Source organism: Lactuca saligna, chromosome 3 (assembly GCF_052625555.1).
Source record: "Lactuca saligna cultivar CGN05327 chromosome 3, ASM5262555v1, whole genome shotgun sequence".
NCBI lineage: Eukaryota > Viridiplantae > Streptophyta > Magnoliopsida > Asterales > Asteraceae > Lactuca > Lactuca saligna.
This window is the reverse complement of record NC_136419.1, coordinates 199,722,329-199,794,417: the sequence shown is the minus strand read 5'-3', so window position 1 is coordinate 199,794,417 and position 72,089 is coordinate 199,722,329. Positions and strand designations below refer to the sequence as shown.

The following is a 72,089-nucleotide window of genomic DNA, read 5'->3' as shown; positions in this document are numbered from 1 at the left end:
ACCACAACATTTAATATCAAGTTCTGAAACCATTGTTTCATATCCACCTTTACCATGTCGGAACTTCCACTCTCTTTATTCTTTGCCCAAGCCTTATATATATCTTCCATGGATGCTTTAACCTCTGAAGCACGAAGAGGTCCAAGCATCTCCACGCGTCGCTGAGAGAGAACCTCGAGCGTCAAGATCTTGCGCACTTGTCGCCAGTAGTCCCCATAAGGAGCGAGAGCCAAGATGGCATAGTTATAGCCCATGTGTTCTACTGCCATTGACTTGGGTCGACTTGCAAACACCTTATCATTTGTGGTAAAGCACTCTTTCGCCATCTCAGCGTTACTCACCACCAAAACATTGTGAACACCAAGCTTGATGGTGAAAATGGGGCCATATTTATCTGCCATGCCACCTAAGACCCTGTGAGGTAGTTCAGCTCCACCTAGAAGGCGCAGGTGTCCGATCACCGGCCATCGGCCCTTTGCTTCAGGTGGTTCTCTGTTCTTCACTCTCTTTCCTTTAAAGCTTTGCAGCAGGAATTTTAGTAGCAAAGAAAAAACAATCGCTGCTATACAGGCTGAAAATGGGAGAAACAGCTCCATGCTTTCTACGTCCAGAATGAATTATGAAAATGATCATACCGAGGGTTCATAATATATACAGATTGAACTCCCCTGGCTGCTAACGTTTTATATATATATATATATATATATATATATATATATATATATATATATATATATATATATATATATATTCAAATGGGATGGTTCTAATAATGTAAAAGTCAACAAAGTGGGCTGCTAAGTTTGTGGATACAATTGTGTTATTAAACTTAATGATCATTTAGCATAAACATATATTTAAGAGGGAATATAATTTAAGAATTGTAATATACATTTCATGGTCTTGTTTCATGGTCTTGTGTCAAAAAATGATAGAATCTTTCTGTTGATGTTTTTGACCAAATTAGATTAAGAGTAAATTCCATGAATGAACCTTAGTGTTTGGGGTAATTTGTGTGTTTCGGACAACATTTCGATACTCTCAAAACGATTTTCCTTCGATAAAACCTAGTACCAATACCACTAGGGTTTAGTCTAACGATAACCACGACAATTAACTAGTCTGACTATTATTATTATTATTATATAAGCGTTAATAACACTCAATATAACTCATAATAATAGCCCAAATAATTATTTTAAGGACGTAATAACATTCCTATAATTATTTGAAAGCTATATCAAAAATTGTGTAAGCGTAGCACACTTACAGCGAATTTTATCGAAAACCGGAACTTAATTGGAGCAGCGTTTCGAAAGCGAAAGACTCTTTTGCTCGGGACTCCGTGAGCCTCGGGGCTTCCCTCGGGAGCTAGGGGTTTTATCTAGGGCTTAGGGGGGTTTATAGCACTTAGAGAGAGAAAGTAGTGAGAGAAAGAAGGTGGAAAGGTGCAAGAAATGAAGCTTCCCTCGGTCCCCTTTTATAGGTTGCGAGGCCTCGGTACGCTGGGCGTACCTTGGACCTACCTTTGGTGTAGTGGCTCGGTCGTACTACACGTGTCCGTTCGCTGCTGGGTCATCGTGGCACTCCTCCGAACCGCTCAATCCGAAGTCCGCGGGCGTAGCCTTCTTCCGAAGCGGGGCGTACTCGGATGCGGGGCGTTCCTCTTGTACGCGAGGCGTAGCGAGGCCAGGTGTCCGAATCCGAAGACCAGACCGTGATCCGCAAGCTACGGCCCTGATCGAGCCACGTCATCCCCCTTTGCACCAGCTTCGCAAATTCGAGTTACAACTTCAAAATTTCGTAAATTTCGCGTACAACCTCAATTTTAGATGTTCTTTATATCCACGCGAAGGTGGGAACGTACCCTTCAACTTTCGTTTGGACTCTGTCGGCTAATTTTGACTCAATTTTAAATTTTATATTATTAACAGGCTGGGACAGGATTGGTCCGTTAAATTCTCATAACTTCTTCATCCGACGTCCTTTTTCGCCCATCTTTTTCTCGTTACGCTACTTTTAACGAGATCTTTGATTCTCGTTTAGGTCGTGTCGGCTAAAAATCGCTCAATCTAATATTCGAATTTGGGGCTGTACACTGCTAATCCGAAACTTCGAAAAATCATAATTTCTTCATACAAAGTCAGATTTGGGTGTTCTTTTTATCGATGTTCTTATTTAATATATTCTACGACTTTCGTTTAGATCGCTAAGGCTAAATCTCGCTCTATCATAAATTCACTATTTACGCTTCCGTGTATCGTGCCGGTTCCGTCGCGAAACTTCAACGGGTCATAACTTCTTCGTTATAACTCGGATTTCGGCGTTCTTTATATCCTCCAAATCCTTGTTTCGACCACTACAACTTTATATAAAGATATCGGGCTTATTTCATACTTTAATTTTGATGCTTATTGTTATCTTTCATTCATTATACATTTATAAGTAAATAATAAGCACAAAAATACACATAATTCACATAATACTCAAATATTTCGCCTTTATTACTTCAAAAAGAGTTAGAAGAGTTGACCTAGACTATTACATTGACAAATATACTTAGCCCTAAAACCCGGGCGTTATAATTATCTCCCCCTTAGGATGATTCCATCACGGAGTCATGCATCAGCAAACAGATGTGGATAGCGACTCATCATGTCATCCTCTGTTTCCCAAGTGAGATTCGGCCCATTCGAATGTTTCCATCGGACTAGCACTAAGTCGACCATCTTGTGTCGTAACTTTTTCGTCTTACGGTCAACAGTTGCCTCGGGCTCTTCGATCACCCTTTTATTCTCATCCATCCTTAACTCTAAGATTGGAATTATGTCGGCAACATCTCCCGTAAATTTCCTCAAATAACACACATGGAAGGTGTTATGAATACCATTGAGTTCTTCGGGTAATTCGAGCTTGTAAGCTTGGTTCCCTATATTCTGAAGAACTTTGAACGGTCCAATAAACCTTGGACTCAACTTTCCTCGTTTTCCAAATCTTATAAGTCCCTTCCACGGTGAGACTTTAAGCAAAACGGAATCCCCATCTTCAAAAGTCATTGGTCGTCTTTTCTTGTCAGCATAGCTATTCTGACGATCCTGAGGTGCTAACATCCTTTCCTTAATCACTTTCAACTTCTCAGCTGTCTCATGGACTATCTCGGGGCCCATAAACTGCTTCTCTCTAGCTTCAAGCCAACAAGACGGCGTACGACACTTCTGTCCATACAAGGCTTGATAAGGTGCCATCTTGATGCTCGAGTGGAAACTATTGTTGTAGGAAAATTCCACCAGAGGTAAGTGCTCATCCCAATTCCCTTGGAACTCAAGGGTACATGCTCTCAGCATATCCTCCAGTGTTTGAATCGTTCTTTCGCTCTGACCATTGGTTTGCAGATGGTAAGTAGTACTTAAACACAACTTCGTACCCAATTCCTCTTGTAGACTCCTCCAAAACCTCGACGTGAAACGACTATCACGATTTGATACAATCGTAAGAGGAACATTGTGAAGTCTTACAATTTCCTTCACGTAAGCATTTGCGAGCTTATCCATGCACCACTTCTCATTGGCGGCTATGAAGTGTGCACTCTTGGTGAAACGATCCATGACTACCCAAATCATGTCGTGACCGTTCTTCGTCTTGGGCAGTTTAGTCACAAAATCCATGGTGATATCCTCCCATTTACCCATGGGTACGGGTAAAGGTTCTAAACTCCCATATGATTTTTGATGTTGTGCCTTAACTCTCGCACAAGTCACACACTCGGCCACATACTTCGCAAGATCGAGCTTCATCGTCGGCCACCAGTAGTAGGGTTTTTGGTCCCTATACATTTTAGTGCTACCGGGATGAATCGAGTACATGGTCTTGTGTGCTTCTTCCATCAGAAGGTCTCTTATTCCTCCCGTCTTAGGTACCTAAATCCGATCTTGGAATACCTTCAGTCCTCGACTGTTTGTACCGAATACTAACGTTTTGCCCAAACGTTCTTCCTTTCGGACATTCTTCTCTAAAGCTTCTTCTTGGGCTTTCCTGATACTTTCCACAATCGTCGAGACGACTTCAACTCTCAACGCGCTTGGCCTTTTCCTTTCAAGATTGACTTTCCGACTGAGAGCATTAGCAACAACATTTGCTTTACCTGGGTGGTAAAGTATCTCACAGTCATAGTCCTTGAGTAGTTCTAGCCAGCGTCGTTGCCTCATGTTCAACTCCTTCTGATTAAAGAGATACTGGTGACTCTTATGATCAGTGAAGGTCTTGCACCTCGTGTCGTAGAGGTAATGCCTCCATATCTTTAAGGCAAATACTATCGCTGCCAACTCCAGATCATGAGTGGTGTAGTTCTTTTCGTGCTCTTTCAATTGTCGAGATGCGTATGCTATCACCCTTTCTCTTTGGATCAGAACACAACCCAACCCGACTCCAGAAGCGTCACTATAAACCGCGAAATCTTTGACTCCATCGGGTAGAGAAAATATCGGTGCTTCACATAACTTCTTCTTTAGTTTCTCGAATGCCTCATCGTGCTTCTCACTCCACGTATATGTAGCTCCTTTGTGGGTCAATGCTGTTAATGGAGCAGCTATCGAAGAAAATCCTTGGATAAATCGTCGATAATATCCGGCTAATCCTAGAAAGCTTCGAATCTCTGTGGGACTTTTCGGACGTTCCCACTTCATTACAGCTTCGATTTTTGTTGGGTCAACCATTATCACTTCTTGGTTAACCACATGACCCAAGAATTGGACTTCTCGGATCCAAAAATCACACTAGGAGAACTTAGCGTAAAGCTTCTCCTTCTTTAACACTTCCAACACTTCCCGTAGATGCTTGCCATGCTCCTCTTGGCTTTTCGAGTAGATCAGAATGTCATCGATGAAAACTATCATAGATTTATCGAGGAATGGTTTACAAACCCTTTTCATCAAATCCATGAATCCTGCATGAGCATTGTTTACTCCAAACGACATAACCAAGAACTCGTAGTGTCCATATCGATTTCTGAATGCAGTCTTCTCAATATCCTGTTCTCTCACCTTCAGCTGATGATATCCTGACCTAAGATTGATCTTTGAGAAGTAGCTCGAACCTTGCAGCTGATCGAATAGGTCGTCAATTCTTGGCAATGGATACTTGTTCTTCACCATTCCCTTGTTCAGCTCTCGGTAGTCTATACACATTCTCATGCTTCCGTCCTTCTTCTTTACGAATAACACCGGAGCTCCCCAGGGTGATGAACTAGGTCGAATGAAACCGTTGTCCAACAGCTCCCGAAATTGCGTCATAAGCTCCTTCATCTCCGTCAGTGCTAATCAGTAAGGTGCCTTTGCTATCGGTGTTGTACCTGGTAACAAGTCTATACGAAACTCCACTTGCCTATCAGGTGGTAATCCGAGAAGATCTTCGGGAAAGACTTCTGGATAATCACATACAACCATTATATTCTGCACCTCTTTCTTTTCCTACTTAGCATCGATTACGAATGCCAAGTATGATGCACATCCCTTGGACAAACATTTCCTGGCTTTCATCAGGGAGATGATTCCAGAATTCACTATAAATGATTCCTTTCCGGGTGGGTTTACACTTACTATCTTCTTTCGGCATTGAATCTCAACATCGTTGGCGCTAAGCCAATCCATACCCAAAATGATGTCGAAACCGTTTAACTCTATGGGTAATAGCTCCTCGTAGAATTCGTTTCCGTTTAGGTCGATGACGATGTTCTTAATACGATTACTAACATGTACGAATTTGCCACTTGCAACTTCTACAATCAGGCCATTAGCAAGTTTTTCTACAGGCAATGCTAATTTTCCACCAAATTTATGCGACACAAAAGAGTAGTTGGCTCCAGAATCAAATAGTATATTTGCAGGCAAACCATTTACAAGAAAGGTACCTGAAGCGACGTCTGCTGCCTCCTTTGCAGCCTCGAGCGTCATCTGGAGGGCTCTCACCTTCGGCTTCGGTAGTATGTGGGGCCTTGAAAAAGCACCTAGACTCTGAATTACATATAAAAACTAGCCAAGAATCAAAGGTCGATAGACTCCATAAGGAGACCATGACTTCTCTATTGACGCCAACTCTCTATCTCCAATAGCGTTAGTGGCTAGGAAATGAAAGCGAGTGAAAGATTCAATCAAATGTTAAGGGCATGAGTGGTAGATGAGCAGTTAGACCATAGGTGGTAGCCATGGAAAGATATGAGTGTTGTAAGACTGCGAGGAGGTCGTAACATTCACTATGGAGGCAGATAGATTGGAGTGTTGTAAGTCTGTTGGGGTGGCCCGTACGTAGCATTCACCGGTTTTTATCTAATTGAAAACTATTTGAGGCATGATTAGTGTTGTATTAATCATATTAACCTATTTTGTTATCATATGTGACATCCCCAAAATCATGGCCAGAAAAGACCGGTTTTTCTATTACTTTATTTCAAAATCAGAGTAATCTTTTAATAAAAGAGTTGCGGAATTTGTCCCAAAAAAATATTATGATAAAGATTTATCAAAAGCATTTCCGTAGAAATGTATTTCATTAAAAAGACTCGGGATGTCATGTTCGATACAATACATAAGTATAAACAATACAACATAGGCCTTACTACATTATTCCGTATTTACAGGCCTAAAATCCATTAATCTGTCATCCCAAGACATCACATCTATGCTCATGCGCCACTACCTGTAATACAAGAAACTGAGTGGGTCAGGCTTGGGAGTCTGGTGAGCACATAGGGTTTTCAACCCACAATAAATAAGTTTATTAACTTTATCAAACCAAATAAACCCGATTACCCATTCCCGTTATCCTTACTTTAAGTTTATTAACTTTATTACACCCATTAGTCACATGTTTGGGCTTTTGGGTCCATTAAGCATTATTGGGCCCATCAGGGTTTATTAAGTCCATTAAGCCTCATTGGGCCCATTAGGGTTTCTTGGTCCCTTGTCCAATCATCCAAATGAGTCCAAACACCATCAAAGCACACCGCCACCCGACACGGCGGCCGATAGCGGCAGCCACCACCCTACGGTGGTGGTTTGAGATTTCTTTCCATTATTCCAATTTTTACAATTACAATGAGCTCACGAAATAACACACACACACACACACTATACTAAAATAAACACACATACACAGGCGACACATGGCGGCAGCCACCATCTCACGGTGGCGGTGGTGGCATTCCCGATTTTCCAACCAAATAAAACACGCATGCACACACTATTGATAGCAGCTTGTGAAATAGATCCAGCCACCCACTTGGTGGCGTCCGACGGTGGTGATAACATGAAATGGCGGACAGCAGCAAACACCGGTGGTTTGCGATGACAGCCACCACCGTGATCTCTATATTCTTGCCCACAAAAACGTACGCTGCTCCATTATTAGCTTCTAAAAAGACCCCTAAAGCAAACACTCATGCATTCAACCACCTATAAGGCGGCAACACATCGCCGGAATGTCACAGAAACGGTGACCAATGGCGGCAGCGGCCCAAAACGGCGACTAAAGGGCTGCCAGCGGCAGCAACCGGCGTATACGGTGCCGAATCACCGAGAATAGCGAAGGAGAAGAGAGGGAGAGGTGGAAAATGGGCTTACCATCGATTTTACGGTCACTCACGACCTTCACAGCAGCAAAACCCCACTTGATCGTCAGTCTTAGCGGCCATCTCGATGAACACGTCGTTTACGGTAGCGGGGCTGCGACGACGGCGATCCTTAGCGAGGCAGCAGCGGTTGAACTCGTTCCAATGGTTGCGGCGGACGGGGAAGTGACGATCTAGGGTTATTCTTCAGCAATACAACAGGAGGGAAGAAATATGTTGGGTTAAAGTCCCGCTCCCATCAAACATATTCCTTTACACAATTGATGAGTTTAGTCCCTCCCCATTAGAAAGTTTTCAATCAAGATCCGAAATTTACTGTTTAGACCCTCAGCCTTAAAATCCTTACAACTTAGGTACAAAAGTTACCAAACAACCCCCAATATCTTAATTATGACATAATCAACCCCTCCACCTCATTTCCTTTTAAATTAATCCCAAGTAATTACCACGGAACCCTTATCTTCATAAATATTTACAAACTGAGTCCGACTCTCACACTTTTAACCCCCGACTTCTAAAAATGTGGCAACTAACTCCTCGAACCCAACACTCTGCATATATAATTATTTATTTCAGGCTACCATTCGTTCATTAATTTATTTATTTAACTAATAAATAAACGGGGTTTTACAACTCTCCCCCACTTAAATTAGATTTCATCCTTGAAATCATTCCTTACCAATCCTTACATACCAAGCCACTAAAGTAACGTAGTCTTCTTCCCGAGCACACCCTAGCCTTTCCAGGGTAGCTGTGACCAATCTTCGTAAAGCCCTAATATCCTCATATGAACGAGCTCCTCGTAACGGGATCACATCCACTTCGTCTTAATCTACTATCTTGAGATGATCTGATTACCTGACAGACCACTCATACTGAGTCATAATCGATGAATCTAGCATGTTTATCCCTCAACTGAGCAACTGGTAGCTTTTAGGTCCTCATAAGTGTAAGTGATTTATTGAGCAACTGGTAGCTTTTAGGTCCTCACAATAAAAAGGTGCACAAACCCAATTATCCCTATAAATCACTTACACTTAGCTAAGGCTCAGCTAATCTCGCTGTGAGTCACTTGTTACTCCCCAAATCATCTAGCTATCCGTGTGTACTTGCAACCTAAAACACGAATACGAACACTGCCCAAACACAGAAATTGCTCGAACACTAAACTGCCTGAGGCAGTATGTGGCTACATAGCTGCTTACCAAAAGCTACTAAGACCTCATGGGTCTTAATTCGCTTGCCAATCCTCTGAAATATTCGGTTTCCACCCGGATGCGGAGACAAAGGACTCCCTACTTAGTTGCCTCACACGACCTGTGAACGAAACCTTCTCTGGAACTAGTTGCCTCTAATTATCATGCCACTATGACTCTACTACTTTCTGATCTAACCGATCGGTTCCTTGCATCGAATCCTGTCATCATCAAAACCAAGACTAAAAGTGATTGCTACTTGACCAATGGTAGCCTTATCTCACATGACTTCTTATACAATCCATTTCTTTCCCGATCCAATAACTGTAGTGGCGCTCCTACAGTCCAATCACTGGCTCCACCAGATCCAATCCATCTAGGTAATTCCAAAATCCAATCTGTGGATTTCCTTATCCTTACCGCTACACCCGAACTGGTGGGTACGACTATTCCTTCTACGTCCTAACAACGTGCTCACACTATCTACTAACCTAGTGAATGATGCGGCTACACCCGCAGTCTCACAACACTTTATCACTATCTAGCTGCTAGTGAATACTACAGCTACACCCGTAGACTTGCAACACTCTAACACTATCTGCCAACCTAGTGAATGCTATGGATACACCCGCAGACTTACAATACCCTAACACTATCTGCTGCTAGTGAATGCTACGGCTACACCCGCAGACTTACAACACTTTCCGAACCGGGTCGAACACGCACTCGACGTAACACGCCAATACACTTGAGTCCTAAACAGAACTCTAACCTGATTCCCGAAACCTACTATCATGTGACCCCATTGTATCAGTACCGTACCCATGCCCATGATCAGAGCGTCACCATAAACCACAAAATCAATAACACCCTCTAGCAGGGTGAGAATTGGTGCCGCGTACAACCGCTATCTGAGAGCCTCGAAGGCTGCCTGTTGCCCAGGCCCCCAACGAAAGGCCACCGACTTCTTGGTCAGTCAGTTCAAAGGGATTCCTCAGCAATAAATGTCCTTAAGGCAACCATGTGGGGGATGGAGTAAATCTAATGAGCACACAGTTCGAATAAACACTTACAGGTTGCGAGCATGCTAGTGTTCCACTGGACTGTCTAGAATAGTCCATGGTCGTCATCTACACTCCGCTAGATGACTAGATCATCAATAACATCTATAACGAGGCCTCTCATTATTTCATTTCATCACACAACAACTAATACATCTACCCATATTTTACCCCAACATTTTCGTAGATATAAAATACATATAAAGTTTAAATCATTGAGAACATGTATAAAAATGTTCATCCAGCCTAGATAGCAAGTATTCAGGTAATATGCACACATAGCACATAATTTATATAAAATACTTCATATCTATGTGTAAGCTGAAAGTAACTATGCACTCACTTGAAAGGTGGTGACTCAGTACTCGGGTAACGCTTCGATACTCTTAAAACGATTTTCCATCGATAAAACCTAGTACCAATACCACTAGGGTTTAGTCTAACGATAACCGCGACAATTAACTAGTCTGACTATTATTATTATTATATAAGCGTTAATAACACTCAATGTAACTCATAATAATAGCCCAAATAATTATTTTAAGGACCTAATAACATTCCTGTAATTATTTGAAAGCTATATCAAAAATTGTGTAAGCGTAGCACACTTACAACGAATTTTATCGAAAACCGGAACTTAATTGGAGCAGCGTTTCGAAACTGAAAGGCTCTTTTTCTCAGGACTCCGGGAGCGTCGGGGCTTCCCTCGGGAGCTAGGGGCTTTATCTAGGGCTTAGGGGGGTTTATAGCACTTAGAGAGAGAAAGTAGTGAGATAAAGAAGTTGGAAAGGTGCAAGAAATGAAGCTGCCCTCGGTCCCCTTTTATAGGCTGCGAGGCCTCGGTACGCTGGGCGTAGTGGCTTGGTCATACTACACAAGTCGCTTCGCTACTGGGTCATCGTGGCACTCCTCCGAACCGCTCAATCCGATGTCCACTGGGCGTAGCCTTCTTCCGACGTGGGGCGTACTCGAAAGCGGGGCGTTCCTCTCGTACACGAGGCGTAGCGAGGCCAGGTGTCTGAATCCGAAGACCAGACCGTCATCCACAAGTTACGGCCTGATCGAGCCACGTCATCCCCTTTGCACCAGCTTCGCAAATTCGAGTTACAACTTCAAAAATTCGTAACTTTCGCGTACGACCTCCATTTTCAATGTTCTTTTTATCTACACGAAGGTGGGAATGTACTATACAATTTTCATTTAGACTCCGTCGGCTAATTTGGAATCGATTTTAAATTTTATATTATTAACAGGCCGGGACATGATTGGTCCGTTAAATTCTCATAACTTCTTCATCCGACGTCCGTTTTCGCCCATGTTTTTCTCATTACGCTACTTTTAATGAGATCTTAAATTCTCGTTTAGGTCGTGTCGGCTAAAAATCGCTCGATCTAATATTCGAATTTCGGGCTGTACACTTCGAAAAATCATAACTTCTTCATACAAAGTCAAATTTGGGCGTTCTTTTTATCGATGTTCTTAGTTTAACATATTCTACAACTTTCGTTTAGATCGCTAAGGCTAAATCTTGCTCTATCGTAAATTCACTATTTACGCTTCCTGGTATCGTGCCGGTTCCGTCGCGAAACTTCAACAGGTCATAACTTCTTCGTTATAACTCGGATTTTGTCGTTCTTTATATCCTCGGAATCCTTGTTTCGACCACTACAACTTTATATAAAGATATCGGGCTTATCTCACATTTTAATTTTGACGCTTATTTTTATCTTTTATTAATTATATATTTATAATTAAATAATAGGCACATAAATAAACATAATTCACATAATACTCAAATATTTCGCCTTTATTACTTCAAAAAGAGTTACAAGAGTTGACCTAGATTATTACATTGATAAATATGATTAGCACTGAAACCCGGACGTTACATATTAGTGGTATTTACGAACTTTGATATGATATTAGTCTTATTTAATTTTTTATAATTCAACAAATTAGCAATTAATGGTACCCGATTAATCCTGTGATCAACGTAACAAACGTAAAAAAATAATACTATATTAAATGAAGCATATTTGTCTACATTGTAAAAAAAATTTTAAAAATTATAAATCAGAAATATAAAAATAAATAAATAAAAACAATAACAAATATAAATATGATTTTAGATAATTAAATATTTGATTTTTAAAATTTTAAAGTAATTTTATAAACAATATATAGTAACTTTATTAAAATAAAGAATTTTTTTTTTTATAATTACAAAGTTTATAGGATTGAAAGGATGGTGGAGGTTTAAATAATTCTCTTTGTGGTTTTTTTAAGAAACCTTAAAATGAATCCTTAAATGTTTGAACATAACAGTTGGCTGCATGACCCAATGTTGGAACAAATGACCAATCAATCATAGGGTGACCATGACTTCTCTATTTATGCTAACACTTCATCTCCACTAACATTAATGGTTGGAAAATGAAAGCAAGTTAAAGATTCAATCAAACATTAAGGATATGAGCGGTTAGACCATAGACGTTGGCCATGGAAAGATATGAGTATTGTAAGACTGGAAGGTGGTCGTAGCATTCACTAGGGAGGCAGATAGATTGGAGTGTTATAAGACTGTGGGGGTGGCCCGTAGCATTCTCCGGTTCTTGAGTAGCTGCGAGGGTGTGACAAATCTATGATTTGGCTTAAGGATTTCATCAGGTGGGGATTAGACCAGGGTAGGTTAGGATGTGAGTCCGTGAACGACACATCATTTTTGGGATTAAGGAAGTGGTGGGCCGTATGAGGTCGGTTGTGATATAATACTACAGATGGCCATGTACCATTCACTTTTAGCATTGGATTTGGTGATGTCAGTTTGATGGATTATGATAATTGGTTGAATCAGAAAGGTTTTTGGAACCATAGTGGCGAGATAGCTAAGGCAATTGTTATCAGATGAGGCCTTTGTTCGGAAGTCACATGGTGCGAGTTTGTGAGACTAATTTTCTTCGTAACCAGGTGGAAATCCAGTGAATCGGTTATTTGGCATGTAAGATGGGACCTAGGAGGTCTCGGCTGCTTTTGGAAAGCAGCTAAGGGAAATCAAGATGGGTCGAGACAGTATTAGTGATTTAGGACTCAAGGGTGGAGTCACATGTTATTCGATAAGTATGTTAAGTCACTTGCAGCTTAGATTAAATAATCTCAAAGTAATTTATTCGACCATACTGTACAGCTCTCATATGAGTCTAACCATTGCGGGGATGAGTTGTAACACTCGATTTTGAATCGCTTCATTATTCGGGGACATGAACTGAATCATCAATTAACGTAAGGCTTTAGGCCTTAGGGGAAGAGATACTAGCTCTTCTTGGATGAGAGTATTATAGATTAAGTGATCCAAGTGTTCGATTGTGTTTCGGAGCCCAAGGGTATATCACTGATTTTGCAATTCGAATCTTTATGAATTTTAGGTTTTGTCCGGGAAGTCTTAAGGCGAGGATGAGTTGATAAAAGTGTATAGCTTCTCGTTACCTTTCCGTGGATATAATTAACGTCGAAAAATGACTTAGAATGAAGGAGGTATGTACTACACCCCCGAACTAGGACGGCGGAAACGTCTGGGGGCGGATGACGTCATTGTATTGTATAATCACAATTGAATATAAATGGACATATCCACCAAACGACATACATTAAGATTATAATCTTCATAAGTTTACAATTTGTAATTGTTCAAATGATACCCAAAATTGACATAATTGTAAATTTCATAATGCAGCAAAATATCCAAAATCCATGGTTCGAGTATCTGCTTACTGGTTTCCTTATAATACAAGTCATTTTGAAAAGCTTCAACATAGAATATTGGTGAGTTGATAAGCATTTTATTATGAAAATAGTTTGTATATGTTTTTCTTGACAAAAATTTTGTATGTTTCCAGAATATCCAATATTTTCCATAAAAGTGAATTGTATGTTTGTTTCCAAAACCAAGAATATATGTATGCACTTTTCCTTTAAATCATGTGAATGTATGTTCCCCAAAACTCCCATATTTGTTGATTGTATGAAATAGTAGTCATAAACCATAAGACTGGATTAGTGTTAACAAAGTACTGAAATGGTGTTTAGTTTTATAATATATAAAACCAATGAAGTCTAAGTTTTTTTTTTTTTTAAAATCAAGATAGTGCTGTTAATCACTATGTAAGTCATTATAACAAGGCTTGATATGACTGTTATGTCTGTCATGACGTTCTTCAAGTGTCGGATGCGGTAACATATTTGTCACCCTAGACTGGGCCCGTCTAGCTGTACCGAACAACTTAGGTGTGGGTGTCAATCCCCGTATAGATCTATACACAATTATCTCGCTCTCCCTCCAGGAAACTCTGGCTATAACTATAAGACTTAGAGTGTACACTAGGTAGGTATGGGGAATACAGTGTCTCACTAGAGCATTAACGAATTTATGCAAATTTCGAATCTATTTATTGTATAATGAAATACCTGTACTAGTGTAAATTCGTGACACACAACTTATTACTCATGCAATATAAGTTTTATGTCAGATAGTTTATGACACACACATTTTTCTGTCATAAAATTGTTTTGTATATGATTTCTGTTAGACCATTTACAACATATTATATAAATAGACTTTAGTGAATGTGTCTAGTTGTAACATATGTTGCATAAGTATCATCTTATCTTGGGTTATAAACCATCCAAAAATGATGATAAACAAGTTTATGAGTATTTTACTAATAACATTATTTTTAGTAAAATATCAAACTTTGTGATTATTTTTAACATCCTTTTTACCGATTTTTGCAAGTTTATAACACAAAATATGCTGTTTAAGTTTAACTCAAATCTGTCACGACTTTTGTAACACCATAAATGATAAACACAATATTTTATCCAAATATAAGTGTAGATTTTTAAAAGGGGAGTATGTATGTATCCAAAAGTACATGGATATATATATATATATATATATATATATACACTATGATTTTGAAAATTTTGAGTGACCAAACCCATGTCCACAAATTTTTGTATAACAAATGTGTTAATGAACATGTGCATCATGATTTTTTATGAAGCTACATATGATAAATACATTTTTACACAAGTATTTCAACACATAAGTATTAAGCATGCGATTATCCAAAGGATAAATTTAGTCTATTAAACATGAGACTTGTAAATCTCGAGTTTGTGGTGTATCAACATGTGATATTCAACATTATAAGCTCAAATTGTAATTCCCCTCTCGTCGAGTAAAGACGGGATTTGCACCCGATTTAAGTGGGCTACTCAGCGAATCATCTGAAACCCTAATTTCAAGGGTTTTCACCCTTTGATGATAAATAGTTGCGCAAATCGCCATTGAATGATATGAAACAACTATATGTGGTGTACAAACAAAGACACAGTTTTCAAAGTATTCTTGGAAGCACTGATTTCACAAAGTGGATATGGATAAATTGTCCCATGGTGTGGAATAAAGTGATCATCATGGAATGCCTTCGTTGGTATTAGAGGTTGTTACTTCCCAAGAATTATGGATTTGGCATACTTTTTTTAGGGTTGCAGGTTCCAACAATGATGTAAACGTTCTTGATCAGTAACCAATATTCAAGGATCTTTTGCCAGGAAAGCCACCAGATGCTCCTTTCACAGTGAATGTACATGAATATAAGTTTGGGTATTACTTTACAAATGGAATATATACATCGTATTCCATGTTTGTGAAGGCATTTTGACACCCGGTAGACCCAAGAGACAAAATTTTCAAGATAAGACTAGAAGGAACGATAATATGATGTATAAAGTTTCTTAGTTCATGGATCTTTGCTCAAGGTTACTTAAAATATCGAGATTGTTAAGATCTAACACATTTTTACAAAATAAACTAAGAAATCACACAAGACATGCATATAACACATGGACTTCGAGATCTTAACTTCCTTATATGAAGTTAGATTTAGACGTTTTTTATGCAAGTTCTCGGTTTAAAGTATACTACGACTTTAGTTTTGATTTATAAGGCTAAAAAGTAATTTATCAAAAACTCACTTTTTACGTTATGCGGAGTCGTGCCGATTTTGCCGCAAAACTTCGACAGGTCATAACTTCTTCGTTATACCTCGGATTTTAGCGTTCTTCCATTGAAAAGTCATTTTTTGACGTTTATTGTCTCTAAATTGACTAAACTGAATATGTGGACGTTATAGTGTGCAACATCGCCCACTTGGGCATTTTTAGCCTTTATGTTGTGTGTTTTCGTGGAAACGAGAGGCAACAAATTGAAATTGGCTTGCAATCGGTCACAATTTAGACCGTTGAGGAACGATCACAAAGTAATTTTTTTTTTTCAATTTAACTCACATATAAAGACATAAAAACAATACCAATTTTTACCACTTTCTTTTCTTTCTTTCTATTTCATATAAACTTTCAATTATTCAAAATAAAAAATGGATCCATTTGATCCTTTTCAAACGTTTAAAGATGATAACCACAATGTCAATATCTTTGCGACTATGATGTACTTGTATTCTACAACTAGATCACGCTCCACTAATTACATGATGTGCGGCGTTAAACTGAGATCGTGAAGAAGGGTATAGATGTCTAGTTAACGATTATTTTTCGGATAACTGTGTCTGCCAACCTAGCGATTTCAAAAGAAGGTTTGTTTGCGAAAAAATGTGTTAGAACGGATAGTCAACACATTGGAAAGCTGGTATTGTTTCTTTCAAGTTTTGTAAATTATAATGTAGCTTTTTGATAAAATAAATACACATTTTTACCTATTAAATATATGCTTAAGTATGAACTTTTCCAAATGAGGTACGATGCTAGAGGTAAGTGAGGTTTCACATGGTTACATAAATGTGTTTCGACGATTAAGATTATGGATATGGGGGAGTCACCCGATTCACTTAACGATTATATGAGAGTTTCCGAGAGAATTGCCTGAGAAAGTTTCTATAGATTGTAAAGAGGTGTTGAAACCTTTGATGATAGTTAGTTGCGCAAATCACCATTGAATGATATGAAACAACTATATGTGGCGCACAAACAAAGACAGAGTTTTCAAAGTATTCTTGGAAGCATTGATTTCACAAAGTGGATATGGATAAATTGTCCCATGGTGTGGAAAGGCCAATAATAAAGTGATCATCATGGAACGCCTTTGTTGGTATTAGAGGTTATTTCTTCCCAAGAATTATGGATTTGGCATACTTTTTTTTAGGGTTGCAGGTTCCAACAACGATGTAAATGTTCTTGATCAGTAACCAATATTCAAGGATATTTTGCCAGGAAAGCCACCAGATGCTCCTTTCACAGTGAATGTACATGAATATAAGTTTGGGTATTACTTTACAAATGGAATATATACATCATATTCCACGTTTGTGAAGGAATTTTGACACCCGGTAGACCTAAGAGACAAAATTTTCAAGATAAGACAAGAAGGAGCAATAATATTATGTATAAAGTGTCTTAGTTCATGGATCTTTGCTCAAGGTTACTTAAAATATCGAGATTGTTAAGATCTAACACATTTTTACAAAATAAACTAAGAAATCACACAATACATGCATATAACACATAGATCTACACATTTTACTTGCATTCTCGCCCAAAAATCATATGAAAACCGAAAACAAGGGGGTATGAATTCACCTTGCTTGTTTGTTCTTGGTTTGGTGAAGAAAAGATGGAGGTTTCGGCCCTAGCAAGTCTTCCTTGAGTAGATCTTGAACATAAGGGGATTTCTGATAGTATGATCACAAAAAAATGTTTAGAAGGAGTGATCTAGCATAATAATGAAGTTACTTAGCTTGGATGTGACGATGACTTACCTAGGATTGATGATCTTTGGTGAAGATCTTCTTGAAACTCTTGGAATTCTCGAAAACTTGGATGGAAGGAAAGAGGGTGTTGTTGAGTGTTTGAGAGAGTTTTGAAACAAATATTGAAGATGTGTGTGTGTGTGTGTTTCTTGCTCTCAGCCGTGAGTAGAAGAAGAGAGGGGAGAGATATGGAGTTGATTAATGGTGGTGTGATAGGTGCATGGGTACATGCACCCTTGCATGGATACCCAACAAATAAAGATTATGTGTAAAGGGTTAAGAAATCCTCCCCTTCCTTTCTCTTTTCTCTTTTTTTCCCTTTTTTTTACTTGGGCCGAGAATGGCCTAATGGAATGAAGGAAAAATGGTGTTGGGCTTAATTTCTTGGTTTTGTTCGAATTTCCTAGGCCCAATAATAATTTTCGGCGCATTGGGCATTCATTCATGTTCACGGCCCAATATGGTATAAAGGAATGAGTTTATGGCCCATTAGGGCTAATTATTCCATTTGTGGCCCAATAAGGCCCATCAGGTTAGAATGAATCATTCTAGGCCCAAATGATCCAAAATATTATAGATTTATGAATTGGGTCCAATTAGAATCCAAATAGGGTTTCTAAGCCCAATATAGTTGAATTAAATGCTTATTGGTCCATTAGGCCCGATAAGAAAATTCTAGTCCATAATGGACTTAAACCAGGGTTCTTAGGGTTCCAGACTCTTTGTTGAACATGAGAGGTGAATTTAAATGAGCAATGAGTGATATTTACTTAGAGTATATGTTTTACAATAGTTGGATGATTACACTAGAATAGAATTTCCTAGCTAAAATGCTAGTTGTGACAATGACCGTGTCTATTCCTTCTACAATCATTTAGTGAATAAAAATTATATATAATACATATTGAATAGACAGTTGAATGTGTGGATCTGCCCTAAGCCCACAACCAAACAAGGAACATGAAGTAAGGCGGAAGTCATACATTCCACTGCCCATCAGATCTTCATTATATATAACCCTGACGTATTCACTAAGTAGTCACAGAATTAACATTAATGATTCTTAGTAAAATGGTGACCACAATAGTTCTTTCTACAACCACTTAATTCATACTGGGTATATATAAACTAATATCGAACAGACAGTTGAATGTGTAAATCTGCCCTAAGCCCACAACCAAACAAGGAACAGGAAATGAGACAGAAGTTACACATTCTACTATCTATCGTATATTATTTATATATAACTCTGACGTATAAACTAAGGAATTATAGAATTTACCATTACAGGTCCTTTATGTTATACTAGTTTGTAATTAAGTACTGAACCATCTATAAATATGTTTGCTTGTAAAAATAGCGATGTTTATCCCGAAAAATCCTATATTTTCCATAAAAATTATTTGTAGTCTTAATTGATCTATGACCGAAAAGCACAAGTATAATTATCATACTTAGTTTAATGATACCTAGTTTTATCTATAAGTAAAAACTAGTTAAAGATGTGTTTACCCTGAAAACTCGAGGCGACGATATTACCCTCCTATAATCACTTAGTACATACGAGTTGTATATAACCAATATTGAACAGATAGTTGAATGGGTGAATCCACCCTAAGTCCACAACCAAACCAGGATCAGGAAGTAAGGCGGAGGTCACACATTCCACTGTCTACCGGACATCAATCTTATATAACCCTATTGCATATACTGAGTAATCATATAGTTATTATCTCTTGAGACTGTTTAAGAAAAGTATATTACTACGTAAATGTATCGTTGTTTTCTTCTTGTGAGTTCTTATAACCATACTGATGGATGTTCTACCTTATGACGTATTGCAGACGTTGTAAACATTAATGATGTTTGTCACCCGCAAACCTACCGGTCAAACTGTAGCTAACAGTCAGGGTGCAGGATTGACAATCCCATATAGATCTATACACAAACTCAAGCTCTCCATCCAGGAAACTCTGGTTTATAAGGATGGACATTTATTGGTACTTAGGTAAGTACACGAAGACATGCCTCACAATTAGCTTCAACAAATTTACAAGTAATAATGCGAAAATTCTTTTAATAAATAACATGTAATTTTTTATAAAAAGATCCATTAACTATATTTATTACAGTTTATAAGTTTATTTCCATGTTTCAACCTAGACTTTGTAAAAGAATTCATATGATCCATAAACTATACATATTATAACTTATTTCAATGTTTTAACAAGTTTCACGTTTAAATACATATTAACGGTAAGAAAACATAATAAGTAAATTATACTTTTAAACACACAATTTCTTGTGTTTCACTTGTATTCCCCCTCCCCCCACCCCTAAAACATTGAAAAATCTTAGAAAAATATTGGGGTATGAACTTACCTTATGTGTGGTAACGGTTTTGAATACAAAATAGAAACGGTGACATTCAGACTAGATTACGGGAAAGATGTCGTGTTCCTAATGGTTTTAAAACACAAAATAGTGTGTGAATATATTTGAAACTAGAATGAAATATAATATAAAGATACTTAGATCAAAAGACCTTACTATGTACTCAAAGGAAATCAAGTTTGAAGATTGAATATCCAGGGACTTAATTTCTAACTACTTTGAAGATGGATATGAAGGATGATACTTGAGAGAGTTTGTAGAATGAGAAGTTTACTGAGAATGATATTGTGAAGGCAAATTTGAGAGAGAATGAGAAGGTTTTCGTTTAGTGCTTGTGGGAAATGAGAGAAATAGATCTAAGTTGTGACTTATATGTGAAGGAACTTATGAGGCACTGAATGTAAGCTTAGGAAAGTGTGTCAAAGGGATTATCATGGGATGAAATCGGTTTCTTGGTCAAAAGGGAATGGAGAATTCGGTTATGGTGGTCCAATAGAAAGTGAATTCGGTTACACCTAGACCGAACACACCTCTTGTATTGAATTTAGGACCGAAAACAATATTAGAAAAGATTCTAGAAACCAAATTCTTGAATCAATTCCTTTCCATGACCAAATTCTCTTTTGTTTCTTTGGATTATGGATCGAATTCTTAATGTTCTAGAAGTGTAAGAACCAAAATCAAGTTGATATTTTGATTCCTAAAACCGATTTCTCATTTGTTTTTATTCCTTGACCGAATTCACCATTTAATGGTGAATATTTATTGTTTTAACCCTTTTCCTTTTTTAATAATTGAATTATACAAGCTTAAACTAATTTAGTTTTCAATCCAAGCTTAGTTACAAGCTTCTAAACAAGCCCTTAAGGCTATAGAGGATACAATGCAACGAGGAGTGCAATGTAGATTCACTTGTACTAGGTTTGGGTTTAGGCTTTGCTAGGTCTAAAAATTTCATGTTGTGACATCATTGAACACAAAGTTGAAACAAAAAGTTAGGGGTACTTGAAGCCAAAATGAATTTTGGGAAAAATGCATGTCCACGGCATGGAAAAGAGTTCTGAACAACATGGATCGATGTTTAGCCAACAAAGTAATGTCATTGATGTGAATGAAGGAGATACCATGGGTAACATATAAAAAAAAGATACTGGTCATTAAAGATGAAACTAAAACTCGAGAAGAAGTATCTAAGGGTAATTTTGTTAATCATGAAGTTAAGTCTGAAGAACATGTGGAATGTTATGATGTTGATTGCAATTTCCATTTTTAGAGGAGTATTCAGTTTTTTATGATGTCAAGCTGTTGGGGGGTCTATAATGTGAGAGTTGATGAATTTGAACCATTTTTAGATGAGTATTCAGTCTTTTATGAGTGTGATATTTAGTACAATGTCCAAAATGGTTGTGAAACTAAAGTAGGATTGGGTATTCTAGATGGAATGGTGAGTGATGATACTGGAGATGTTTTCTATAATGAGAGTGGACATGCTTTCTTTATTGAGAGTATATATGGTTCTGAAAATAGTGGAGACGATTATGATAATAGTGAGTGTAATGTATAGGAGTGTAACATACAACTTGATATGAAAGTACACATAAGTGAATTCCACAGTGTTGTGGATGTATATGAACATGGAATTTTAAATAATCATATCACTACTACAGCAAATGACTTGAGGTCACTTGAATATATGTTGGTTATCTTGCAAATTTGCAATCATATTGGTGTTAATATGTTGGTTATGTTTCACGTTACAACCATATTGGTGTTGGTGCACTTATGGCTCTTTTTGACCCATATCTACATTAGATGGATGTAAAATTTGTATTTCTAAATGGAGACATTCATGAAATGATTTACACAGTTTAGCTATAAAACTTAAACTTTGTATTGAGAGATCAAACACGGTAAAAACCATCATCTCTTGTCACTTGTTATCGTAATACTTTAACATCTCAACCAATAGTATTTCTTTAGGAAACATATAAGCTCTATATCAATAAATTTATGCAAGTTAGCTCTTTGATTTATATCATTTATTCACTTATTTCCTAAACCTTCTTGGTTAAATGCGTTGTAAGATTCTTGCACCAAACTCACCGCCACACCCACAAAAACACCCCCACACACCAGCCTCTCGACACCCACGCTCACACACACCCACGCTCACACTTACACACCTACGATAAAAGTTTTATGCCAAAACACCAACACCGACGTCATCCCACCCTACACCTACACCTACACACTCGCCCACATGAATAAGCCCATGTAGGTTTGAATGGGTAAAAATTAATAAATGGAAGTTTTATCATTTTATTTTTTAAATAATAACAAATTACAAAAGATCAATAAAATATCATTTTAGCTATATTACCTAATTAGCTTCCATTGACGTTGAAAATTTGCAAACAAAACAAAAAACATATTTCATTCTATGTAAACCAAACCAAATAGAAAACATATTTCATTCTATGCGAACCAAACATATGAATAAGTGCAATTGATTTCATAGTTTTTTTCTTTCTAAAAACATTTTGTAAAGCAAACACGAGTGAAATGATATATTGGATAACCTAATGATACATGTTCAAATTCTAACACTACTCAACCCCATCATGAAGGTCATGAGGCATAGCCTTTTGTTTGCAGCAAAGAATTAATTCCTGCACGAACGGTAGCCCGAAACTTTCGTTAAGGAAGTTCCTTTAAAAAAAATAATAGAAACTGATAAAAAAAAATTCTATTATTGTAAATGCATATAATTATATTTTAGAGTAAATTTCATGAATGGTCCCTATGGTATGGGGTAATTTGCGCGCTTCGTTCCTAACTTATTTTTTTTAACTTGGAAAGTTCGTACTATTTGTTTTTATTATGATCTTGGTCCCTACTGTTGTCAAAATTCCAAGTTTTTTATTTTTTATTTTTAATTTCCTATTACATCATTTTATTCAAAAACCACAAAATAAAGAAATTAAGGATTATTAAATCCAAAAGAAATGAAGAAATTAATGAGGCTGCAAGTTATTGCTCAAGAATCAAGCAACTGACATTTTTAGGTTTATTTATAAGTATATTTTGACAAATTCAAGAAATATTTATGATTGTATCATTGTTTTTATAATAGGAGAAAATACTTAAAATTAATCTTATGAGTAGGCAAATAGAACCAATGTATATACTCAAATGCCTTAACTTTCCAATGTCTTTGTGGGTTGTAAATTATTACAAATTAAAGACGTATTTACAGTTTATTTGTTTCATTGCATTTAATTTGACATTTGTTAGTTCACGTGTTATGGATTTCATTATTTTATTTATTTATTTGTATTTTAATTGCTGTTAGTTAGGATTTGTAATTGTAAGGCGGCATATGTCATATTGTCTTAATATATATATATATATATATATATATATATATATATATATATATATATATATATATTAATTTCATTGTATGCCTAGAAATTTTTTTAGGTAATACTATTTGGATTTTTATGAGGAATTTGAATGGGCGCAAAATTTAATGAATATCGTCACTTTAACAAATATCCAAAAAAAAATTTTAATAATTGGAAATTTTCTAAATAAATAATTTGTAAATTAATTAACAACAATAATAATTATAAGTTATATAACCTATAAATTATATTACATTACCTTATATAAAAGTTTTAATAAATAATTGATAGATTAATTATACATAATCTTAATAATAACACTGAATTGAGAATCATATTTAATTTTAGGGAAAACCACATAAGAAACCCAATATATTTTTATTTAATTATTAAAATACAAAAATACAAAAATGGTCGCTGTGGTATGCATTCTTTTTGGGTTTAGTCCAAACTTCGACTTTTTTGGTTTCATGGTCCTTTTAATATAGTTTGCCTATAGAATTAGTCCACATTCTAGTTGAAAAGACTAATCTACCATTTTAATTTGTTTTTATATTTTCTTAAACATTACCCTTTATATTTAAAATTTGAAAAGTAAAACCAAATAAAGAAGGGCCCCCATCTCTCCCCCATTTGCAAATCAAACACATCTCGTTTTAGTTGAAAACAATTGAGACTTCAATTACAATGGAAGCAACATCAACCATCGAAATTTGAACAAACCACAAACAATTCAAATTTTGTTTGTACCTAAATTTGATTCATTGAACCCCATATGCTTTATCTTTTCCATCCTCTCCATCCATCGATTATCTAGCTACCGCTGCTATCACCACCACCGATTGGGATTAACTTACCTAGATGTCATCCATTGAAACCAATATGTCTAAATCTATGATTAAAATTATAAAATTAATTAACTATTCCATCTCTGAATGCAATAGATTTTTCCATAAATGTAATAAACATAAAAAAACATCAATTTTGTCAAATGTTTTATGTATCTTCAGGTTATGTTCATTGATAGGAAGTGGCGGTGGTTGGAGGTTTGTGTTATTGTTTTCCTTAAACCCAAAAACCAAAACCTCAATTTTATTCCTCTTGAAACTTCAACGATATACCTTGCACTGGTCCTTTTTAGATACACTTCATAAAGGTGTTAGATGTTGTTGATTCTAGGCCGAAAACAAAATGTCACATGGATTGGTAAAATAGGAAGGATTTTAGAGAGAGAAACAAAGAGACGAGGAAAGATTTTGGGATGAATGGTTCTTGATTTCGTCTTTGGTTCTTGTTAATGGTGTGTATAATTTCATATGCGAGTTTATCTACAAGTTTGAAATCCACAATCTTGTTCCTCAGGTGAATTCGAAGGGATGATTGCAACTTCCTCCAAAACCTTATTGTTTGTATGGAAATCTGGAGTCATCTTCCACTAATACCTCTCAATCACTACCCTAGATTATTTCTTCGCTGTCTTGTAATTTTTTTTAAAAGATGTCAATATCATTTATGCTTTTTTTCATTGAAATAATGTAAAAAAAGTGATTATCTTTCAAAGAGTTCTTGGTGAATCGTGATCATGGATACTGAAATATGTGAATTATTGTGTGTTAATTAGGAATGAGTAATATTTTTGCAGTGAAGAATGCAGATGTCAAGAAATAGCTTTGGACAGATTAATGGTAGTTGGACTAGAGGTGACCGAAAGTGATGGGTGGTTATATGTTTATGTATGAAAGAACAAAGGATGAGAGGATGACTTTGTGTGGAAAAAAAGTAAGGATGAGAGAGAGAGAGAGAGAGAGAGAGAGAGAAAAAGAGAGAGAGAGAGAGAGAGAGAGAGAGAGAGAGAGAGAGAGAGAGAAAGAGAGAGAGAGAGAGAGAGAGAGAGAGAGAGAGAGAGATGGGCCTCTTATTTTTTTATTGTTAAAATTAGTAAATAAGTATTAGACTTGAAAAATGAAAGAAAAATAGAAAATAAATACCCAAGGGTATTAAAGTCATTTTAGTTTACTGAAGGACCAAATCTTCAATGAAACTAGCTCAAAAAGACTACGAATCTAAAAAAATCGAGGTTTGGACTAAACATCAGAAAAAATGCATACCACATGGATCGTTTTTTCAGTTTTGACTTCTTAAAAAAATAACTAGATTATTTTTTAGTGCACTGAAACCTTTATATTTTCTGAAAGTCTTATTATGTTTTTTTGACTTTAGAAAATCTATTTTTATATAAGCATTAGAAAAACCACTATATTATTTTTTTAGTGCATCAAAACCCTTATCTTTTTGAAAAATTTTAATCTAATGAAAATTAACCATCAAATTGTTGAGAATCGATTACCTATCGTTTTTTCTTTCCATGGTTTACCAAACTCAAAGCCTTAAATTAGTCATTTTGAAAAAACTATAAATGTTTTAGTATACAAAAAAATAAATACTATTAGGCAAATTTGTCAAACTAATTAAACACAATTGGGTCATATGTTTGGCCGGTAAAACTGCGCCCTTTTCCGTTTCGGGCGAAATGATTTGCGCCACCAAAATTGGGATACTTCCACATTTTTGGATTGAACCATTTTTAGAGGAGTATTCATTTTTTACGAGTGTGATATTGAGTACAATGCCCAAAATTGTTATGAAACTCTGTAACGACCCGTTCCCGGTATGTTGATTTATTGGTAATTATAGTGAGTTTTCCTAGAGGGACTCGGCGAGTTCTAGCCTGACTCGCCGAGTCGGGTCGCGTCTGAGGGCACGCGTGAGCCGGCGACTCGACAAGTCCATAATATGGACTCGGCGAGTCCATCCGTCTGGGTGAAACCCTAAATCCCCGGGTTGCCCACTATTTATACCACCTTATAGCCCCCATTCTCGCCTCCCTCACCCTGAGAACACAGTGTTAGAGCCCCAAACCTCCATTGAAGAGCTTATTTGTGTTTGGTGCCCTCTTTGTGAAGGTGTGAAGAAGGAGAAGAAGGAAGAAGCAAGGAGAAGGGTTGGAGTGCAAAGATCCAAGGCCAAATCAGAGTTTATTGAGGTATTTTCGGAGTTCCATCTTATTTTATGCTTTAAACTTCCATTAGGGCTCTCCTAAGAGCTAGTTGGTGCTTGTTTCAAGCCTTACACTTGCATGAACGTCTTATTAAGTCGATATATCTATGGATATGAATGTTGGGGTGTTGTAGAGCCCAGATCTACTGTCTTTTTGGGGTTATATTGCATGTTAGCCATAGATCTACCCATTTTATGCATCTTTTAGCCTTGTTTCCCTTATTCATGAGGTTGTGCACGTAAAGTTGGAAACTTTACGTGGTAAAACAGCTTATTGGACTCAGATCTATCAATTGTATGCATTGGATTCAAACAAAATCAAGTAAAAATCTGTTGCATGGCGGCGACTCGGCGAGTCGGATGTACGACTCGACGAGTCGGGTCGCAAGTCCCGAGTCCTTCAGTTTTATCAGTGTCAAGTGGACGAGGTGAGTCAGGAAGTGGACTCAGCGAGCTGAGAGTGGACTCAGTGAGGGAGGGACTCGACGAGTTGTTCATACAACTCGGCGAGTCCAAGGCAATCTTCTTGGGATCAAGAACAACTCGTCGAGTCTGTTCATACGACTCGGCGAGTCGGATGAAGATTGTCTGAGTTCTTGGATCAAGAGGGTACTCGTCGAGTCGATGCCAGACTCGACGAGTAAGCAGTGAGTAGAAGTGAAAAGTGAGAGTAGGACTCGGCGAGTTGGGTGGCCAACTCGGCGAGTCAGCCCAAAAGAGAGTTGACTTTGACCAAGGGTAAAAGAGTCATTTTACCCCAAGCGTAGTGTTTAGTATTTGATTGAGTGTGTTTATGGACTTGTAGCCGAGGAGATTCAGGAGCAGCCGCCGTTAGCTTTCCGAGCCACACACTCAGCAGCCAGCTTACGAGGTGAGTTTCCTTCCAGTAGGAACGGGTCTAAGGCCACAATGCCGGCCCGTTCAGTTAGCAGTAGTTTCCGGATTTAGGTCCGATGCAGCAGTTAGTATGTTCGATGCCTTCGTGGTTCGAACAGGATTTGTGTGCTATGTTTTATGTGTTAAGTATTATGTGTTCCGGGCCACGGCCCGATGTAGCATGTCGTATATGTGTTATGCTAGTTGATGTGTTATGCCATGCCATGTTCAGTCAGTCAGTTCCGGGCTTCGGTCCGATGCAGTTAGTTCTGGACTTCGGTCCGATGCAGGGGACAAGGTCCCAGTCAGTTCCGGACTTCGGTCTGATGCAGTCAGTTCTGGACTTCGGTCCGATGCAGTAGTTCCGGACTTCGGTCCGATGCAGAGGACAAGGTCCCAGTCAGTTCCGGACTTCGGTCCGATGCAGTTTCCGGGCTTCGGCCCGATGCAGTGGGCAAGGCCCAATATGTGTTTATATGTTATTGTATGGTATGTGGTAGTTTGGGGGAGCTCACTAAGCTTCGTGCTTACAGTTTTAGTTTTGGTTTCAGGTACTTCCGCAAGCAAAGGGAAGAGCTAGGGGTGACAGCATCGCACACACCGCAACATGACTTTTATCCTGGGATGTCTCTTGATATTTTGAGTTGATGCAGTATGATACAGTTTTCCGCACAATATTTTATTATGTTTTGGGGATACATCGCATGTGTTTATGTTATGATACTTATATTATGGTTTTGATTATATGGAAAAACGAAAATTTTTGGGTCGTGTTTTTGGGTCGTTTCAAGTTGGTATCAGAGCTTGGGCACGGGTCGATGTGTTCGATAGGGACGTCGAACCCTATAATGGGGGTGAAGGTGGGTTGCACCTGATCCTACATCGGCTTGGAAGGAGAACAAAACATCTCCTTATAAGGGGTATGGATACCTTCCTTGTCACAACGCGTTTTAAAGCCGTGAGGGCAGCAGATCCCATAAGAACTCTGCAGTTAAGCGTGCTCGGGCGGGAGTAGTACCGGGATGGGTGATCCCCTGGGAAGTCCTCGTGTCGAGTGGACCAAAGCGGACAATATTGTGATACGTGCCAGAGGGGGGTGTTACAAATGGTATCAGAGCCCTGTTTTGAGGGATTCGGATACACTTCCGGGTGTATCTGAACTCAAACTAAGGGAAATAAAAGATTTTAATAAAAATGTTTTGAAAGCACTTAGAAAGAAAGAATTGTTTTTAAACAAGATAGATGTGTGTGCATGCGGTCAGCCGAGCTCAAGTAAGTACTCCCAAATTACCCATACAAGTTATTTGTTCAGTTTCAGTTTCAGTAGAACAGCATGCTAGTATAGGGCTAAGGATCTAGGAGAATGCCTTATGTGCCTGTTTATGTGTTACAGCTTTATGAGTATTGCATGCTAGAATTGAGTAGATAGCCTGTTTAGGTTATGCCTGATAGTACGAGCTTAGCATTCTATGCTAGTGCAGTTTCTTGTTATAAGAATAGTTTTGCCTGAGTCTGTTTCCCGTGTCCGAATGCTGCTTGCTTCGTGCTTAGTGGGATTCTGAGTAGTGGGAGTTAGCCATTAGGTGAACACGTCACACCACATGTGATCAGGTTTGAATAATCCCAGAGTGTTGGAACTGGCTCTACTGCGCAGCTCTTGTTTGAGTCCAACCGTTGTAGGGACGGATCCTTTACTTGAAGGATTATCTGACCCTCATCACATGTGATGGTGTTTAGGTGGTGGCTAACTGGCATTATGAGGAGACCTACAGCAGCTGAGGACCAGTCGCGTTGAGCTTGAAGTTTCCCTAAGGCAAGCCTAGGATGAGAGTAGCAGAGAATAGCAGCGGTAGAAGTGACTTGGTGGAGTCAAGGCAGTTCTTGAGGAAAGTACGGATAGATGTGGAAGGTAGTAGGGGCCCATACTACTGAAAGCAGAGGATCCGTACTCGAATTAAGGAAGGCCAAGACAAGACCAGGAAGCTAGTAGTAGTATCATGATCCCTTGAGATATTTCAGTGTTCTGATGTTGTTATGATATGTTTCAGAATGGTAGTTTTGCGTCCGAGGCCAGCAGCCGACAGTTCAGATGCCGGAGGGGGATCAGGATCGAGATCAGGCCCGGAGGCCAGGCAGATGGATGAGCAGACTAGGGAGTTCCTTTCTTCTGAGGTTACCCGCATCATACTAGAGCAGACTCCTGTGATCTTCGGTTCGATCAAGGAGGGTATTTTAGAGCTGATGGATGAGAGATTAAGTACTTTCCGTGCTGAGATGGCGGCCGTGATGGGGTCGCGCACACTTACGTTCAGGGAGTTCAGGGCATGCGGGGCTCCTGACTATCATGGGGCACGAGACCCCATAGCAAGTACCAGGTGGTTGGCGGATGTGGCCAACGCATTCCGCACTAGCAGATGTCCCGAGGGGGACCAGGTCAGATTGGCATCCTGTCTTCTGAAGGATAGGGCACGAGACTGGTGGGAGGAGGTCGAACATGCCATCGGGGATGATGCGGCATTGGATGCCATGACCTGGGCTGATTTCTCTACCAGGTTCAGAGCGGAGTTTGCACCGGTCATCGAGGTGCAACAGTTAGCTAGGGAGTTCCAGGATCTTATCCAGACTACAGAGACAGTGGCGGAGATCACCGCCAAGTTCAGGGAGAGGGCCCTTCTTGTTCCTCAGTATGCAGCCGATGAGGAGATGAAGAAGGCCCGTTATCACGAGATGTTGCGGAGTGACATTCGTATGTTTGTGAGCCGGTCCAGTTGCAAAACACTGGACGACATGATTGCTAGAGCCAGGGAGAGGGAGATTGATCTCGAGATGGAGAAGAAGAGGAAACCGGAGGCGGTTTTGGGTTTAGGCAGTGTGGGCAAAAAGCCCAAGGTTTTAGATCACAGGTCCATGGGTCAGCAGAGCCATGGTCGGTGTGGCAAGTGTGGGAGATTGCACGAGGGGGCGTGCAAGGCAGGGAGTTCCGGCTGCTACAAGTGCGGTCGGACTGGGCATATAAGTAGGGATTGTACGGCCCCTGCTACTACGGTTACAGCATCATATCTGATTTGCTTTCAGTGCAATCAGAGGGGACACAAAAGGTCCCAGTGTCCCAGTTTAGCTGCAGCAGGGAAGGTGGTTGCACCTGCCCCTGCCACCCTGAGGATTACGGATGGCCGGCAGGGCCGAGCTGATGCGCCGGTGGCGAAGAGCAGGGCATTTCAGATGACAGCAGAGGAGGCGCGAGCGACTCCTGATGTGGTGACGGGTATGAATCTTTCCTTCATCTTTTTTTATTATATTGCTTGAATATTACTTGATGATATGTTTTATTTAGGGTCGTTCTCGGTGAACGGCATCCCTGCTTTGGTATTGTTCGATTCGGGGGCTACCCGATCATTTGTATCGCTTGCGCTTAGCAAGAGATTTAGCAGAACTCCAGGGGAGCTGGATTGTCCACTAGAGGTTGAGATAGCAGATGATAGGACCGTGAGGGTCGGCAGAGTACATAGAGGGTGTTCCCTTCAGATATTTGATGAGCAGTTTTCAATGGACCTGGTTCCTATTCCCCTGCGTGGGAATAAAGTTATTGTGGGCATGGATTGGCTGAGCCCCAATGGGGTGGTGATTGATTGTGAGCTACAGCTAATGAGGGTTCGCACTCCTAGTGGGGGAGAGATAGTGATTCAGGGCGAGAGGCCCCAGCGAGGACCGATCTTTTGTTCCGCCGCGAGGGCGAGGCGCTATGTTCAGCAGGGTTGCGCCGGTTTTGTAGCCTACGTCTTGGATGCCCGGGAGAAGGGCAAGACGGTGATTGATGATGTTCCTGTTGTTCGTGACTACCCGGATGTGTTTCCCGAGGATTTGCCGGGGATACCTCCAGAGAGGCAGGTTGAGTTCAGGATCGACCTAGTTCCTGGTGCGGCTCCGATAGCCAAAGCACCGTATCGACTTGCTCCCCCCTGAGATGCAGGAGTTGTCTACACAGCTTCAGGAGCTGTTAGACAAGGGTTTCATTCGGCCGAGCAGTTCGCCTTGGGGAGCACCGATCTTATTTGTGAGGAAGAAGGACGGGTCGCATCGTATGTGCATTGATTATCGGGAGTTGAACAAAGTAATGGTGAAGAACCGTTACCCACTTCCGAGGATAGATGACTTGTTTGATCAGCTTCAGGGAGCGTCTTGGTTCTCCAAGATCGATCTACGCTCCGGTTATCATCAGATGAGGGTTAGACATGAGGATGTGCAGAAGACTGCTTTCAGGACCCGGTATGGTCATTATGAGTTTGTGGTGATGCCATTTGGGCTCACCAATGCCCCAGCCGCGTTCATGGATCTCATGAACCGTGTGTGCAGACCGATGCTGGATCGGTCAGTGATAGTGTTTATAGATGACATCTTGGTGTATTCCAAGACACAGGGGCAGCACGAGGAGCACCTGCAGGAAGTGTTGGAGACTTTGAGGAGGGAGAGACTTTTCGCTAAGTTCTCCAAGTGCGAGTTTTGGTTGCGCGAGGTGCAGTTTCTTGGGCATCTCGTTAACCAGAAGGGTATTTTGGTTGATCCGGCCAAGATTGAGGTCGTGATGTAGTGGGAGGTCCCGAGGTCTCCATCTGAGATTCGGAGCTTCCTAGGATTGGCAGGGTATTATCAGAGATTTATCCAGGACTTCTCCAAGATAGCGGTGCCGCTCATGCGACTAACCAAGAAGTCGGTGGTTTTTCGTTGGGGGCCTGAGCAGCAGGCGGCGTTCAAGACTCTCAGGCAGAGATTGTGCGAGGCTCCGATCCTTACCTTGCCAGAGGGTGTAGAGGGTTTCGTGGTCTATTGTGATGCTTCGATCACAGGTATGGGAGCAGTATTGATGCAGCGAGGCCATGTAGTAGCATATGCCTCGAGACAGTTGAAGCCTCACGAGGCTAATTATCCTACCCACGATTAGGAACTAGGGGCAGTTGTGTTCGCCCTCAAGATTTGGAGACATTACCTTTATGGGGTCCGCTGTACTATTTACACGGATCACAAGAGTTTGCGATATCTTATGGATCAGCCGAGTTTGAACATGAGACATAGGAGATGGTTAGACGTGCTGAAGGACTATGACTGTGAGATCCTTTATCATCCAGGGAAGGCCAATGTGGTGGCCGACGCCCTGAGCTGCAAGGTGTCGACGGCCCCTACCAGAGATCTGTGTATGAGGATGACAGTGATCACTCCCTTGTTGGAACGGATCAAGGAGGCTCAGATGGAGGGTCTCAAGGAGGAGAGGCAGAAGTGTGAGAGGATAGTGGGCCGAGTAGCTTCTTTTGATTACGACAGTCGTGGTTTGTTGACACTTCATGGTAGGATATGGGTACCGTACTGGGGTGGGATACGGCAAGTATTGATGGACGAGGCTCATAAGTCTCGGTTTTCTATCCACCCAGGGGCGACGAAGATGTATCGAGATCTTCGATCGGATTATTGGTGGCCCTGCATGAAGCGAGATGTCGCTTGGTATGTGGAGAGATGTTTGACCTGCCGGAAGGTCAAGGCGGAGCACCAGAGACCTCACGGCAAGATGCAGCCGTTAGACATTCCCGTGTGGAAATGGGAGGATATCACCATGGATTTTGTCACCAAACTCCCTAGGACCGCACGCGGGGTGGACTCGATATGGGTAGTAGTGGATCGGTTGACGAAGAGTGCCCATTTTATTCCGATTCAGGAGAGTATATCGGCGGAAAAGTTAGCCGATATCTATGTGCGAGAGATTGTGGCACGTCATGGAGTGCCGGTATCGGTGGTGTCGGACCGAGATGTTCGTTTCACGTCCAGATTCTGGAAGCAATTCCACGATGAGATGGGTACTCGTCTCCATTTCAGCACCGCTTTCCATCCTCAGACTGACGGGCAGAGCGAGAGGACAATTCAGAGTCTCGAGGACATGCTTAGGGCATGTGTTCTAGACTTTGGGGGCAGTTGGGATACGTATCTTCCGTTAGCGGAATTCTCGTATAACAACAGTTATCATGCGAGCATTGATCGACCTCCTTTTGAGATGTTATATGGCAGGAAGTGCAGGACCCCGATTTGTTGGGGCGAGGTCGGTCAGCGAGTCATCAGGAGCACCGAAGTGGTGCTCAAGACGACTGAGTTGATCCAGCAGGTCCGTAGTAGCTTGCAGACTGCGCAGAGTCGGCAGAAGAGCTACGCCGACAGGAGGCGTTCGGACTTGGAGTTCCAGGTGGGAGATATGGTTCTTCTGAAAGTCTCACCTTGGAAAGGTGTCATCAGGTTCCGGAAGAGGGGCAAATTGGGCCCCAGATTCATTGGTCCTTTCAGGGTTTTGGCTCGGGTGGGTCGGGTTGCTTATAGGTTAGATCTTCCTGAGGAGCTTAGTCTGATACACAACACCTTCCACGTGTCGCAGTTGAGGAAGTGTTTGGTGGATGAGATAGCAGTCGTTCCCTTAGAGGACATTCAGGTTGATAGCGGCCTAAATTATATCGAGAAGCCGGTCGCGATTCTGGAGCGGAAAACCAAGACCTTGAGGAACAAGGTAATTCAGCTAATAAAGGTGCAGTGGCAGCACCGGAAGGGGTCTGAATGGACGTGGGAGACTGAGGAGGAGATGAGAGCGCACTACCCAGAGTTATTTGCAGATCCAGCCGTAGCAGACTTCGAGGACGAAGTCTGAGACAAGTGGGGGAGAATTGTAACAACCCGTTCCTGGTATGTTGATTTATTGGTAATTATAGTGAGTTTTCCTAGAGGGACTCGGCGAGTTCTAGCCTGACTCGCCGAGTCGGGTCGCGTTTGAGGGCACGCGTGAGCCGGCGACTCGACGAGTCCATAATATGGACTCGGCGAGTCCATCCGTCTGGGTGAAACCCTAAATCCCCGGGTTGCCCACTATTTATACCACCTTATAGCCCCCATTCTCGCCTCCCTCACCCTGAGAACACAGTGTTAGAGCCCCAAACCTCCATTGAAGAGCTTATTTGTGTTTGGTGCCCTCTTTGTGAAGGTGTGAAGAAGGAGAAGAAGGAAGAAGCAAGGAGAAGGGTTGGAGTGCAAAGATCCAAGGCCAAATCAGAGTTTATTGAGGTATTTTCGGAGTTCCATCTTATTTTATGCTTTAAACTTCCATTAGGGCTCTCCTAAGAGCTAGTTGGTGCTTGTTTCAAGCCTTACACTTGCATGAACGTCTTATTAAGTCGATATATCTATGGATCTGAATGTTGGGGTGTTGTAGAGCCCAGATCTACTGTCTTTTTGGGGTTATATTGCATGTTAGCCATAGATCTACCCATTTTATGCATCTTTTAGCCTTGTTTCCCTTATTCATGAGGTTGTGCACGTAAAGTTGGAAACTTTACGTGGTAAAACAACTTATTGGACTCAGATCTATCAATTGTATGCATTGGATTCAAACAAAATCAAGTAAAAATCTGTTGCATGGCGGCGACTCGGCGAGTCGAAAGAACGACTCGACGAGTCGGGTCGCAAGTCCCGAGTCCTTCAGTTTTATCAGTGTCAAGTGGACGAGGTGAGTCAGGAAGTGGACTCAGTGAGGGAGGAACTCGACGAGTTGTTCATACAACTCGGCGAGTCCAAGGCAATCTTCTTGGGATCAAGAACAACTCGTCGAGTCTGTTCATACGACTCGGCGAGTCGGATGAAGATTGTCTGAGTTCTTGGATCAAGAGGGTACTTGTCGAGTCGATGCCAGACTCGACGAGTAAGCAGTGAGTAGAAGTGAAAAGTGAGAGTAGGACTCGGCGAGTTGGGTGGCCAACTCAGCGAGTCAGCCCAAAAGAGAGTTGACTTTGACCAAGGGTAAAAGAGTCATTTTACCCCAAGCGCAGTGTTTAGTATTTGATTGAGTGTGTTTATGGACTTGTAGCCGAGGAGATTCAGGAGCAGCCGCCGTTAGCTTTCCGAGCCACACACTCAGCAGCCAGCTTACGAGGTGAGTTTCCTTCCAGTAGGAACGGGTCTAAGGCCACAATGCCGGCCCGTTCAGTTAGCAGTAGTTTCCGGATTTAGGTCCGATGCAGCAGTTAGTATGTTCGATGCCTTCGTGGTTCGAAAAGGATTTGTGTGCTATGTTTTATGTGTTAAGTATTATGTGTTCCGGGCCACGGCCCGATGTAGCATGTCGTATATGTGTTATGCTAGTTGATGTGTTATGCCATGCCATGTTCAGTCAGTCAGTTCCGGGCTTCGGTCCGATGCAGTTAGTTCTGGACTTCGGTCCGATGTAGGGGACAAGGTCCCAGTCAGTTCCGGACTTCGGTCTGATGCAGTCAGTTCCGGACTTCGGTCCGATGCAGTAGTTCCGGACTTCGGTCCGATGCAGAGGACAAGGTCCCAGTCAGTTCCGGACTTCGGTCCGATGCAGATTCCGGGCTTCGGCCCGATGCAGTGGGCAAGGCCTAATATGTGTTTATATGTTATTGTATGGTATGTGGTAGTTTGGGGGAGCTCACTAAGCTTCGTGCTTACAGTTTCAGTTTTGGTTTCAGGTACTTCCGCAAGCAAAGGGAAGAGCTCGGGGTGACAGCATTGCACACACCGCAGCATGACTTTTATCCTGGGATGTCTCTTGATATTTTGAGTTGATGCAGTATGATACAGTTTTCCGCACAATATTTTATTATGTTTTGGGGATACATCGCATGTGTTTATGTTATGATACTTATATTATGGTTTTGATTATATGGAAAAACGAAAATTTTTGGGTCGTGTTTTTGGGTCGTTTCAAACTCAAGTAGGAGTGGGTATCCTAGATGGAATGGAGAGTGATGATACCGGAGATGTTTTCTATAGTGACAATGGACATGCTTTCTTTATTGAGAGTATATATGGTTCTAAAAACAATGGAGATGATTATGATGATGGTGACTACAATGTATAGGGGTGTAACGTACAACTTGATGTGGATGTAGACAGGAGTGAATTCCACATTGTTGTGGATGTATATGAACATGGAATTTTAAAAAATAATATCACAACTACAGGAAATGACATAGTTGATGAAGAGTTAGAAGTTGTTGATAGTGATGATTATCACTTTGCAGAATTTCACGAAGATAATAGGAAGACACTCCTTAAGGACTTAAGTAGGTCAACTACATGCGCACATGGGGAGCTTTATCTAAAACCATTCAGGGTGGGTCAAACCTTCAAAAAAAAAAGGTGGAAGTTCAAAATTTAATGTATTCACATATTATACAAACAAGGAGGTCCCTGTACATAAAAAAATGATAAAATCAAGATGAGGGTGAAAATGTGAAGGTGTTGTAGGTTAATTTTTTGTAAAGTGTAAGCAGACGTGCGGAGCCAACCTTAATCTACGTATTTTGGAGTGCACTATAGGTCACTAGAATATATGTTGGTTATCTTGAAAATTTTCAATCATATTGTTGTTAATATGTTGGTTATGTTTCACGTTTACAACCATATTGGTGTTGGTGCACTTATGGTTCGTTTTGACCCATATCTACATTAGATGGATGTAGAAATTGTTTATATAAATGGAGACATTCATGAAATGATTTACATAGTTTTACTATAAAACTTAAACTTTGTATTGAGAGATCAAACATGATAAAAACCATCATTTCTTGTCACTCGTTATCGTAATACTTTACCATCTCAACCAATAGTATTTCTTCAGGAAACATATAAGCTCTATTAGCTATAGTCAAATGCATTGTAAGAATCTTGCTATTTTTTGGCTTTATGAGTATGACATTCACTATCTATACAACATTCATCCTTCTAGATGCAACATCAATAAATTTATACAAGTTAGCTCTTTGATTAATTTTATATATTCACTTATTTCTTGAACCTTCTTGGTTAAATGCGCTGTAAGAATCTCGCACCGACCTCACCGCCACACCCACACAAACACCCCCACACACCAGCCTCACCACACCCATGCTCACACTTACAAACCTAAGATAAAAGGCTTATTCCAAAACACCAACACCGACATCATCCCACCCTACACCTACACCTACACACACTCGCCCACATGAATAAGCCCATGTAGGTTTGAACAGGTGAAAATTAATAAATGGAAGTTTTATCATTTTTTTAAATAATAACAAATTACAAAAAGAAAAACAATAAAATATCATTTTGGTTATATTACATAATTAATTTTCAATGACGTTGACAAATTTGCAAAACAAAACAAAAAACATATTTCATTCTATGCGAACCAAACCAAACACAAAACATATTTCATTCTATGTGAACCAACCATATAAAAAATTGCAATTCATTTCACATTTTTTTTCTTTCTAAAAACATGTTGTAAAACAAACATGAGAGAAATGATATATTGGATAACCTATTAATACATGCTCAAATTCCGACACTGCTCAGCCCCATAATCATGAAGATTATAAGGCACAGCCTTATGTTTGCAGCAAAGAATTAATCGGTGCACGAAGTTAGCCCGAAACTTTCGTTAAGGATGTTCCTTTCCAAAAAATAAATAATAGAAACTGATAAAAAAACTCAATTATTATAAATGCATATAATTATATTTTATTTCAAAATTTTAGTTTTCCTGATGGCGCGATTACTTAATTTTCCCTCCGGAATCCTGTCATATTCTACCCTTATTGATATAGATCAATACAAGGACGAGAAACCGAGACACATGAAGATCAAATCGAGAGGGGTTGGTGTAGAGAGAGATAAACACCTGGGAAGATAGACGCAGAGCCAGTCCAGATGGTGGGCAACCTGGGTGACTGCCCAAGGCCCACGATTCAAGAGGGCCCAAAATTTATGGGCTATGTAGTTTATATATATAAAAAAATTATTACCTAAATGATTTTGAGGACTTAAAGTTGGTTGAAACTCAATTTAGCTCAAAATATAAACAATTTAGTTTGTTTTTTATTTATAATCGAAAACTTCTATATTGAAGAGTTATGATATTTTTTTAAATCTTTATTATATTTGTATTTGAGGGGCCATTTTTTTCTTTTCGTCTCGGGCCCCATATATGTTTGGACCGGCCCTGGATAGACGACATGATTGAAAACATAAGATAGAGAGGAGAGAAAAGAAAACTATGCACAGAGGAAAATCAAATCGAGGCTCAGTTTTCATACATCAGATGTGGGCCTTGTATCATCAATAACCCAATACAAAAAAGGCATTATCATGTTAATCGATTAGGATTTAGGAGAGAGTGGTAAAGTTTAAATTGTGAAAAACAAAAAAATGGAGGCAAATTCGCAAATGTGAGGTGGTAATCATGGAAAACGAGGAGTTTTGGCGTCCTAGGGTATGGAAAAACAGGAGATGTGATAATGAAGAAAAGAAAGTGGTTATCTAAGTTAGGTATTACGTCAATATTCGTTATGGTATGTTGTTCGGATTACAGATGATATTCATCCAAAATTTCTTTCTTGTTGATAATGCTATGTAGTTTCTGTTTCCATGGCCGATTAGAATTATGGGATATGGCCCTGGTTGATAATTTAATTCCCATTCGTTATATGTTTTAGTAGGGTTAGAGTCAAATTTAGTGCTATCTTGAAAAAGATCAAACAACTATTATCATATTGCGAGAGATAGAATTTCACCCATTAGTAGGAAGAACATCTATGAATATTAAAAAACAGGAGTTTTTGTAACCTATTGAAATGTCAATATACATTTGTTGATAGGTAAGGTTTATTATATTTGTTTGATTTTGTAGGAGTCATAATAAGTTCAGTGCCATTTAATTTTTCTTATAGTAGTATATTGCCATTTTTAACTGATAATTAGTTCATTGCTATTAAAATCAAACATGGACACGGGCGGATTCAGAGGCCTAGCAATAGGGATGATGATCTCAATAGTTTTTGGAAACTTTTTTTTGTAGTGTTAACTTGAATGGAATATCTTAAGTATTTAAATGACGCCCTCAATGATATGTTGGTTTAAGTTGTAAAGAGATAAGTAAATGTATGACATTTAGCTTTTTCACATTCAGAACATATATGTATTGTATGTTCACGAAATGGGATGGTCTTTTCTATAAGTTTATTGTGTGATATGTGCAAGTATATTTAGGTGTAAGCATCACTCCTGACTGAGCAGTTATTATGTTGTACATGATAAAAACAATTAGTATAAAAAAACTATAAGTATCAAACTTGACTAACCGGAATATAAATGAGCATTTCTCACTGAGATAGAGGGTGATCATTAAGTGGGGATGAATTAAATGTAAAAAACCTGGTTGTTGACAAATGGGTCTTATATCCAGGTGCGAAGCCAAGATTTAAGGATAAATGGGTTAATAGTCTCACATCGCCAAAATATAATAAAGTAATAGTCTAAATTAAAAAAAAACATAGAATTAAGAAACATTATTTAAAACAAATGGCGTATTCTTATAATTTACTTACAAATTGATATATATCACTATTAATTAATAGCCAATTAAATTAAAATGAAAGACGTTAAGGCGGCGATTGGCCTCATAGTTCTCATATTTTGTTGACTATTTGTTTTATATTTGTATAATAATAATTGTTTTTTTTTTAAATAACTGAGTGGGCTCTAGCATTATCAATTGATGGATGTGGGATTATGGGTTAAGAGTTTACCATTGGCTTATCTTATCAATAACATATAGTTGCAATTTGGAAAGAGATTTAGGGTGTGGGGGGGGGGGGGGGGGGGGGGGGAGGTTAAGCACCTCGCAGCCCCCCTATTGTCTCCGCCACTGCGTATATCCCTCTTAAATGCACACCCTAAAGCCACAGAACACACTTTCATTTGCAAAACCGGGTCATATAATTGTACTATTAAAAGATCCGGTTGTATCATTAGTTGTTTATATCAGTCATATAACCCGGTTCCTTACTTTAAACCGGGTCATAAAAGTTTCACCCTTATAAGTCTCGGTTGTTTATATCAATCATATAACCCGGTTCCTTACTTTAAACCGGGTTATAAAACTTTCACCCTTATAAGTCCCCATTTTTTACAATATATCCCGGTTTTCCAAAAACCGGATTCTATTCATTGTAAGTTTTCGACAAAACTGCAAATTTGGTCCCTGTGGTATTCAAAAACCTTTAGATAAGGTCCAAAATGTTTCCAACTTGCATGGAAAGTTTAAAATAAAGGTTTTTCTGGATTTTTGATCCCTGATACACTTGAAAAGTCGATTTTGCCCATTTCATTTGTTTTTTATATTTTCTTTATTTATTTTGGTATTTAAATAATTAAGAATAAAAATAAAATATAAAATCTCACCCAACCCCTCCCCTCTCTCTCTCTCTCTCTCTCTCTCTCTCTCTCTCCCTCTCTCGTCTGCAACCAATAACACTCACATTTATTGCTTTGTTCTTCAACATTCAAGAACACCGTTGTATCTTCCTCGCTCACATCCTCTCTCAACTCCGGCTCCGGCGAGGATTTTCTTTGTAATTGGTTGCACAAAACCTTCCTCTCTTCCGATCCACACGTTCGCCTTATCATCCTCGCGTTCATTTACTTCACACCAGGAAACAAAGATTAAGTAGAAAAACCATAACTATTTCACCATCGCTGCAAACCCTAACTCTGCAAATCTGAAGATAACCTCCATGGCAGGCGGCGCTGCAAAGCCTATATCTAAAAAAAAAACCCGGAAAACGAAATGAAAATTAAAGGCAAGATATTGATTTCTCAACAAAACTTTGTCTCCATCTTCCTCCATCTCAATTTAGGAACATCAATTACCAAATATACAACACTATCATGTTCTTGAAATCTCCAACCTATTTTTTTATTAGATTTTTGATCTGGAAGCCTTGAACTTCTGGAATCAAGTTTTGAACCAATTTCTATTCATCGGGGCTCTATGGGGTAAGATGAAATTTAGAGTTGAGTTACAGAGTAAAATCGGAGGTCAAAAAAAAGGGATTTCTAGAAGAAATCAAGAAATATATGTGTGTATATATGTTCTTGTGAGTTTCAGCATTAGACTCCAAGAAATTTTTTGCTGTTGTGTTTGTTATGTTTTCCCCTTCTTCTTCCATCTCGATTGTTGTTGCTGAGTTTGTTTGAAATTGTTCTTGAGACGACACAGAACGACAAACACATACATATCTTTCATTTGTTTTTTGATTTTAGATTGTTGTTGTTGGCTTTGATTGAAATGGTTATTTAAGGAAAATTGTTTTGAATATAGAAGAAATATCATGATGATACGAGAGAGAGAGAGAGAGAGAGAGAGAGAGAGAGAGAGAGAGAGAGAGAGAGAGAGAGAGAGCGAGAGAGTGAGAGAGTGAGAGAGAGAGTGAGATTTTATTGTTATTTTAAATTATTTAAATACCAAAATAAATAAAGAAAAAAGAAAAAAGAAATGAAAAGGGCAAAATTGACTTTTCAAGTGTGTCATGGACCAAAAACTTAGAAAAACTTTGATTTTGAACATTCCATGCAAGTTAGAAACTTTTTGGACCCTATTCAAAGTTTTTTTGAATACCACAGGGACGAAATTTGCAATTTTATCCATATTTTTTTCTCAAACCCTATAAAAACTTCAAATTATAGTGAATTGATTATTTGAGTTTTCTGTTTTTGGTTTCAACTTGAATCTCCATATCTCTTTTTATTTACCACGTTGTTATTCTTGTTGGCGATTGTTTACGTTTGATATCTTAATTCTATTTTTAAACTGATATCTTAGTTACTCGAATTCTTTCCGTGTTTACACACGTTTTACTTTGAACAAAGTTCATGTAAACAACAATACTAAGTAAATATGGAAATAATATTTTCATGTTAAGAATTATTTATTATCGACGATTGAATTATAAACCATGGAGGGCTCTTTGTATATAGAGAGAGATTACAAACAACAGTAAGTAGAAACCATCCAAAAATAAGGATGATCGAAAACAAACATAGTATGACTAAACAAGTTGTTTATAAGGCTAGTCAGTAGTCGATTCGTGATTATCTTCCAATCAATCTTCAACGGGTCTGGGGTTCGGGCTTATCGTCAGGCGGCATTGGAGCTTGCAGTTGCTTTGAAGCTCACATATCATGGAGCAACAGGGTACATATCAAGGGATAAACGAGGCGCCAGAAGGACTTCAAGTGGGATGGCTTTGCTGATAGTCACTCCAGCGCTTTCACTCATATCAATGGGTTCTTTCGATGGGTTTTTAAGCACAAATTGTTGTATTAAAGTAGCTAAAGTTATATGCAAAGACCGAAGAGCAAAGGGAATAGCAGGGCATACTCTTCTACCACTACCGAAAGGAAGCAATTCATAATTGTTTCCCCTGACATCAACATGTTTATGAGTTGTCAAGAATCTTTCTGGCTGAAATTCTTCAGGATCTGACCATTTATTAGGATCATGTTGAATTTTCCAAAGATTAGTCAATAAACGTGTGCCTTTAGGGATTTTGTAGCCACCAATAATGCAATCCTCCATGGACTCATGAGGAAGGTTTAGAGGTCCAGGCGGGTATAAACGCAGTGTTTCTTTAACGATTGCGTCAAGGTAAACAAGGTTCTTGAGGTCCGACTCCTCTACCGCTCTCTTCCTTCCAACATGCTCATCCAATTCATCTTGGGCAAGTTTTAATACTCTTGGGTTGTTGAGCAACAAACATAAAGCCCATGTTAACGTTGCAGACGATGTGTCCAAGCCCGCAGCTAAAACAGTCTGCAAGTTTGAAGTTAAAAACAAATTTCTTGTATTAGCTAGATTTCAAGCAACATGCATGCATGCTGATAATTGATTTTGTTCTTTTGCACAGCTTATCTTTGCCGCTGAAAACTGTTGCAAATACGTAGTATAATGAATGTGGAAGAAAGTATAAACGATTAATTAACAAACTCTAGCAATAGTAGCTCATAATGATGATGAGATATAGAAAGATTAATTAGGTTTACCAAACATGTAGCCTTGATTATGGTATCATGGTCAAAACCACGGAATTCCTCTGGGGAGGCACCTTCAAGAACCGAAATCAGAACATCCATGAAGACTTGGCTTCTTTCATGTTGCTGCTTTTCCTCAGCCCTCACTCTCTTGTGATCCTCTAGCCATCCTGTTACAATTCCGTACATCTCTTCTCCTGTGATCTTCATTTTTTTCTCGTATCCTCCCAGGTCCAAAGGCTTGAGATATGGAATAAAATCAGACACCACAAATGTGCCCAATAACACAAAGAATTTCCTTATCACTTTTTGAAATCGAACCCCTTCTTTGTCATCAGGTGAAAACCTTTTTCCTGAAACAACCCTGACCACAACATTTAATATCAAGTTCTGAAACCATTGTTTCATATCCACCTTTACCATGTCGGAACTTCCACTCTCTTTATTCTTTGCCCAAGCCTTATATATATCTTCCATGGATGCTTTAACTTCTGAAGCACGAAGAGGTCCAAGCATCTCCACGCGTCGCTGAGAGAGAACCTCGAGCGTCAAGATCTTGCGCACTTGTCGCCAGTAGTCCCCATAAGGAGCGAGAGCCAAGATGGCATAGTTATAGCCCATGTGTTCTACTGCCATTGACTTGGGTCGACTTGCAAACACCTTATCATTTGTGGTAAAGCACTCTTTCGCCATCTCAGCGTTACTCACCACCAAAACATTGTGAACACCAAGCTTGATGGTGAAAATGGGGCCATATTTATCTGCCATGCCACCTAAGACCCTGTGAGGTAGTTCAGCTCCACCTAGAAGGCGCAGGTGTCCGATCACCGGCCATCGGCCCTTTGCTTCAGGTGGTTCTCTGTTCTTCACTCTCTTTCCTTTAAAGCTTTGCAGCAGGAATTTTAGTAGCAAAGAAAAAACAATCGCTGCTATACAGGCTGAAAATGGGAGAAACAGCTCCATGCTTTCTACGTCCAGAATGAATTATGAAAATGATCATACCGAGGGTTCATAATATATACAGATTGAACTCCCCTGGCTGCTAACGTTTTATATATATATATATATATATATATATATATATATATATATATATATATATATATATATATATATATATATATATATATATTCAAATGGGATGGTTCTAATAATGTAAAAGTCAACAAAGTGGGCTGCTAAGTTTGTGGATACAATTGTGTTATTAAACTTAATGATCATTTAGCATAAACATATATTTAAGAGGGAATATAATTTAAGAATTGTAATATACATTTCATGGTCTTGTTTCATGGTCTTGTGTCAAAAAATGATAGAATCTTTCTGTTGATGCTTTTGACCAAATTAGATTAAGAGTAAATTCCATGAATGAACCTTAGTGTTTGGGTAATTTGTGTGTTTTGTTCCTAATTTTTTTTTTTTAAATTGGAAGGTCCCTACTATTGATTTTTGTTACGCCATTGGTCCCCGTCTTAACTTAAAAGTTTATTTTTCCTTAATTTTTTTAATTTATTTAAATAAACACACCCACAGCCCACCCCCACCCCACCTGACCTTATTTTATCGGGGAAAAAGGACTATTTTACTTTATTTAAGTAAGAGCATAATAGTCAGTTTTGGTAAGACAGTGACCAAACACAAAACAAAAACAAAAAGTAGGAACCTTCCGATAAAAAAATAAGTTAGGGAACAAACATGCAAATTACGCCAAACCATAAGGACCATTCGTGTAATTTAATCTTAAAGTTAATCAATTTTTCACCTAAAGGCGTCAATGTCAAAATCTTTCATTTTAATTGCTTTAAATTCCTTTGCATTCCACGAAACAAGCTTGATATTAACTCTCTAAATAATAATTTATAAATTGATATATCGATGATTAGCACTAAATCATGGTTTTTGAGAAGTGCAATTTTATAAAAGAAACAGGCATCCGCTTCTAGCTTTGGCAAAGTATATCGAAAGAAATTAATATATATATATATATATATATATATATATATATATATAATCACGTAACAACATTAATACACAGTAAAATGAAAATTCCTGAAAAAGCACCTAGACTCTGAATTACATATAAAAACTAGCCAAGAATCAAAGGCCGACAGACTCCATAAGGAGACCATGACCTCTCTATTGATGCTAACTCTCTATTTCCAATAGCATTAGTGGCTAGGAAATGAAAGCGAGTGAAAGATTCAATCAAATGTTGAGGGCATGAGCGGTAGATGAGCAGTTAGACCATAGGTGGTAGCCATGGAAAGATATGAGTGTTGTAAGACTGCGAGGAGGCCGTAACATTCACTGTGGACGCAGATAGATTGGAGTGTTGTAAGTCTGTTGGGGTGGCCCGTACGTAGCATTCACCGGTTTTTATCTAATTGAAAACTATTTGAGGCATGATTAGTGTTGTATTAATCATATTAACCTATTTTGTTATCATATGTGACATCCCCAAAATCATGGCCAGAAAAGACCGGTTTTGCTATTACTTTATTTCAAAATCAGAGTAATCTTTTAATAAAAGAGTTGCGGAATTTGTCCCAAAAAAATATTATGATAAAGATTTATCAAAAGCATTTCCGTAGAAATGTATTTCATTAAAAAGACTCGGGATGTCATGTTCGATACAATACATAAGTATAAACAATACAACATAGGCCTTACTACATTATTCCGTATTTACAGGCCTAAAATCCATTAATCTCTCATCCCAAGACATCACATCTATGCTCATGCGCCACTACCTGTAATACAAGAAACTGAGTGGGTCAGGCTTGGGAGTCTGGTGAGCACATAGGGTTTTCAACCCACAATAAATAAGTTTATTAACTTTATCAAACCAAATAAACCCGATTACCCATTCCCGTTATCCTCACTTTACGTCCCTAAGACATCTAACACAAGGGACCTAGTCTAAGGACTATCATCGGGATGGACACTACTGCTAAGGGGATTCATCAGCAATAAATGTCCTTAAGGCAAACATGTGGGGGATGGAGTACATCTGGTGAGCACACAGTTCGAATAAACACCTACAGGTTGCGAGCCTGCTAGTGTTCCACTGGACTGTCTAGAATAGTCCGTGGTCGTCATCTATACTCCGCTAGATGACTAGATCATCAATAAGATTTATAACGAGGCCTCTCATTATTTCATTTCATCACACAGCAACTAATACATCTACCCATGTTTTACCCCAACGTTTTCATAGATATAAAAGACATATACAATTTAAATAATTGAAAACATGTATAAAAATGTTCATCCAGCCTAGATAGCAAGTATTCAGGTAATATGCACACATAGGACATAATTTATTTAAAATACTATCTATGTGTAAGATGAAAGTAACTATGCACTCACTTGAAAGGTGGTGACTTAGTACTCGGACAACATTCCTATAATTATTTGAAAGCTATATCAAAAATTGTGTAAGCGTAGCACACTTACAGCGAATTTTATCGAAAACCGGAACTTAATTGGAGCAGCGTTTCGAAACCGAAAGGCTCTTTTTCTCGGGACACCGGGAGCCTCGGGGCTTCCCTTGGGAGCTAGGGGTTTTATCTAGGGCTTAGGGGGGTTTATAGCACTTAGAGAGAGAAAGTAGTGAGAGAAAGAAGGTGGAAAGGTGCAAGAAATGAAGCTGCCCTCGGTACGATGGTCGTACCTTGAACCTACGTTGGGCGTTGTGGCTCGGTCGTACTACACTCGTCGCTTCGCTGCTGGGTCATCGTGGCACTCCTCCGAACCGCTCAATCCGAAGTCCGTTGGGTGTAGCCTTCTTCCGACGCGGGGCGTTCCTCTCGTACGCGAGGTGTAGCGAGCCTAGGTGTACGAATCCGAAGAGGAGACCGTTATATGCAAGCTACGGCCCTGATCGAGCCACGTCATCCCGCTTTGCACCAACTTTGCAAATTCGAGTTACAACTTCAAAAATTCGTAACTTTCGCGTACGACCTCCGTTTTTGACGTTCTTTATATCCACGTGAAGGTGGGAATGTACTCTACAACTTTCGTTTAGACTCTGTCGGCTAATTTTGAATCAATTTTAAATTTTATATTGTTAAAAGGTCGGGACAGGATTGGTCCGTTAAATTCTCATAACTTCTTCATTCGACGTCCGTTTTCGCCCATCTTTTTCTCGTTACGCTACTTTTAACGAGATCTTCGATTCTCGTTTAGGTCGTGTCCGCTAAAAATCGCTCGATCTAAAATTCAAATTTCGGGCTGTACATTGCTAATCCGAAACTTCGAAAAATCATAACTTCTTCATACGAAGTCAGATTTGGGCGTTCTTTTTATCGATGTTCTTAGTTTAACATATTCTACGACTTTCATTTAGATCGCTAAGGCTAAATGTTTCTCTATCGTGAATTCACTATTTACGCTGTAACATCCCAAAAATACAGGCCAATATTTTCATTTTTAAATACGTCATCATAAAACCAACAGTGTAATAAAACATCCGTAATATCATGTCATGTCAAAACCAAAGTAGAAATAATCAAACGTGTTATCATAAAATAATATCAGAGTGTAATCCCAAAGATCTCATGTGCGGAAAACCATAGTGTGATGCGCTGCGTTCAAGCTGGCTCCTTTCCTTTAAACACGAAGTACCTGAAACCAAAACTGAAAACCGTAAGCACGAAGCTTAGTGAGTTCCCCCATCATACCACATACCATATAATCACATAACATACATATATTTTCAGGCATTTCTGGGGTGCCCGACCTACCCGGTACGGCCTTTCTGGGGTGCCGACCTACCCATGTCAAGCCATTCTGGGGTGCTGACTACCCACATCAAGCCATTCTGGGGTGCTGACTACCCATGTCGAGCCATTCTAAGGCGCTGACTACCCTTCGGTCCTAACAACCGAACCTCGGGGACTATTTCACCCCTACTACTACTATCATATATAACATAACATAAACATATTATCAGACATATCTGGGATGTCTGAACTACCCTTCTGTAACACCGTAAATTTCAAAACAATTTTTCTCAATTTATAAAAACATAATTCATTTAATATTCGTAAAAACACCAATGTTTGAAATACCATTCATGTCATACAAAAATCCCAAGATCTCATAACATAAAATCCCGAGTGTGTGTACTGATCAAGCCGGCACTTTCCCACGATCGTCACTAGTACCTGAAACAAATAACACCAAACACTGTAAGCACAAAGCTTAGTGAGTTCCCCAAAATACCACATATAACACATATTAGCCACTAGAGGCTATAACTCTATGGGTCCGTGCACCCAAACTCTATGAGCCCTCAGGTTCTAACTCTATAAACATGCACAACATAAATCACATAGAATAATGCAGCGCAACACATAACACATTTATAGCATACAAGCACTATATCACATAACTCTAGTTACCTACTCAAGGTAAAGTATAGTGAGAAGACTCACCTCGTGTATCTCAATAACTCGCAAATCCCTGGAATCACTCGTGCTCGATCCCCCGCACTATAATCTTCCTATAATACAATATATCTCTAATTAGCACTTTTACAACTAAGGTTGACTAACCATATCAAGTCAACATTGGTTAACTCTGGTCAACGGTAAACTTTGACCGGACTCGGTGAGTGCATCAAAGCGACTCGGTGAGTCTATACGCTTTCACTGACTCCTTCGGATCCTCTCTTGGCGCGTTGAGTACTTCCCTAACTCGATGAGTTCCACCAGGCATGAATCGCAGGGCAACCACGACTCAACTCGCCGAGTCTCAAGAACAACTCGGCGAGTTCTGGCTTGACTGAACCCCATACTGACTCTCCCTAACTCACTGGGTTATCCCCTAACCCGGCGAGTCCACTAGTTGAACACTTTACGTGAAACCCCAACCCTACTCGCCGAGTCCCAAGAACAACTCGGTGAGTTCATGCCATGCACAAACTTTATTGACCTTATAAGGTAAGATCTGCTTTCCCAAACCATAGATCTGGCCTTCCCAAGCATGAATGTCACGTAAAGTTCGAAGCTTGATGCGTGTATAACCCCCACAAGGCATCTAAAGGAGATTTGGTCCAAAATAACCACCTAGGTCCAATGACTCCCTTATAACCCAAAAAGCTCTAATGGTTAAGGTCTCTGGACCTCTTTGAGTCCATATCCAAGGCACAAACTCGAAGAGGGACCATTTGCTTCACATAATCACTCTCCAAAGGGGTTATAAAACCCTAACTCTAAAGATCAACCCTATAACTGAAGGAGATTCGAATCATTACCTCAAAAGGAAGCCTCTGGACTCTGGATCTGCTGAAATCTCACCTCCTCCTTGCTCTTGCCACCTTCCTCTTGCTAAAAAAAGAATACAAAGGCCCAAAAGTCACTTACTCTCTCCCAAAACGAATTAGCACTCCTAGGGTTCTCTCAAGGGACTGGTAGCCGCAATAGGAGGCTATAAGTGCCCTTAAATAGGCTCCAAACCCGGGGAATTAGGGTTTCATTAAACAGCATGGACTCACCGAGTCCACTCCTTGGACTCGCCGAGTCCAGACGCGAACCTTGTCCAAAATCGCAATCCTACTCGGCGAGTTTGAGCTCCAACTCGTCGAGTCTCCTCACAAAATACCAAAAATGAAAGAATGAATAATACTTAGGAATCCGGGCTGTTACACCTTCGGTCCTAACAAGTGAATCTCGGGGACTAGTCCCCTCCTACTACCTCTATCGCATGAAATATAACAAGCTAGCATGCAACATATCATCACATACTGTCAGACGTATCTGGGGTATCTGACTACCCATCGGTCCTAACAACCGAACTCCACTACTATCACATACAACATATCATGCTAGCATATAACATATCAGGTAGTAGCAAACCTAGATGATATCACAAAGACAATCATCTATCATACATCTCCTACTGGTGGGCCGACATTGTGGCCTTAGACCCACCGCTACTGGAAGGTAAGTCACCTCACACTGCTGAAGTCCCAAAGACACAATCCCACACTTGCTGAAGTCCCACAGACTCGACCCCAGCTGCTGGCTGACAGATTCCCGAACTATCAACACCAAAATAACACCCAATTAATAATTGGGTCCCAGTACATAACCATAAGTACATTCTTTGGGTAATTACTACATTACCCCTAGCTTGGCTTATTCAAGCCCAAGGCCTAATATATAGGCCCAAAGTCGACTAGGAATCAAAGCCCAACGCATGGCCCGATTTTCCAAATTGGGCCTAGGCCTATATATGATCTCATTCTAAGGCCCAACCAAAAGTCCAGTCTAACCTTTGACAGTCTAATGGTCCAATATCATATAAGCATTAAGGCCCAAGCTATAGCCCATTTATAGCCTAATTTTCCAAATTGGGCCCAACCCCTTACATGGGACTTACCCTAAGCCCATTAAATTATTTTAGTCCATATAATTATTCTTGGATGGCCCATTAATAATCCAATCATCAAGACCCAATAGAAAGGCCCAACAATAAACCCAAGTGAAGTTAGGGTTTCACATAAAATGCCGATTAGGGTTAAGTTTCCTACTTAACCCATTAAGGAATTAATCCATTAAGGACTTAATCCATTGATTCCATTATCGCTTAGATTAATCTTTGCCAAAGTTTATTATTCAATATCTCAAGTTATTAAATAATTCTTGTGTGTCCGATTAATTCTCGAAATTAGGGTTTAATTGGCATTAGTGTTTTCCCACCCAAAGACTAACCCATTTATTAAGCCCACTAAAATATCATTAAGCCCATTAGGGTTTTCCTTAGGCCAATTAGGGTTTATTACACCTATTAGTCACATGTTTGGGCTTTTGGGTCCATTAAGCATTATTGGGCCCATCAGGGTTTATTAAGTCCATTAAGCCTCATTGGGCCCATTAGGGTTTCTTGGTCCCTTGTCCAATCATCCAAATGAGTCCAAACACCATCAAAGCACACCGTCACCCGACACGGCGGCCGATAGCGGCAGCCACCACCCTACGGTGGTGGTTTGAGATTTCTTTCCATTATTTCAATTTTTACAATTACAATGAGCTCACGAAATAACACACACACACACACACACACTATACTAAAATAAACACACATACACAGGCGGCACATGGCGGTAGCCACCATCTCACGGTGGCGGTGGTGGCATTCCCGATTTTCCAACCAAATAAAACACACATACACACACTATTGATAGCAGCTTGTGAAATAGATCCAGCCACCCACCTGGTGGCGTCCGACGGTGGTGATAACATGAAATGGTGAACAGCAGCAAACACCGGTGGTTTGCGATGACAGCCACCACCGTGATCTCTTGATTCTTGCCCACAAAAACGTACGCTGCTCCATTATTAGCTTCTAAAATGACCCCTAAAGCAAACACTCATGCATTCAACCACCTATAAGGCGGCAACACATCGCCGGAATGTCACAGAAACGGCGACCAATGGCGGCAGCGGCCCAAAACGGCGACTAAAGGGCTGCCAGCGGCAGCAACCGGTGTATACGGTGCCGAATCACCGAGTATAGAAAAGGAGAAGAGAGGGAGAGGCGGAAAATGGGCTTACCATAGATTTTACGGTCACTCACGACCTTCACAGCAACAAAACCCCACTTGATCGTCAGTCTTGGCGGCCATCTCGATGAACACGTCGTTGACGGTAGCAGGGCTGCGACGGCGGCGATCTTTAGCGAGGCAGCAGCGGTTGAACTCGTTCCAATGGTTGCGGCGGATGGGGAAGTGACGATCTAGGGTTACTCTTCAGCAATACAACAGGAGGGAAGAAATATGTTGGGTTAAAGTCCCGCTCCCATCAAACATATTCCTTTACACAATTGATGAGTTTAGTCCCTCCCCATTAGAAACTTTTCAATCAAGATCTGAAATTTACTGTTTAGACCCTCAGCCTTAAAATCCTTACAACTTAGGTACAAAAGTTACCAAACAGCCCCCAATATCTTAATTATGACATAATCAACCCCTCCACCTCATTTCCTTTTACATTAATCCCAAGTAATTACCACGGAACCCTTGTCTTCATAAATATTTACAAACTGAGTCCGACTCTCACACGTTTAACCCCCGACTTCTAAAAATGTGGCAACTAACTCCTCGAACCCAACACTCTGCATATATAATTATTTATTTCAGGCTACCATTCGTTCATTAATTTATTTATTTAACTAATAAATAAACGGGGTTTTACAACTCCCCCCACTTAAATTAGATTTCATCCTTGAAATCATTCCTTACCAATCCTTACATACCAAGCCACTAAAGTAACGTAGTCTTCTTCCCGAGCACACCCTAGCCTTCCCAGGGTAGCTGTGACCAATCTTCGCAAAGCCCTAATATCCTCATATGAACGAACTCCTCGTAATGGGATCACATCCACTTCGTCTGAATCTACTATCTTGAGATGGTCTGATTACCTGACAGACCACTCATACTGAGTCATAATCGATGAATCTAGCATGTTTACCCCTCAACTGACTACTTGAGCAACTGGTAGCTTTTAGGTCCTCACTATAAAAAGGTGCACAGACCCAATTATCCCTATAAATCACTTACACTTAGCCAAGGCTCAGCTAATCTTGTTGTGAGTCACTTGTCACTCCCCAAATCATCTAGCTATCCGTGTGTACTTGCAACCTAAAACACGAATACGAACACTGCCCAAACACAGAAATTGCTCGAACACTAAACTCCCTGAGGCAGTATGTGGCTACATAGCTGCTTACCAAAAGCTACCAAGACCTCATGGGGCTTAATTCGCTTGCCAATCCTCTGAAATATTGGGTTTCCACCCGGATGCGGAGACAAAGGACTCCCTACTTAGTTGCCTCACACGAACTGTGAACGAAACCTTCTCTGGAACTAGTTGCCTCTAATTATCATGCTACTTTGACTCTACTACTTTCTGATCTAACCGATCGGTTCCTTGCGTCGAATCCTGTCATCATCAAAACTAAGACTAAAAGTGATTGCTACTTGACCAATGGTAGCCTTATCTCACATGACTTCTTATACAATCCATTTCTTTCCCGATCCAATAACTATAGTGGCGCTCCTACAGTCCAATCACTGGCTCCACCAGATCCAATCCATCTAGGAAATTCCGAAATCCAATCCGTGGATTTCCTTATCCTTACCGCTACACCCGAACTGGTGGGTACGACTATTCCTTCTACGTCCTAACAACGTGCTCACACTATCTACTAACCTAGTGAATGATGTGGCTACACCCGCAGTCTCACAACACTTTATCACTAGCTAGCTGCTAGTGAATACTACAGCTACACCCGTAGACTTGCAACACTCTAACACTATCTGCCAACCTAGTGAATGCTACGGATACACCCGCAGACTTACAACACCCTAACACTATCTGCTACTAGTGAATGCTACGGCTACACCCGCAGACTTACAACACTTTCCGAACCGGGTCGAACACGCACTCGACCTAACACGCCAATACACTTGAGTCCTAAACAGAACTCTAACCTGATTCCCGAAACCTGCTATCATGTGACCCCATTGTATCAGTACCGTACCCATGCCCGTTATCAGAGCGTCACCATAAACCACAAAATCAATAACACCCTCTAGCAGGGTGAGAATTGGTGCCTCGTACAATCGCTGTCTGAGAGCCTCGAAGGCTGCCTGTTGCCCAGGCCCCCAACGAAAGGCCACCGACATCTTGGTCAGTCAGTTCAAAGGGATTCCTCAGCAATAAATGTCCTTAAGGCAACCATGTGGGGGATGGAGTACATCTAATGAGCACACAGTTCGAATAAACACACAGTTCGAATAAACACTTACAGGTTGCGAGCCTGCTAGTGTTCCACTGGACTGTCTAGAATAGTCCGTGGTCATCATCTACACTCCGCTAGATGACTAGATCATCAATAACATCTATAACGAGGCCTCTCATTATTTCATTTCATCACACAACAACTAATACATCTACCATGTTTTACCCCAACATTTTCGTAGATATAAAATACATATAAAGTTTAAATCATTGAAAACATGTATAAAAATGTTCATCCAGCCTAGATAGCAAGTATTCAGGTAATATGCACACATAGCACATAATTTATATAAAATACTTCATATCTATGTGTAAGCTGAAAGTAACTATGCACTCACTTGAAAGGTGGTGACTCAGTACTCGGGCAACGCTTCGATACTCTCAAAACGATTTTCCATCGATAAAACCTAGTACCAATACCACTAGGGTTTAGTCTAACGATAACCGCGACAATTAACTAGTCTGACTATTATTATTATTATATAAGTGTTAATAACACTCAATATAACTCATAATAATAGCCCAAATAATTATTTTAAGGACCTAATAACATTCCTATAATTATTTGAAAGCTATATCAAAAATTGTGTAAGCGTAGCACACTTACAACGAATTTTATCGAAAACCGGAACTTAATTGGAGCAGCGTTTCGAAACTGAAAGGCTCTTTTTCTCAGGACTCCGGGAGCGTCGGGGCTTCCCTCGGGAGCTAGGGGTTTTATCTAGGGCTTAGGGGGGTTTATAGCACTTAGAGAGAGAAAGTAGTGAGAGAAAGAAGGTGGAAAGGTGCAAGAAATGAAGCTGCCCTTGGTCCCCTTTTATAGGCTGCGAGGCCTCGATACGCTGGGTGTACCTTGGACCTACGCTGGGCGTAGTGGCTCGGTCGTACTACACTCGTCGCTTCGTTGCTGGGTCATCGTGGCACTCCTCCGAACCGCTCAATCCGAAGTCCACTGGGCGTAGCCTTCTTCCAACGTGGGGCGTACTCGGACCGGGGGCGTTCCTCTCGTACACAAGGCGTAGCGAGGCCAGGTGTCTGAATCCGAAGACCAGACCGTCATCCGCAAGCTACGACCTGATCGAGCCACGTTATCCCCTTTGCACCAGCTTCGCAAATTCGAGTTACAACTTCAAAAATTCGTAACTTTCGCATACGACCTCCATTTTCGACGTTCTTTTTATCCACACGAAGGTGGGAATGTACTATACAATTTTCATTTAGACTTCGTCGGCTAATTTGGACTCGATTTTAAATTTTATATTATTAACAGGCCGGGACATAATTGGTCCGTTAAATTCTCATAACTTCTTCATCCGACGTCCGTTTTCGCCCATGTTTTTCTCATTACGCTACTTTTAATGAGATCTTAAATTCTCGTTTAGGTCGTGTCGGCTAAAAATCGCTCGATCTAATATTCGAATTCCGGGCTGTACACTTCGAAAAATCATAACTTCTTCATACAAAGTCAAATTTGGGCGTTCTTTTTATCGATGTTCTTAGTTTAACATATTCTACAACTTTCGTTTAGATCGCTAAGGCTAAATCTTGCTCTATCGTAAATTCACTATTTACGCTTCCTGGTATCGTGCCGGTTCCGTCGCGAAACTTCAACAGGTCATAACTTCTTCGTTATAACTCGGATTTTGGCGTTCTTTATATCCTCGGAATCCTTGTTTCGACCACTACAACTTTATATAAAGATATCGGGCTTATCTCACACTTTAATTTTGACACTTATTTTTATCTTTTATTAATTATATATTTATAATTAAATAATAAGCATATAAATAAACATAATTCACATAATACTCAAATATTTCGCCTTTATTACTTCAAAAAGAGTTACAAGAGTTGACCTAGACTATTACATTGATAAATATGCTTAGCACTGAAACCCGGACGTTACATATTAGTGGTATTTACGAACTTTGATATGATATTAGTCTTATTTAATTTTTTATAATTCAACAAATTAGCAATTAATGGTACCCGATTAATCCTTGGATCAACGTAACAAACGTAAAAAAAATAATATTATATTAAATGAAGCATATTTGTCTACATTGTAAAAAAAATTTAAAAAATTATAAATCAGAAATATAAAAATAAATAAATAAAAACAATAATAAATATAAATATGATTTTAGATAATTAAATATTTGATTTTTAAAATTTTAAAATAATTTTATAAACAATATATAGTAACTTTATTAAAATAAAGAATTTTTTTTTATAATTACAAAGTTTATAGGATTGAAAGGATGGTGGAGGTTTAAATAATTCTCTTTGTGGTTTTTTTTAAGAAACCTTAAGATGAATCCTTAAATGTTTGAACATAACAGTTGGCTGCATGACCCAATGTTGGAACAAATGACCAATCAATCATAGGGTGACCATGACTTCTCTATTTACGCCAACACTTCATCTCCACTAACATTAATGGTTGGAAAATGAAAGCAAGTTAAAGATTCAATCAAACGTTAAGGATATGAGCGGTTAGACCATAGACGTTGGCCATGGAAAGATATGAGTATTGTAAGACTGGAGGGTGGTTGTAGCATTCACTAGGGCGACAGATAGATTGGAGTGTTATAAGACTGTGGGGGTGGCCCGTAGCATTCACCGGTTCTTGAGTAGCTGCGTGGGTATGACAAATCTATGATTTGGCTTAAGGATTTCATCAGGTGGGGATTAGACCAAGGTAGGTTAGGATGTGAGGCCGTGAACGACACATCATTTTTGGGATTAAGAAAGTGGTGGGCCGTATGAGGTCGGTTGTGATATAATACTACAGATGGCCATGTACCATTCACTTTTAGCATTGGATTTGGTGATGTCAGTTTGATGGCTTATGATAATTGGTTGAATCAGAAAGGTTTTTGGAACCATAGTGGCGAGATAGCTAAGGAAATTGTTATCAGATGAGGCCTTTGTTCGGAAGTCACATGGTGCGACTTTCTGAGACTAATTTTCTCCGTAACCAGGTGGAAGTCCAGTGAATCGGTTATTCGGCATGTAAGATGGGACCTAGGAGGTCTTGGCTGCTTTTGGAAAGCAGCTAAGGGGAATCAAGATGGGTCGAGACAGTATTAGTGATTTAGGACTCAAGGGTGGGGTCGCATGTTATTTGATAAGTATGTTAAGTCACTTTCAGCTTAGATTAAATAATCTCAAAGTAATTGATTCGACCATACTGTACAGCTCTCATATGAGTCTAACTATTGCGAGGATGAGTTGTAACACTCGATTTTGAATCGCTTCATTATTCGGGGACATGACCTGAATCATCAATTATCATAAGGCTTTAGGCCTAAGGGGAAGAGATACTAGCTCTTCTTGGATGAGAGTCTTATAGATTAAGTGATCCAAGTGTTCGATTGTGTTTCGGAGCCCAAGGGTATATCAGTGATTTTGCAATTCGAATCTTTATGAATTTTAGGTTTTGTCCGGGAAGTCTTAAGGCGAGGATGAGTTGATAAAAGTGTATAGCTTCTCGTTACCTTTCCGTGGATATAATGAACGTCGAAAAATGACTTAGAATGAAGGAGGTATGTGCTACACCCCCGAACTAGGACGGCGGAAACGTCTGGGGGCGGATGACGTCATTGTATTGTATAATCACAATTGAATATAAATAGACATAGCCACCAAACGACATACATTAAGACTATAATCTTCATAAGTTTACAATTTGTAATTGTTCAAATGATACACAAAATTGACATAATTGTAAATTTCATAATGCAGCAAAATATCCAAAATCCATGGTTCGAGTATCTGCTTACTGGTTTCCTTATAATACAAGTCGTTTTGAAAAGCTTCAACATAGAATATTGGTGAGTTCATAAACATTTTATTATGAAAATAGTTTGTATATGTTTTTCTTGACAAAAATTTTGTATGTTTCCAGAATATCCAATATTTTCCATAAAAGTGAATTGTATGTTTGTTTCCAAAACCAAGAATATATGTATGCACTTTTCCTTTAAATCATGTGAATGTATGTTCCCCAAAACTCCCATATTTGTTGATTGTATGAAACAGTAGTCATAAACCATAAGACTGGATTAGTGTTAACAAAGTACTGAAATGGTGTTTAGTTTTATAATATATAAAAACCAATGAAGTGTAAGGTTTTTTTTATTTTTTTTATTTTTTATTTTTTATTTTTAAATCAAGATAGTGTTGTTAATCACTATGTAAGTCATTATAACAAGGCTTGATATGACTGTTATGCCTGTCATGACGTTCTTCAGGTGTCGGATGCAGTAACATATTTGTCACCCTAGACTGGGCCCGTCTAGCTGTACCGAACAACTTAGGTGTGGGTGTCAATCCTCGTATAGATCTATACACAATTATCTCGCTCTCCCTCCAGGAAACTCTGGCTATAACTATAAGACTTAGAGTGTACACTAGGTAGGTATGGTGAATACAGTGTCTCACTAGAGCATTAACGAATTTACGCAAATTTCGAATCTATTTATTGTATAATGAAATACCTGTACTAGTGTAAATTCGTGACACACAACTTATTACTCATGCAATATAAGTTTTATGTCAGACAGTTTATGACACAAACATTTTTCTGTCATAAAATTGTTTTGTATATGATTTCTGTTAAACCATTTACAACATATTATATAAATAGACTTTAGTGAATGTGTCTAGTTGTAACATATGTTGCATAAGTATCATCTTATCTTGGGTTATAAACCATCCAAAAATGATGATAAACAAGTTTATGAGTATTTTACTAATAACATTATTTTTAGTAAAATATCAAACTTTGTGATTATTTTTAACATCCTTTTTACCGATTTTTGCAAGTTTATAACACAAAATATGTTGTTTAAGTTTAACTCAAATCTGTCACGACTTTTGTAACACCATAAATGATAAACACAATATTTTATCCAAATATAAGTGTAGATTTTTAAAAGGGGAGTATGTATGTATCCAAAAGTACATGGATATATATATATATATATATATATATATATATATATATATACACTATGATTTCGAAAATTTTGAGTGACCAAACCCATGTCCACAAATTTTTGTATAACAAATGTGTTAATGAACATGTGCATCATGATTTTTTATGAAGCTACATATGATAAATACATTTTTACACAAGTATTTCAACACATAAGTATTAAGCATGCGATTATCCAAAGGATAAATTTACTCTATTAAACATGAGACTTGTAAATCTCGAGTTTATGGTGTATCAACATGTGATATTCAACATTATAAGCTCAAATTGTAATGCCCCATTTCTGGTATGTGATTTAAATAAAGTAATTTTCATTTCTTAAGGGGGGTACTCGACGAGTCAGCAGCCCCACTCGTCGAGTAAAGACGGGATTTGCACCCGATTTAAGTGGGCTACGCGGCGAGTCTGCCAGTCTGGATGAAACCCTAATTTCAAGGGTTTTCACCCTTTGATGATAAATATTTGCGCAAATCGCCATTGAATGATATGAAACAACTATATGTGGCGCACAAACAAAGATAGAGTTTTCAAAGTATTCTTGGAAGCACTGATTTCACAAAGTGGATATGGATAAATTGTCCCATGGTGTGGAAAGGCCAATAATAAAGTGATCATCATGGAACGCCTTCGTTGGTATTAGAGGTTGTTACTTCCCAAGAATTATGGATTTGGCATACTTTTTTTAGGGTTGCAGGTTCCAACAACGATGTAAACGTTCTTGATCAGTAACCAATATTCAAGGATCTTTTGCCAAGAAAGCCACCGGATGCTCCTTTCACAGTGAATGTACATGAATATAAGTTTGGGTATTACTTTACAAATGGAATATATACATCGTATTCCATGTTTGTGAAGGAATTTTGACACCCGGTAGACCCAAGAGACAAAATTTTCAAGATAAGACAAGAAGGAACGATAATATGATGTATAAAGTTTCTTAGTTCATGGATCTTTGCTCAAGGTTACTTAAAATATCTAGATTGTTAAGATCTAACACATTTTTACAAAATAAACTAAGAAATCACACAAGACATGCATATAATACATAGACTTCGAGATCTTAACTTCCTTATATGAAGTTAAATTTAGACGTTTTTTATGCAAGTTCTCGGTTTAAAGTATACTACGACTTTAGTTTTGATTTATAAGGCTAAAAAGTAATTTATCAAAAACTCACTTTTTACGTTATGCGGAGTCGTGCCGATTTTTCTGCAAAACTTTGACAGGTCATAACTTCTTCGTTATACCTCGGATTTTAGCGTTCTTCCATTGAAAAGTCATTTTTTGACGTTTATTGTCTCTAAATTGACTAAACTGAATATGTGGACGTTATAGTGTGCAACATCGCCCACTTGGGCATTTTTAGCCTTTATGTTGTGTGTTTTCGTGGAAACGAGAGGCAACAAATTGAAATTGGCCTGCAATTGGTCACAATTTAGACCGTTGAGGAACGATCACAAAGTAATTTTTTTTTCAATTTAACTCACATATAAAGACATAAAAACAATACCAATTTTTACCACTTTCTTTTCTTTCTTTCTATTTCATATAAACTTTCAATTATTCAAAATAAAAAATGGATCCATTTGATCCTTTTCAAACGTTTAAAGATGATAACCACGATGTCAATATCTTTGCGACTATGATGTACTTGTATTCTACAACTAGATCACGCTCCACTAATTACATGATGTGCGACGTTAAACTGAGATCGTGAAGAAGGGTATAGATGTCTAGTTAACGATTATTTTTCGGATAATTGTGTCTGCCAACCTAGCGATTTAAAAAGAAGGTTTGTTTGCGAAAAAATGTGTTTGAACGGATAGTCAACACATTGGAAAGCTGGTATTGTTTCTTTCAAGTTTTGTAAATTATAATGTAGCTTTTTGATAAAATAAATACACATTTTTACCTATTAAATATATGCTTAAATATGAACTTTTCCAAATGAGGTACGATGCTAGAGGTAAGTGAGGTTTCACATGGTTACATAAATGTGTTTCGACGATTAAGATTATGGATATGGGGGAGTCACCCGATTCACTTAACGATTATATGAGAGTTTCCGAGAGAATTGCCTGAGAAAGTTTCTATAGATTGTAAAGAGGTGTTGAAACCTTTGATGATAGTTAGTTGCGCAAATCACCATTGAATGATATGAAACAACTATATGTGGCGCACAAACAAAGACAGAGTTTTCAAAGTATTCTTGGAAGCATTGATTTCACAAAGTGGATATGGATAAATTGTCCCATGGTGTGGAAAGGCCAATAGTAAAGTGATCATCATGGAATGCCTTTGTTGGTATTAGAGGTTGTTACTTCCCAAGAATTATGGATTTGGCATACTCTTTTTTAGGGTTGCAGGTTCCAACAACGATGTAAACGTTCTTGATCAGTAACCAATATTCAAGGATCTTTTGTCAGGAAAGCCACCAGATGCTCCTTTCACAGTGAATGTACATGAATATAAATTTGGGTATTACTTTACAAATGGAGTATATACATCATATTCCACGTTTGTGAAGAAATTTTGACACCCGGTAGACCTAAAAGACAAAATTTTCAAGATAAGACAAGAAGGAGCAATAATATTATGTATAAAGTGTCTTACTTCATGGATCTTTGCTCAAGGTTACTTAAAATATCGAGATTGTTAAGATCTAACACATTTTTACAAAATAAACTAAGAAATCACACAATACATGCATATAACACATAGATCTACACATTTTACTTGCATTCTCCCCCAAAAATCATATGAAAACCGAAAACAAGGGGGTATGAACTCACCTTGCTTGTTTGTTCTTGGTTTGGTGAAGAAAACATGGAGGTTTCGGCCCTAGCAAGTCTTCCTTGAGTAGATCTTGAACATAGGGGGTTTTCTAAGAGTATGATCACAAAAAAATGTTTAGAAGGAGTGATCTAGCAGAATAATGAAGTTACTTAGCTTGGATGTGACGATGACTTACCTAGGATTGATGATCTTTGGTGAAGATCTTCTTGAAACACTTGGAATTCTCGAAAACTTGGATGGAAGGAAAGAGGGTGTTCTTGAGTGTTTGAGAGAGTTTTGAAAGAAATATTGAAGATGTGTGTGTGTGTGTGTGTGTTTCTTGCTCTCAGTCGTGAGTAGAAGAAGAGAGGGGAGAGATATGGAGTTGATTAATGGTGGTGTGATAGGTGCATGGGTACATGCACCCTTGCATGGATACCCAACAAATAAAGATTATGTGTAAAGGGTTAAGAAATCCTCCCCTTCCTTTCTCTTTTCTCTTTTTTTTTCCTTTTTTTTTACTTGGGCCGAGAATGGCCTAATGGAATGAAGGAAAAATGGTGTTGGGCTTAATTTCTTGGTTTTGTTCGAATATCCTAGGCCCAATATTAATTTTCGGCCCATTAGGCATTCATTGATGTTCACGGCCCAATATGGTATAAAGGAATGAGTTTATGGCCCATTAGGGCTAATTATTCCATTTATGGGCCAATAAGGCCCATCAGGTTAAAATGAATCATTCTAGGCCCAAATGATCCAAAATATTATAGATTTATGAATTGGGTCCAATTAGAATCCAAATAGGGTTTCTAAGCCCAATATAGTTGAATTAAATGCTTATTGGTCCATTAGGCCCAATAAGAAAATTCTAGTCCATAATGGACTTAAACCAGGGTTCTTAGGGTTCCAGACTCTTTGTTGAACATGAGAGGTGAATTTAAATGAGCAATGAGTGATATTTACTTAGAGTATATGTTTTACAATAGTTGGATGATTACACTAGAATAGAATTTCCTAGCTAAAATGCTAGTTGTGACAATGACCGTGTCTATTCCTTCTGCAATCATTTAGTGAATAAAAATTATATATAATACATATTGAATAGACAGTTGAATGTGTGGATCTGCCCTAAGACCACAACCAAACAAGGAACATGAAGTAAGGCGGAAGTCATACATTCCACTGCCCATCATAACTTCATTATATATAACCCTGACGTATTCACTAAGTAATCACATAATTAACAATAATGATTCTTAGTAAAATGGTGACCACAATAGTTCTTTCTACAACCACGTAATTCATACTGGTTATATATAAACTAATATCGAACAGACAGTTGAATGTGTAAATCTGCCCTAAGCCCACAAACCAAACAAGGAATAGGAAATGAGACAGAAGTTACACATTCTACTATCTATCGTATATTATTTATATATAACTCTGACGTATAAACTAAGGAATTATAGAATTTACCATTACAGGTCCTTTATGTTATACTAGTTTGTAATTAAGTATTAAACCATCTATAAATATGTTTGCTTGTAAAAATAGCGATGTTTATCCCGAAAAATCCTATATTTTCCATAAAACTTATTTGTAGTCTTAATCGATCTATAACCGAAAAGCACAAGTATAATTATCATACTTAGTTTAATGATACCTCGTTTTATCTATAAGTAAAAACTAGTTAAAGATGTGTTTACCCTGAAAACTCGAGGCGACGATATTACCCTCCTATAATCACTTAGTACATACGAGTAGTATATAACCAATATTGAGCAGACAGTTGAATGGGTGAATCTGCCCTAAGTCCACAACCAAACAAGGATCAGGAAGTAAGGCGGAGGTCACACATTCCACTGTCTACCGGACATCAATCTTATATAACCCTATTGCATATATTGAGTAATCATATAGTTATTATCTCTTGAGACTATTTAAGAAAAGTATATTACTACGTATATGTATCGTTGTTTTCTTCTCGTGAGTTCTTATAACCATACTGATGGATGTTCTACCTTATGACGTATTGCAGATGTTGTAAACATTAATGATGTTTTTCACCCACAAACCTACCGGTCAAACTGTAGCTGGTGCAGGATTGACAATCCCATATAGATCTATACACAAACTCAAGCTCTCCATCTAGGAAACTTTGGTTTATAAGGATAGACTTTTATTGGTACTTAGGTAAGTACACAAAGACATGCCTCACAATTAGCTTCAACAAATTTACAAGTAATAATGCAAAAATTCTTTTAATAAATAACATGTAATTTTTTATAAAAAGATCCATAAACTATATTTATTACAGTTTATAAGTTTATTTCCATGTTTCAACCTAGACTTTGTAAAACAATTCATATGATCCATAAACTATACATATTATAACTTATTTCAATGTTTTAACAAGTTTCACGTTTAAATACATATTAACGGTAAGAAAACATAATAAGTAAATTATACTTTTAAACACACAATTTCTTGTGTTTCACTTGTATTCCCCCCCCCCCCCCCCCTAAAACATTGAAAAATCTTAGAAAAATATTGGGGTATGAACTTACCTTATGTGTGGTAACAGTTTTGAATACAAAATAGAAACGGTGACATTCAGACTAGATTACGGGAAAGATGTCGTGTTCCTAATGGTTTTAAAACACAAAATAGTGTGTGAATATATTTGAAACTAGAATGAAATATAATATAAAGATACTTAGATCATAAGACCTTACTATGTACTCAAAGGAAATCAAGTTTGAAGATTGAATATCCAGGGACTTAATTTCTAACTACTTTGAAGATGGATATGAAGGATGATACTTGAGAGAGTTTGTAGAATGAGAAGTTTACTGAGAATGATATTGTGAAGGCAAATTTGAGAGAGAATGAGAAGGTTTTCGTTTAGTGCTTGTGGGAAATGAGAGAAATAGATCTAAGTTGTGACTTATATGTGAAGGAACTTATGAGGCGCTGAATGTAAGCTTAGGAAAGTGTGTCAAAGGGATTATCATGGGATGAAATCGGTTTCTTCGTCAAAAGGGAATGGAGAATTCGGTTATGGTGGTCCAATAGAAAGTGAATTCGGTCACACCTAGACCGAACACACTTCTTGTATTGAATTTAGGACCGAAAACAATATTAGAAAAGATTCTAGAAACCGAATTCTTGAATCAATTCCTTTCCATGACCAAATTCTCTTTTGTTTCTTTGGATTATGGACCGAATTTTTAATGTTCTAGAAGTGTAAGAACCAAAATCAAGTTGATATTTTGATTCCCAGAACCGATTTCTCATTTGTTTTTATTCCTTGACCGAATTCACCATTTAATGGTGAATATTTATTGTTTTAACCCTTTTCCTTTTTTAATACTTGAATTATACAAGCTTAAACTAATTTAGTTTTTAATCCAAGCTTAGTTACAAGCTTCTAAACAAGCCCTTAAGGCTATAGAGGATACAATGCAACGAGGAGTGCAATGTAGATTCACTTGTACTAGGTTTGGGTTTAGGCTTTGCTAGGTCTAAAAATTTCATGTTGTGACATCATTGAACACAAAGTTGAAACAAAAAGTTAGGGGTACTTGAAGCCAAAATGAATTTTGGGTAAAATGCATGTCCACGGCATGGAAAAGAGTTCTCAACAACATGGATCGATGTTTAGCCAACAAAGTAATGTCATTGATGTGAATGAAGGAGATACCATGGGTAACATATAAAAAAAAGATACTGGTCATTAAATATGAAACTAAAACTCGAAAAGAAGTATCTAAGGGTAATTTTGTTAATCATGAAGTTAAGTCTAAAGAACATGTGGAAAGTTATGATGTTGATTGCAATTTCCATTTTTAGAGGAGAATTCAGTTTTTTATGATGTCAAGCTGATGGGGGGGGGGTCTATAATGTGAGAGTTGATGAATTTGAACCATTTTTAGATGACTATTCAGTCTTTTATGAGTGTGATATTTAGTACAATGTCCAAAATGGTTGTGAAACTAAAGTAGGATTGGGTATTCTAGATGGAATGGTGAGTGATGATACTGGAGATGTTTTCTATAATGAGAGTGGACATGCTTTCTTTATTGAGAGTATATATGGTTCTGAAAATAGTGGAGACGATTATGATAATAGTGAGTGTAATGTATAGGAGTGTAACATACAACTTGATATGAAAGTACACATAAGTGAATTCCACAGTGTTGTGGATGTATACGAACATGGAATTTTAAATAATCATATCACAACTACAACAAATGACTTGAGGTCACTTGAATATATGTTAGTTATCTTGCAAATTTGCAATCATATTGGTGTTAATATGTTGGTTATGTTTCACGTTACAACCATATTGGTGTTGGTGCACAGCCGTCTCGTTTTGACCCATATCTACATTAGATGGATGTAAAATTTGTATTTCTAAATGGAGACATTCATGAAATGATTTACACAGTTTAACTATAAAACTTAAACTTTGTATTGAGAGATCAAACACAGTAAAAACCATCATCTCTTGTCACTTGTTATCGTAATACTTTAACATCTCAACTAATAGTATTTCTTTAGGAAACGTATAAGCTCTATATCAATAAATTTATGCAAGTTAGCTCTTTGATTTATATCATTTATTCACTTATTTCCTAAACCTTCTTGGTTAAATGCGTTGTAAGATTCTCGCACCAAACTCACCGCCACACCCACAAAAACACCCCCACACAACAGCCTCACGACACCCACACTCACACTTACACACCTACGATAAAAGTTTTATGCCAAAACACCAACACCGACGTCATCCCACCCTACACCTACACCTACACACTCGCCCACATGAATAACCCCATGTAGGTTTAAATGGGTAAAAATGGAAGTTTTATCATTTTCTTTTAAAAATAATAACAAATTACAAAAGATCAATAAAATATCATTTTGGTTATATTACCTAATTAGCTTCCATTGACGTTGAAAATTTGCAAACAAAACAAAAAACATATTTCATTCTATGTAAACCAAACCAAATAGAAAACATATTTCATTCTATGTGAACCAAACATATGAATAATTGCAATTGATTTCATAGTTTTTTTCTTTCTAAAAACATTTTGTAAAGCAAACATGAGTGAAATGATATATTGGATAACCTAATGATACATGTTCAAATTCTGACACTACTCAACCCCATAATCATGAAGGTCATGAGGCATAGCCTTTTGTTTGCAGCAAAGAATTAATTCCTGCACGAACGGTAGCCCGAAACTTTCGTTAAGGAAGTTCCTTTAAAAAAAATAATAGAAACTGATAAAAAAAATTCTATTATTGTAAATGCATATAATTATATTTTAGAGTAAATTTCATGAATGGTCCCTATGGTATGGGGTAATTTGTGCGCTTCGTTCCTAACTTATTTTTTTTAACTTGGAAGGTTCGTACTATTTGTTTTTATTATGATCTTGGTCCCTACTGTTGTCAAAATTCCAAGTTTTTTATTTTTTATTTTTAATTTCCTATTACATCATTTTATTCAAAAACCACAAAATAAAGAAATTAAGGATTATTAAATCCAAAAGAAATGAAGAAATTAATGAGGCTGCAAGTTATTGCTCAAGAACCAAGCAACTGACATTTTTAGGTTTATTTATAAGTATATTTTGACAAATTCAAGAAATATTTATGATTGTGTCATTGTTTTTATAGTAGGAGAAAAGACTTAAAATTAATCTCATGAGTAGGCAAATAGAACCAATGTATATACTCAAATGCCTTAACTTTCCAATGTCTTTGTGGGTTGTAAATTATTACAAATTAAAGATTTATTTACAGTTTATTTGTTTCATTGCATTTAATTTGACATTTGTTAGTTCACGTGTTATGGATTTCATTATTTTATTTATTTATTTATTTATTTATTTGTATTTTAATTGCTGTTAGTTAGGATTTGTAATTGTAAGGTGGCATATGTCATATTGTCTTTATATATATATATATATATATATATATATATATATATATATATATATATATATATTAATTTCATTGTATGCCTAGAAATTTTTTTAGGTAATACTATTTGGATTTTTATGAGGAATTTGAATGGGCGCAAAATTTAATGAATATTGTCACTTTAACAAATATCCAAAAAAAATTTAATAATTGGAAATTTTCTAAATAAATAATTTATAAATTAATTAACAACAATAATTATTATAAGTTATATAACCTATAAATTACATTACATTACCTTATATAAAAGTTTAAATAAATAATTGATAAATTAATTATACATAATCTTAATAATAACACTGAATTGAGAATCATATTTAATTTTAGGGAAAACCACATAAGAAACCCAATATATTTTTATTTAATTATTAAAATTCAAAATTACAAAAATGGTCCCTATGGTATGCATTCTTTTTGGGTTTAGTCCAAACCTCGACTTTTTTGGTTTCATGGTCCTTTTAATATAGTTTGCCTATAGAATTAGTCCACATTCTAGTTGAAAAGACTAATCTACCATTTTAATTTGTTATTATATTTTCTTAAACATTACCCTTTATATTTAAAATTTTAAAAGTAAAACCAAATAAAGAAGGGCCCCCATCTCTCCCCCATTTGCAAATCTAACACATCTCGTTTTAGTTGAAAACAATTGAGACTTCAATTACAATGGAAGCAACATCAACCATCGAAATTTGAACAAACCACAAACAATTCAGATTTTGTTTGTACCTAAATTTGATTCATTGAACCCCATATGCTTTATCTTTTCCATCCTCTCCATCCATCGATTATCTAGCTACCGCTACTATCACCACCACCGATTGGGATTAACTGTACCTAGATGTCATCCATTGAAACCCATATGTCTAAATCTATGATTAAAATTATAACATTAATTAACTATTCCATCTCTGAATGCAATAGATTTTTCCATAAATGTAATAAACATAAAAAAACATCAATTTTGTCAAATGTTTTATGTATCTTCAGGTTATGTTCATTGATAGGAAGTGGCGGTGGTTGGAGGTTTGTGTTATTGTTTTCCTTAAACCCAAAAACCAAAACCTCAATTTTATTCCACTTGAAACTTCAACGATATACCTTGCACTTGTCCTTTTTAGATACACTTCATAAAGGTGTTAGATGTTGTTGATTCTAGGCCGAAAACAAAATGTCACATGGATTGGTAAAATAGGAAGGATTTTAGAGAGAGAAACAGAGAGACGAGGAAAGATTTTAGGATGAATGGTTCTTGATTTCGTCTTTGGTTCTTGTTAATGGTGTGTATAATTTCATATGCAATTTTATCTACAAGTTTGAAATCCACAATCTTGTTCCTCAGGTGAATTCGATGGGATGATTGCAACTTCCTCCAAAACCTTATTGTTTGTATGGAAATCTGGAGTCATCTTCCACTAATACCTCTCAATCACTACCCTAGATTATTTCTTCGCTGTCTTGTATTTTTTTTAAAGATGTCAATATCATTTATGCTTTTTTTTCATTGAAATAATGTAAAAAAAGTGATTATCTTTCAAAGAGTTATTGGTGAATCGTGATCATGGATACTGAAATATGTGAATTATTGTGTGTTAATTAGGAATGAGTAATATTTTTGCAGTGAAGAATGCAGATGTCAAGAAATAGCTTTGGACAGATTAATGGTAAGTGGACTAGAGGTGACCGAAAGTGATGGGTGGTTATATGTTTGTGTATGAAAGAACAAAGGATGAGAGGATGACTTTGTGTGGAAAAAAAGTAAGGATGAGAGAGTGAGAGAGAGAAAGAGAGAAAGAAAGAGAGAGAGAGAGAGAGAGAGAGAGAGAGAGAGATGGGCTTCTTATTTTTTTATTGTTAAAATTAGTAAATAAGTATTAGACTTGAAAAATGAAAGAAAATTAGAAAATAAATACCCAAGGGTATTAAAGTCATTTTAGTTTACTGAAGGACCAAATCTTCAATGAAACTAGCTTAAAAGGACTACGAAGCTAAAAAAATCGAGGTTTGGGCTAAACATTAGAAAAAATGCATACCACATGGATCGTTTTTTCAGTTTTGACTTCTTAAAAAAATAACTACATTATTTTTTAGTGCACTAAAACCTTTATATTTTCTGAAAGTCTTATTATGTTTTTTTGACTTTAGAAAATCTATTTTTATATAAGCATTAGAAAAACCACTATATTATTTTTTTAGTGCATCAAAACCCTTATCTTTTTGAAAATTTTTAATCTAATGAAAATTAACCATCAAATCGTTGAGAATCAATTACCTATCGTTTTTTCTTTCCATGGTTTACCAAACTCAAAGCCTTAAATTAGTCATTTTGAAAAAAATATAAATCTTTTAGTATACAAAAAAAATAAATAATATAATGGTTTATTTAAGGATTTTATGTAAATATCTTGGGTTTTCCTAAAGTTTTCTCTTACTTTGATTTACAACACTGGTGGGTAGCATCCATTAAATTATATAATTTTAATAGATATTGTCATATAATTCAAAATCATTAGGGTTTTATATTAAAAAATATTACTATAAAAAGTTACTATTTTTTAGTCAATATCAATAAACTAACTTTTTTCAACCCATACTTCCGAATTTTAACAATAAAATTTTATTATGTGCAATAGACTACGAATACGATGAAGACTCTACTTTCGATAAAGACTGGAAGGACAATTTTCAAACTATTAGGCAAATTTGTCAAACTAATTAAACACAATTGGGTCATATGTTTGGCCGGCAAAACTGCGCCCTTTTCCGTTTCGGGCGAAATGATTTGCGCCACCAAAATTGGGATACTTCCATATTTTTGGACTGAACCATTTTTAGAGGAGTATTCATTTTTTACGAGTGTGATATTGAGTACAATGCCCAAAATTGTTATGAAACTCAAGTAGGAGTGGGTATCCTAGATGGAATGGTGAGTGATGATACCGGAGATGTTTTCTATAGTGACAATGGACATGCTTTCTTTATTGAGAGTATATATGGTTCTAAAAACAACGGAGATGATTATGATGATGGTGACTACAATGTATAGGGGTGTAACGTACAACTTGATGTGGATGTAGATAGGAGTGAATTCCACATTGTTGTGGATGTATATGAACATGGAATTTTAAAAAATAATATCACAACTACAGGAAATGACATAGTTGATGAAGAGTCAGAAGTTGTTGATAGTGATGATTATCACTTTGCAGAATTTCACGAAGATAATAGGAAGACACTCTTTAAGGACTTGAGTAGGTCAACTACATGCACACATGGGGAGCTTCATCTAAAACCATTCAGGGTGGGTCAAACCTTCAAAAAAAAAAGGTGGAAGTTCAAAATTTCATGTATTCAGATATTATACAAACAAGGAGGTCCCTATACATAAAAAATGATAAAATCAAGATGAGGGTGAAAATGTGAAGGTGTTGTAGGTTAATTTTTTGTAAAGTGTAAGATATGTGCGGAGCCAACCTTAATCTATGTATTTTTTAGTGCACTTTAGGTTACTTGAATATATGTTGGTTATCTTGAAAATTTTCAATCATATTGGTGTTAATATGTTGGTTATGTTTCACGTTTACAACCATATTGGTGTTGGTGCACTTATGGTTCGTTTTGACCCATATCTACATTAGATGGATGTAGAAATTGTTTATATAAATGGAAACATTCATGAAATGATTTACATAGTTTTACTATAAAACTTAAACTTTGTATTGAGAGATCAAACATGGTAAAAACCATCATTTCTTGTCACTCGTTATCGTAATACTTTACCATCTCAACCAATATTATTTCTTCAGGAAACATATAAGCTCTATTAGCTATAGTCAAATGCATTGTAAGAATCTTGCTATTTTTTGGCTTTATGCGTATGACATTCACTATCTATACAACATTCATCCTTCTAGATGCAACATCAATAAATTTTTGCAAGTTAGCTCTTTGATTAATTTTATATATTCACTTATTTCTTCAACCTTCTTGGTTAAATGCGTTGTAAGAATCTCGCACCGACCTCACCGCCACACCCACACAAACACCCCCACACACCAGCCTCACCACACCCATGCTCACACTTACAAACCTAAGATAAAAGGCTTATTCCAAAACACCAACACCGACATCATCCCACCCTATACCTACACCTACACACACTCGCCCACATGAATAAG

General features: G+C 38.1%; 1 protein-coding gene and 1 pseudogene across 1 annotated transcript; both read right to left on the bottom strand.

Moving 5' to 3' along the window:
* The window catches only part of LOC145034109 (cytochrome P450 CYP82D47-like), a 2,057-nt pseudogene extending 1,399 nt beyond the window's left edge, over positions 1-658 (bottom strand).
* A 41,583-nt stretch (positions 659-42,241) lies between these two features.
* LOC145037735 (cytochrome P450 CYP82D47-like) lies at positions 42,242-44,354 on the bottom strand. The gene is made up of 2 exons (XM_078986441.1): positions 43,342-44,354; positions 42,242-43,111 (listed from the first exon to the last, which is right to left on the bottom strand). Exons 1-2 carry the CDS (start codon positions 44,290-44,292, stop codon positions 42,479-42,481), a joined length of 1,584 nt encoding a protein of 527 aa, XP_078842567.1. The 5' UTR covers positions 44,293-44,354; the 3' UTR covers positions 42,242-42,478.
* Positions 44,355-72,089: the final 27,735 nt, after the last annotated feature.

Bases quoted from the DNA above. Each gene is read 5' to 3' on its own strand.
- LOC145037735 (XM_078986441.1), bottom strand. From the start codon at position 44,292: ATGGAGCTGTTTCTCCCATTTTCAGCCTGTATAGCAGCGATTGTTTTT. The intron at 43,112-43,341 runs GTAAACCTAATT...TCAAACTTGCAG, and splicing joins TAATCAAGGCTACATGTTTG to ACTGTTTTAGCTGCGGGCTT.